General features: G+C 47.9%; 4 protein-coding genes across 5 annotated transcripts; 1 reads left to right on the plus strand and 3 right to left on the minus strand.

The window, feature by feature from the left end:
• Positions 1 to 11,665: 11,665 nt before the first annotated feature.
• Positions 11,666 to 12,670, minus strand: LOC136454792 (uncharacterized mitochondrial protein AtMg00810-like). The gene has a single exon (XM_066455076.1). The coding sequence runs from the start codon at positions 12,668 to 12,670 to the stop codon at positions 11,666 to 11,668; it is 1,005 nt and encodes a 334-aa protein (XP_066311173.1).
• Positions 12,671 to 19,846: 7,176 nt separating this feature from the next.
• Positions 19,847 to 24,144, minus strand: LOC136452383 (uncharacterized). Its single transcript, XM_066452997.1, has 6 exons — positions 23,928 to 24,144; positions 22,954 to 23,109; positions 22,517 to 22,684; positions 21,651 to 21,805; positions 20,828 to 20,997; positions 19,847 to 20,190 (listed from the first exon to the last, which is right to left on the minus strand). Exons 1-6 carry the CDS (start codon positions 24,001 to 24,003, stop codon positions 20,136 to 20,138), a joined length of 780 nt encoding a protein of 259 aa, XP_066309094.1. The 5' UTR covers positions 24,004 to 24,144; the 3' UTR covers positions 19,847 to 20,135.
• A 3,486-nt stretch (positions 24,145 to 27,630) lies between these two features.
• LOC136452384 (uncharacterized) lies at positions 27,631 to 31,283 on the minus strand. Its single transcript, XM_066452998.1, has 5 exons — positions 31,068 to 31,283; positions 30,088 to 30,243; positions 29,645 to 29,812; positions 28,776 to 28,930; positions 27,631 to 28,123 (listed from the first exon to the last, which is right to left on the minus strand). The coding sequence occupies exons 1-5, from the start codon at positions 31,141 to 31,143 to the stop codon at positions 27,944 to 27,946; spliced, it is 735 nt and encodes a 244-aa protein (XP_066309095.1). The 5' UTR covers positions 31,144 to 31,283; the 3' UTR covers positions 27,631 to 27,943.
• Positions 31,284 to 39,475: 8,192 nt separating this feature from the next.
• On the plus strand, positions 39,476 to 43,108 carry LOC136450095 (BIIDXI-like protein At5g11420). Of its 2 annotated transcripts, XM_066450379.1 has the most exons (3): positions 39,476 to 39,660; positions 40,368 to 40,401; positions 41,797 to 43,108. In XM_066450379.1, the coding sequence occupies exons 1-3, from the start codon at positions 39,591 to 39,593 to the stop codon at positions 42,785 to 42,787; spliced, it is 1,095 nt and encodes a 364-aa protein (XP_066306476.1). In that variant the 5' UTR covers positions 39,476 to 39,590; the 3' UTR covers positions 42,788 to 43,108. The 2 variants fall into 2 exon arrangements, with proteins under 2 accessions (XP_066306476.1, XP_066306475.1); XM_066450378.1 differs by lacking the exon at positions 40,368 to 40,401.
• Positions 43,109 to 71,615: the final 28,507 nt, after the last annotated feature.

Here is a 71,615-nt window from a genome sequence, read left to right on the forward strand (position 1 = left end):
CCAGTCCTGCATTGCTTCTATAATGAATCGAGTCTCCATATCCACGGAGCACTGGCAATTCAAATTGATTCAAGTACCAGCTGGGGATTCCTTATCACACGACATATGTAGAACTTAATCTTGCATATATCAACCTCGCTACCGGATCCTCCTATACTAAGCCGTCTCCACGCCATCCGAGAGCACAGCACACCTCAAATCCAGCCACATTCCAGCCACGAGGGTACATGCTACTCCCGCCATCTCTCCACTCCTAGTGCGTGGGCATTCGTCTTAGCATCGGATTAGCCAAAGTAGGCTTACCGGAGTATGTGACCAGTACTACAAAGTGTCTCGTTCAGAAGATCCACAATGAGTGGCCTTTAAGCGACATAATCGACAACATTACCCAAAATTCAAGATAAGTCACCCGACTAGTCTCTAGTTCATTCTACCTTCTTTCTTTCTTTGGCCAGAATGCCATCTTTGATTGTATCGAAACTTTTACTTTGAAAGCCTACCATAAAGCATAATAAGCATTCTACGCCTTTGTAAATGAAATCAACTTCAAGGATGGTAAACAATCAACAAGGAAGGCAATGCATCAAGTAGGTAACATTTGAATTAATCAACTTAATGCAATAGGTAACATAGGTGATAAACTTTTCAAAGTAAACAAGGTAATGGTTTAATGCATAAACCGGGGCTTGCCTTCGTTGATGATATCAGGTTCCGGATCAGTACCATAATTATCGAATCTCGTGACAACTAGGGATTCTTCTAGAACTTGCTCAACTAGAATCGTTTCATTCTCGGGTTCTACACAAAATGATAACATATTCTTTAACATGATGATAATGTAAACATGATGCTTTCACGGTACATGAAATGTAAAAACACCCGCAAATGATTTTATTTCACGGTACAGTTGCAAGCCAACAAAACCAACTTGTAATCCTACCATTAAGAACCACACATGTGACTTGACCAAATGGATCTTGAAACCCTACTAGTCACAAAACATGACCAAAACAAGACCCAACACTAATCAAACACTTAGGGTTTGCTTTTATCTATTTTTGAATTAATTTGGAATTAAGCCCAAAAATGAACTTGTTCCAAATGACCTGAAAATTTTATGTAAGATTCCTCATGACAAATTAGTGTACCAAAACAAATTTCATGATTTTTGGAATTATACAGTGACCTACAAAAATCATGGAAATTGCATTTTTCAATTAATGGACTGAATATTTGAACATTAAAAATTTATTCAAATTTCAAGTTTCAAATTTTTAAATCATACTAGAACATGTACAGAAGCCACACACAAAATTTCAGAATTTTTGGAGCTATCATGAATTTCCTACAAATTCCCAAAGTTTTAGCACTATTCACAAATTCAGAAAATAAAAATCATCACTGTTCTTCTTCCTCACTCGCACTGACAGCTAGGCCCCACTGTCAGTGACTCAAAGCTAACGCACGGTGGCGTGGTCAGCTCCGATCGGCAAAACGCGCCGACGGTGCTTCTCCGATGAGATGGACTGTACCAACATGATCTACACCATGTCGCGAACCTAACCCAACCCTTAGATCACCAACAGGCACCCCAGATAGAACCCTACGCCGGCCATGGCGGCTCGGACCCGACGGCGGTTGATGTAGCTAGGGCTATGGTGCAGTAGAGTCAAAAGAAAGGCGAGCATCACGCTCCGGAGCTCACCGTGATCACGAGGGTGTCCTTGGTGAAGACGGAGGCATACTGAATCGCCCTAGCCACGGTGAGGTGGGTCGCGGTGGAGCTTTGACCGGACTCGGGGAAGACGACATCGCGCGGTGGCGTTGGACTTCTAGGAGCAACACGACTAGGCTTGGGAGGAGCAGGAAGACGAAGCGGAGCTACTGGCGGATGCTACTGACTCTAGACGCTATGACGGCGGCGAATTTTGTGAGCGCAGCGAGGTCGTCGGCGGCGAGCAGAGGCAGGAAAAGAGGAGAGGGACGACGACGGTACGGCTATTTATAGCTGTGAGGAGCTCGTCTGGCTTCGACAGCGCACGACGAAGACGCCACGGCGATGACAACGTGCCAGGGCGCGAGGAAGCGGCGCAAAACGCTCGGCGGCGGCAGAGGCGTGGCGCCGGCGGTAAGCGGTGATGTAAATCCAAATTTTTGAATTATTTACAAAACTGCCACTAAGTCTATTTTTCAAATTACTCCCAAATTTTCTAAAGAAGTTGAAAATCTCCAAAAATGAAAGTTGTTCAATTTTTCAAACTCTACAACTTTGCTTCTAAAAATATTTTCAAATTCTGCCTCCATTTTGAAATTTGAATTTGGGGTGCATTTGAGCATTTGAATCATTTCAAAATTACTCCAAATTTTATATGTAAACTTGAAAAACTTTGAATACCAAAGTTGATCTACATAAAATAATCTCCAACTTTGCTTTTTGCCTCAACCCCAAATTCCTCATGGATTTTGAATTAGTCAAAAGGGGCAAAAAGGACTTTTATAATTTGAATATGAATTCAAATTTGATTTGTCTTCCTTTTACTTAGATTTTGATTTTTGACCAGTAACATGGCCCATTAGGGTTATTTGAGTCAAATGACACATGGCCTCACATGATCACATGAAATTTGACCCTTGTGGTCATGATCTTTATTTAGGGTTTTTGAAACACATCACATGAAATAACAACATTATGAAATAAACCTTATTTAGTGAATGCATTCAAAACTTTATACTATATGAATACTTTGCAATGCACATGATGACATGTCAAATTTTAGTATTAGGTCAAAACACCAGAGGTGTTACATAGGAGGAACAAGCGTGACCAAGGAGCTGCTGCCGACCACCCATAACACAGAGCGCGGAGCCCATATCACGTGTAGGGAGGAGCCGCAGATAGGGCTATCTCTGGACGCGTTCGAGCATCAACGTGACTGTTCGAGGGTTCAGAAAATCATTTGGAGAGCAAATATAGAGAAAACAGTTTGGAGAAACAATGTGGTGATATACGAAGATCGGAGAATATTTAGAAGAATATTAAAGCGTGACTTAGCTTTGGATGGAGTGTCTGGTCGGCGGTGTATGGCGCTATCTGGTTGGCGTTGACGACGAGCACCTGGCGGGCGGTGAGTTGTTGGTGAAGACGACCTCGGAGGTGGTTCCGAGATCAGATCTGCTATCACAGGGGCTGGTGTAGCATCGATGAATCATCGTCATGGACCGGCATGGATCTCCACGAGATTGACGATGAGAATGCATTATTGATTTGAGGTCCATCTGGCTCACCATGGATTAAGCGCACACCCCTACCTAGCGCGCCAACTATCGACAGAATATGCTCGGTAGTCCACCGAGGGGTATCCCATGATGGTAGATTTGTCGGTGGGGGTGCGTGTGATTAGGAACCGGATGGTGATACAAGGTGCAGAGACAGCGATTTAGATAGGTTCGGGCCGTCTGATCGACATAATACCCTACATCCTATGTCTTTGGTGTATTGTATTGATCGGTATGCAGATCCGATCTGATAGATCCTATCCGCTAGGGGACCCCTATTTCTCCTTATATACTCTAGAGGAGGTAGGGTTATAAGTAAAGTAGCCTATTTGGTACTATATAATGTCTTGTGGTGCATGCCAAGCAGCGCCATGCATGCCTTAACCTTGTGGTCCCGGCCACCCCTAGGGGCGCAACCCATGTCTTGGGGGCCATACCCCCACATCAGCCTTCTTCAAAAGTTGATAAAGGGGGAGACATCATTCGTCGAGGCGTGAGATGAAGCGGCTAAGCGCGACGAGGCATCCCATAACCCGTTGTACCCCCTTTATGTTATGAATTAGGCCCATCCATGTGATGGCTAAGATCTTCTCCGGGTTGGCTTTGAATGCACGCTCGGAAACGATGAAACCAAGCAGCATGCCCCTTGGGACCCTAAAAACACACTTCTCAGGATTAAGTTTGATGCCATTCGCTCGGAGTTTTGCAAAGGTCTGCTCAAGATTGGCTATAAGGTGGTCAGCTTGTTTGGATTTGACCATGATGTCATCAACGTAGGCCTCAATGGTCCGCCCGATGAGGTCCTCGAAGCATTTGAGCATACAGCACTGGTATGTAGCCCCAGTGTTCTTCAGACCGAACGGCATTGTGACATAGCAGAACGATCCGAAGGGGGTAATGAAAGATGTCGTGAGCTGGTCAGACTCTTTCATCGTAATTTGGTGGTACCTAGAGTACGCATCAAGGAAGTAGAGGGTTTTGCACCCCGAGGTAGAATCAACTATCTGGTCTATGCATAGAAAAGGAAACGGATCCTTTGGGCATGCTTTGTTGAGACACATATAGTCAACACACATCATCCATTTCCCACTCTTTTTTTGTACAAGAACGAGATTGGCCAACCACTCTGGGTGGTGCACTTTCTTGATGAATCCTGTCGCCAAAAGCTTTGTGATCTCTTTGCCGATGGTCTTGCATTTCCCCTCATCGAAGCGACACAGGCGTTGTTTCATCGGCTTGGAGCCTAAATGGATCTTCAAGGTGTGCTCGGTGACTTCCCTTGGGATGCCTGGCATGTCCGAGAGTTTCCACGCAAAGATGTCTTTGTTAGCGCGGAAGAAGTCGACAAGCGCATTTTCCTATTTAGAGGAAAGTGTGGTGCCAATGTGCACCACCTTGCCATCGGGGCTACCGGGATCTATGAGGAACTCTTTGGAGCCCTCCATAGGCTCAAAAGACCCGGTCGACTTCTTGGGGTCAAGCGCTTCTTCGGTGACCTCCTTCTTGATGGTGGCGATCTCTCCAGAGGCGATGATTGCTGTGGCATGATCGTAGCACTCGACCTCGCACTCATAGGTGCATTGGAAGGAGGTTTCGACAGTGATGACCCTGCCAAGGTCTGGTATCTTGAGCTTGAGGTAGGTATAGTTGGGAATAGCCATGAACTTCGCGTAGCATGGACGTCCTAGGATGGCGTGGTAGGTTCCGGGGAACCCGACCACCTCAAAGGTGAGGGTTTTCATCCTATAATTGGATGGATCCCCAAAGGTAACAAGCAGATCAATCTACCCAAGTGGCATGGCCTGCTTTCTGGGCACGATGTCGTGGAAAGGTACTCTGGTCGGGCAGATGCATTTCCGGTCGATGCCCATTTTGTCGAGTGTCTTGGCATACATGATGTTGAGGCCGCTTTCTCCATCCATCAGTATTTTAGTGAGCCGCTTAGTGCCGACGATTGGGTCAACCATGAGCGGATATCTCCCTAGATGCGGGACGCTCTCCGGGTGGTCGGTCCGATCGAAGGTTATGGCAGACTCTAACCACTGGAGAAAGGCAGGTGTGGCCGGTTTGGTCATATAGACCTCATGACGCACGACCTTCTAACGATGTTTGGACTCGTAGGCCGCTGATCCTCTAAAGATCATGAGGCACCCATCCGGTGTTGGAAAGCCACCATCCTTCCCCTCGGTGTCATCCATGGTGGGGTTAAGGTCCTTTCCATGCTTCCCTTTGTTGGAGCCTTAGGACAAGAACCACCTCATTAGGCTACAGTCCATGTACATATGCTTAACTGGGAAGGCATGGTTCGGGCATGGCCCCTTGAGTAGTTTTTTGAAATGGCTCGGAGTGCCCTCCATGGGATTTTGACCAACCCTACAGTCAGCAGCGGCCATGAGCGAGCCCTTGTGCCGTTGCTTCTTGTTCTTCCCTTTGGTGGAACGATTGGAGGCGCCTTCACCGGTGCCCTCATCCCGCCTTGCCTTGCCATTGAGATGATCAAAGATCGCTCTGACTGCTTCTTGTCTAGAGGCATGGCTGGTGGCAATGTTCAAGAGTTCCTTGGTGGTTTGTGGGCCCTTCCATCCTAGCTTATGAACCAGAGACTCACAAGTAGTCCCGGACAGGAAAGCTCCTATAACATTGGCATCGGCGATGTTAGGTAGCTCATTGCACTGTCGGGAGAAGCACCGGATGTACCCATGGAGGGTTTCACCAGCCTTCTGTCGATAGTTCTTGAGGTCCCATAGGTTCCTAAGGTGCTTGTATGTGCCCTAGAAGTTCCCCACAAAGATCTCCTTTAGGTCCGCCCAACTCTAGATTCTATTGGATGGTAGGTGTTCCAACCATGCTAGTGCCAAATCGGCCAAGAACAATGGAAGGTTGCAGATAATGAAGTCATCATTATCCACACCACTGGCTTGGCAGGCAAGCCGATAGTCTTTGAGCCATAGTCCAAGGTTTGTGTCCTTAAAGTACTTCGACATATTGGTTGGTGGTCGGTACCTCGGTGGGAAAGCAACATTGAGGATGTGGCAAGCCGGGGCTCAGACTTTGGTCCTCACCGCTGTCGTAGCATCCACCACGATGAGGGTGATAGCTATGTCTGGCTCCCTCTCTTGGGTCATTGTGGGCACATCTACGGGCGTCGAGGGTGTTACATGCGTCATGGTTGTGGCCGAGACGCTAACGCATCGGGACCATGGTGCACTGCCTGCTTCCTTGTGGCTCTTGGTGGACTAACGTGTCCCTATTGGGGTGCACCAAGGGCGTGCGCTGGCTAGCGTCGAGCTCGCATTGCCGAGACAATGAGCTTTCAGCCTGCTGCATCGCCACGCGCTCATGGTGGGCCTAACGATCCTCGGGCGTCATGGCCTCTGGAAGGCCATGGAGCAAGGCCGTCGTGGCGGTGATGTTCTGGCTCACATGGGCAAAGTGAGGGAGGGCTTCATCGTCGGCGATGATCCTCCAGTTCACCTCGTGGGAAATGGTGTGGGCGTGCCCACCGTCTATGCGGTGCTCGATCTCTTGATTGAGCTCCGTGCATTCCTGCTTGAGCTGGAGTCATGCTTCCACGATCTCTCAGTGTTGGGCTTTCAGCTGCTCCACTGGTATGCGTGGTGGAGCCACTATCTCCCTCTCGGCTTCATCATCGAGGTCGTTTGTTGGGGTAGCCTCCCCCTCACAGACGCTTTCAATATGTCCCTTAGGGGTACCCATCATGAAGGATTCATGAGAGGGGTGATGGCTGGCCCTGCTAGAGTCAGAGCTAGTGGGTGATTCTGGCTCCTTGGCTAGGAGGTCATGGAAGGATTCTATGACATGTTCGATCACCCCCACAAATTCGTCGTTTGTGGGAGGTGGAACCATGCGTTGTGCCACAAGGTGGCTAACGATCGCCGCGGCATTGTGGAGACCAAACAGAAGCACTGTCGAGGCGCTTCATATGTGGTGTTCTAGAGAGAGGGGATCCCCTCTAGTGAGCCTTGCCATGATGTTGGAATCAGAGAAGGCGAGGTGGCATGGGTCCTCTCTGGACGGTTGGGGTCCTAGGGAGATGCCGAGCTAGCGCTCAAGCCTCCTAAAGTCGAGGTCAATGGAAGGGAGAGGTTGGATGGCGGCGTGAGCCAATGCCAACTCTCCTCCCACCATGATGATGAACTCTCCGCCTAGGACCCAGCTGATATTGTGGCTAGCCATCCATGGCCTAATGTTATTGTCGGAATATGCAAAGGTCCCCTACCTAGCGCGCCAACTATCGGTGTTTTGAGTAAACACCAGCGAGTAAATTTGTTTATTTGCGCGTCTGGCCCAGATGGTGTGCTAAAAAGACACAAGGTTTATACTAGTTCGGGCAGAATGTCCCTACGTCCAGTTCATAGCTGCTGCTCGTGTTATTTGCACTCAAAGGTTCATAGTAGGGGTTACAAACAGGCAAGAGAGGGATAGGTCCCCAGTCTCTGATGGAGAGGTCGAAAGGGCGCTGAGAGCTTGGTTGGTGCTCAGCTGTGTGTTATGTGATGCGTTGTGTGTTAAATCGATCCCTCCCTTTAGTGGGGTGCCCTGCCTTCCCTTTTATAGACCAAAGGGAAGCATGGATTACAGATGGGAGAAAGAAGAAAAACTAGAGGCAAAGAAGGTCCTTCGAAGGTGCTGGATCTTCCTTTTCCTCTGAGCGAGCCCTGCTGACATGGCAGACGGTGCTAGGGATAGCTCCATGCTAGGCGTCTATCCGCTGATGATGCCATGCTCTGGCTTGATCAGCAAGTGGACACGTCCCATCCCGCCTCGGTAGGCGGCGCGATAGACCAGGGTGTTGATCCGCGACCCTATGGGGAGCGGATGGTGCAGTGACCGCACGTCCGTCACTATAGAGGATGCAAGTCAATTCCTAGACCATAGTGGTTGTCGTATTCTTCCGTCAGGATCCATGCCCGAGGGCAAATGTCGGCTCCCACAACACTGTTCGAGCTCTGACATCCCCGGAAGGGATTTAAAGTGCCCGTCTTATCATATCCTGATGGTACTTTCCTATTGGCGTGCAGGGTATGGTCCTCAGTATTGTAGTTGACTTGAGTGCCCTGCCTTATCTACGCGCATAGTTATGAAGGAGCAGCGCGCAGACGTCGGGCGAGGTGGAGCCAGCCTCTAGACGTCGGGCGAGGCGGAGTCTGCCCTCAGACGTTGAGCGAGGTGGAGCCAGCCCCCGGACATCGGGCGAGGTGGAGTCTGCCCTCAGATATCAGGCAAGGTGGAGCCAGCCCCCGGACATCGGGCGAGGCGGAGTCTGCCCTCAGACATCGGGTGAGGCGGAGCCAGCCCCCAAACATCGGGCGAGGCGATCTGCCCTTGGACGTCGGTTGAGGTGGAGCCAGTGCCCGGACATCGAGCGAGGCAGAGTCTACCCTCAGACTTCGGGCGAGGCGAAGCCAGCCCCTGGATGTCGGGAGAGGCGATCTGCCCTCAGACGTCGGGCGAGGCGGAGCCAGCCCCTGGGGCTCGAGCGAGGCAGAGTCCGCCCTCAGACGTCAGGCAAGGTGGAGCCAGCCCCTAGATGTCAGGCAAGGCAGAGTCTGCTCCCAGACATCGGGTGAGGTGGAGTCTATCCTCAGCAGATGGAGAAGCGAATGAGTGGATGGAGAAGTGGCGCTGCTGGTACAAAGGGAGTCGGGGCGGTGAGCGGAGGGGCGCCGATGTTTCTTCCAGGAGTATGGAGTGCGCGCCGCTATTGGTACGAAGGGAGTTAGGGCCAGAGGGAGATGGGGATAAGTGGCACACGAGATAGGAAGTGGCAGCGCTCAAACCCTAGCCGCCATGCCTCTCCGTCCTTTGCGAGTTGAGGCAGTCGACGAAACGAGCGAGCGAGGTGGAGAGGCGACGGGAGATAGAAACACAACTCAGGAGATGATTTTTATTGAGATAATCCGCTGCGAGTCGTTATAAAAGTTCTCGATTCCTATGAGCCATAGTAAAAGTTACGATGTCGTGTGACTGCTCCAAATTTTTGGACCCTTACATGCCACTACCCTTACCTTTTGGGCCAACGGCAGCTAACAAAAGCTTATAATGTCTGTTTTGTCCCTCTTACACATGGGCCCTGCACGTCAGCCTTCTTCATCTTCCAGACTCACCCACTCTCTCTGAGGCATGCGTGTCACACCTCACCGGTGCCGCTTGCCAGCTCGCCCACCTACCTCAGCCACCTTGAGCAACCTCTAGCCCTCCCCTCGCCACTGGTCCCACTACGCTGACAACCGCTCCCCAGCCACAGCCTCTGCTAGGCCGTTGTGCCCTACCTCAGCAGTCGGCATGGGCAGGGCTCAACTGTAGGTGCGCCGTGGCCGCCCGGTGCCACACAGCCTACCCTCGCCGGCCACTGCGTCCCGCCATGCCACCGCTGTAGCCCGCATCCGCCGATGCGCTCAGCCAGCTACCGGCGCCCATGGCTGGCTCGCCTTAGGCTGCCTCCAACATGTCTACGGCTACCAACCGATGAGTCCACGGCCACCCACCGCTGCGCAGGTCATGGGCACATGAGATGCGTGCAGTCACGCAACGCCGCACCAGCCGAGCCGCAGCGCCCATCGTGCCCAGTCGAGCCGAGCCATAGTCACGAGCAAGAAGGATAGGGACATCGTGTAGGTGTCCGAGGAGCATGACCGCACAGGAAGGGAGTGTAGTGCCGGTATGCGCCCGATGCCTTGAGCACCATGTCCTTGATCTGAACCTAGAAAATGTCCCATCAGTTGGTACTCTTGAATCCCGTCTGATCTGATTCTATAGGCTCCAAACAAGGTAGGAAATGCTCAAAAGCTTCGAAGTCCCATAGAAATTTGCACAAATTGACAAATCGCAAGAGCCTGAATCCTGACAAGTCTACGCTAGATTCTTAGCAAGTTCATCAACATGTTACATTTAAGGGGGGGGGAATCTACTAAATTTAGACCAGAACTCCACTCCCTAAGACCAAAATAGTGTCCCAAGATGGCGAGAACCCACTTGGGGCGTAAGCACCTTGATGGCATGCTCATCGTGCCCAGTCGAGCTGAGCCGTAGCCGTGAGCGAGAAGGGGAGGCTGGCAGAGACACCGTACAGGTGTTAGAGGAGCACGGAATGGCCATCGGTGTGCCCTGGCCGGTCCTCCTCCAGTGAGTCCGTGGGCACCCACTGGTGCGCCTTGGCCGATCGCTCCTCAGATGCCCCTGCTCTGTGGTGAAGAAGAGGTAGTGGTGTGTGGTGAAGAAGAATGCTGACATGCGGGGTCCACCTATAAGAGGGGCAAAATGGACATTTCAAGATCCTGTTAGCTGCCGTCTCTCAAGAAGTTAACGGTAGTGGCATGTAAGAGTGAAAAAAGTTAGAGCAATGGCTCACGTGACATTGTAATTTTTCTGGTGGCTTATAGGGAATTGAGAACTTTTATAATGACTCACAAGAAATTTTCTCTTTTTTATTCCCCGCAGATCGATGGGAATGGGCTGACAAGGCACGACGCGGAATGGTGGGGGTGGTGCTCCCAGGGAAATTTAAAAATTTGCCACCCTTCAATGGCACTCCTTCGGAAACCACCTTTATTTTGGCAATTATAAATTTACCACATAAACAGTAGGCGGCGCTATATATTTACCACTTTGGATGACGTGGCGACCCAACTCACCATGCCAGCATGTACAGGCTATGAAAAATGACCCTTGTTCAAACTGTCTGATTTTCATGTGGACCCCGCTCGTCATAATCTACCTCCCACCAACTCCTATATAGAGTAGAGCAGAGCACGTCGCACGCCATCATCTACCTCCCACCGACTCCTATATAGAGTAGAGCTTCGCACGCCGCTTGGGCTACGGGCTCCACGCGCCATGGGGCTGCAAGCTCCGCGCCGGCCGCGAGCTCTGCCCCACCCCACCGCCGGCCACGTGCTGAGGCCGCGCTAGGTCACTTGAAGCATGGGCCAGCATACACAACCTATGGGGTAGCATCCTCGTCGTCTTGTCCACGCGTGCTGTGCCATGGCCGCGAGCTCCGCGCGCCACGTCGGCCGCTAGCCCCGCGTGGTGTGCCTTGGCCGCTGTTAGAACTCTGGAGGAGAACGAACACGAAGTGGACACAATGAAATTTGGTGCTACAAGCGGCAGCATTTTCTGTTGATTGCTATTTCTATATAAAGAAAGATACATGCAACTTTACATGGCTACTAGGGAACAAGAAAATCACGGCACGCTCGTGATCGGCCATTGCCATCCCAGCGCCCTGGGCCGTGCCGAGAAGAGCGCGCAGCATGCGCGTCGTGCACGGCCAACCAAAGGTGATCACGCACTGATCTACTTCCTAAGAATAGAAAAGCTATCCTAGGCTTACTATAACATTCTCCTCCTAAGCCCTAGAGTACATTTACACAAGTTTTTTCATGCCGATTCCACCACGAAGCTCTTGGAACCGACTACGACCGAGCGCCTTCATGAGGATGTCGCCCAGCTGCAGCTTAGTGCCAACGAACTTGACATCGATCAGCTTCCTGTCCCAGCATTCCCGGGTGAAATGGAATTTCACGTCTATGTGCTTGCTCCGGTCATGGTGCATAGGATTCTTCATCAAAGCGATGGCGGACTTGTTGTCCACCTTGAGCTTGGGTGCGAGGACCGCTCCTTCGATGAGCTTAGCTAGCAACCATGCCAGCCAGACTGCCTCGCACGTGGCCACAGCGGCCGCTATGTACTCTGCCTCACAAGAAGACAGAGCAACCACCTTCTGTTTCGCCGATTGCCAAGCAATCGGCCCTCCCGCTAGGAAGAAGATGAGGCCGCTGGTGCTCTTCCGGTCATTGACATCTCCGACCAAGTCGCTGTCGGAGTAGCCTAGCAGCTTTGGGGCGCCTCCATTCTTCTTGCTCGGGTGATAGTGCAAGCCCCAATGTAGCGTGCTAGCCACATAATGAAGGACACACTTGACTGCAGCAAGGTGCTCTTGACGTGGCGCCTCCATGAACCGGCTAAGATATCCAACTAGATACGCCAAGTCTAGCCTAGAGTTGCACAGATACCTAAGGCTACCGATGAGGCTGCGGTACTCTGTGGCATCCATGCTCAGCATCATCCCATCCTTGAACAGCTTCAGCTTCGGCTCCATGGGTGTGGCACTGGCATTGCATTCTGCCAGTCCTGCCTTCTCAAGAATCTTGGCGGCGTACGCAGACTGGCGAAGTGTGATCCCGGCTGCCCCCTGTGTCACCTCCAGGCCAAGGTAGTAGGAGAGAAGTCCGAGATTGCTCATGCAGAAGGTGCTCATCATTTGGGCCTTGAAGCTGTTCACAGCCCCTACATCGCCACCAGTGATGATCAGATCATCAACGTAGACACCCACAATCAGGCACCCTGCACCCTTTCCATGGGTGTACATCCCATGCTCATCGATGCAACGGGTGAAGCCGAGCCCGATCAGCGAGGCATCCAGCTTCTGATTCTAGGCCTGTGGAGCCTGTCGGAGCTCATACAGTGCCTTATGAAGGCATAGCACCTTGTGCTTGTTCTTGCCATCGATGAAACTGGGGGGCTATTGGACGTAAACCTCTTCCTGGATCTCCCTGTTCAAGAACGCCGATTTGACGTCCATGTGGTGGACGCCCCAGCCGTAGTGCGCTACAATGGTGAGGAGCAGGCGCACTGACTCTAGCCACACAATGGGGGCAAATGCCTCTTCATAGTCGATGCCGAGCTATTGCACGTACCCCTTCGCGACGAGACATGCCTTGTATTGACAATGGCACCATTCTCGTCTCGCTTCACCTTATACACCCATTTGAGGCCAATGGCGTGGTGACCGCGTGGGAGCTCGGTCAGCGCCCAGGTGTCATTGTCACGGATCGACTTTAGCTCCTCCTCCATTGTGGCGTTCTAGTTTGGATCACTGTCAGTGTCCTTGAAGGACTTGGCCTCCTCCACACTGACGTTGTGCAGCTCAGCGTCCTCGACATCGCGGTGAGCCAGCCTAGGCACGGTGTTCGTGCTGAGGATGTTCTCGAGCGTTCTGTATCAGTGCTCCAGGTCCTCATCATCATCTGCGTTGAGATTGTGGTCGGTGATGAGCGGCGTCATGAACTCAACCTGCACCCCCGTGGGAGCGCTAGGAGTTGCTGGTGGTGGTGATGCGGGCTGCGTCTCCGACGTTGGTGCAGGCTGTACCTCCGGCGTGGGTGAAGATCCTAGAGCAGGTGAAGCCATCCTCACGGTCGATGTCGCTGAGGGTTCTCGCCTGAGCTCGTACTCGATGGTGAACGGTTCCTGGTCGCTGCTTGATGACGCCTCGATCCACTCCCAGCGCGCGCCTTCATCGAAGACGGTGTCACGTGAGATGTGGACACGTTCTGTGGCGGGGTCGAGGAAGTGGTATGCTTTTGATCCACTCTCATACCCGATGAAGACAACCTTCTGGCCCCGATCGTCGAGCTTGCTGGGGTGTGGGCGGAGGCACTTGATGTAGGCGATGCACCCGAACACTTTGAGGAAGTGCACAGGTGGCTTTTTGCCGTACCACGCTTGGTACGGGGTTAGGCCATCGAGCGTGCTCGTCGGCGCTTGATTGAGCAGGAACACGGCGGTGTGGACCGCCTCCCCCTAGAAGCTCCCAGGCATGCCACGGGCGCGCAGGATGCTCCTGGTTGTGCCCACGATCATTTGGTTCTAGCGCTCGACGATGCTGTTTTGTTGAGGTGTGTATGGCGCCGAGTGGTGTCGCTGGATTCCTTCACCTGCACAGTATTCACCGAACTCCACCGAGGTGAACTCACCACCATTATCGGTGCGAAGTACCTTCAGCTTCTTCCCACACTCATGCTCAATGTGCGCTTGGAATGCCATGATCGCCACCGGTGCGTCTGCCTTGGAGCGCAGAAGGGTGAGCCACATGAAGCGACTCATGTCATCAACCAGCAACAAGAAGTAGAGGTTGCCGGCTGGGGTTGGCAGCGAGATTGGTCCACATAGATCTCCATGTACGAGTTCAAGCTCTTCCTAAGCTTGGTACTTAGCTGCCCGGGGGAACGGCGTGCGCTTCTGCTTCGCCAGGACGTAGTCTTCACAGACCTGCTCGACGTGGTTGATGGCGGGTAGCCCGTGCACCATGTCCTCACACCCCAGCTTCATCAGCGACTGGAAGTTCAAGTGCCCGTACCGCTCATGCCACCGCTAGGCAACGTCGCCGGTGCGAGCGGTGAGACACACTGGGGCGACAACATTCATGTCGAGGAAGTAGAGCCGGCTTGGTGAGCACTGCACCTTGGCGAGCAGTTGACGATGTAGGTCGTAGAGGCGCATGATGCCGAACTCGATGTCGACCTTGAAGCCATCCTCGTCCATCTGGCTGAGGCTCACGATGTTGGTGGTGAGACACGGGATGTAGTAGACCCCATCTAGCCGGCAGTGTTCGTCAGACTTACAAGCGAAGAGGACGGTGCCCTTGCCCTCGATGCCGACCATGGACCTGTCACCGAACCAGACGGTTCCAGTGACAGCGGAGTTTAGCTCGACGAAGACGCTCCGTGTCCCCATCATGTGGTTCATCACGCCAGTGTCAAGCACCCAGCGGCGTGGTCCCACGGCCTCCTTCTCCTCCTCACTGAGGTGGATGTGGGGTTGTGGATCGACGACAGGCGGCGGCGACCTAGAGTGGGGAATGGATACAGGCAGCGCGGTTACCTCTGTCTCCATGGCGATGTACATTAATGCCCGTTCCTCCTCCTCCTCGACCTAGGCCACATGGGCCGCGGCCTTTTTCTTCCCGCGGCAGTCTTTGGCCTAGTGGCTTGTTTTGCCACAGTTGTCGCAGCGGTTGCCGCGTGGTGGCCTCCCGCCACCGGCGTTCCCGGTGCCCGTGTTCTGGCCATCGCGGCCATCCCGTGATGAGGATCCTTCGCCGCCATGTCCACGTTCGCGCCCTCGGCGCTTTTCATGGATGCTGGAGCCCGTGCTGCCACCGGAGCTCTCCTACTCATGGCGAGCCTTGCGACGAGCCTCCCAGTCCTCCTCACAGAGCATCAGGCGCCCCATGGCGTCTGTGATCTCCTTGGGCTTGGCGCGCTCCTCGAACACGCATAGCCGCCCAATCACTTCCTCGATGGTGACCTCGTTTAGGTCGAGGAACATCATGAGGGAGACAGTGGCCTGCGAGAGCCTGTCCGAGACGACCTGCAGCAACTTCTTCACTACCTCTATGTCGGTGATGTTGTCGCCAAGGGAGCGAAGATTGGCGGCGAGCATGGTGATGCGGACGCCAAACTCATTGATGGTCTACCCCTCCATGAAGGAGAGAGCGCCGAAATCCTGGCGGAGCTGCTACGCACTGGCATCACGTGCGCGTTCGTCGCTGATTCGCAAGTTCTTAACTGTGTCCCACGCTTCCTTCACGGTGCCCTTCCTGGCGAGAGTACTCCAGAGCTCAGACGGCACCGAGCGCAGGAGTCCTGCCATCGCCTATCGGTGGTCGTGATACTCGTCTTCGTCGGGGTTGTCAGAGATGCCATCATGGACGGTGTCCCAGACACGAAGGGTCTGGAAATTCACCTCCATGACCAGGGCCCATTCTGGATAATTAGTCCGGGTCAGCATCGGCCATGCGACGTTCGTGGATGGCCGCTCGATGATGCGCTCGATGACTCGTGAGCCAGAGCGACGGCTGTGGGAGCGGGCATGGCGACGTGGTGGTGAACGTGACGGCTGAACCTTCTTCTCGCCGGAGTCATCACCGGTCTCCTTCTTGGTTGGAGACTTCGACGACATGGCGATGGTGAGGATCGGCTCTGATGCCAATTGTTAGAACTCTGGAGGAGAACGAACACGAAGTGGACACACTAAAATTTGGTGCTGCAAGCGGCAGCATTTTCTATTGATTGCTATTTCTATATAAAGAAAGATACATGCAACTTTACATGGCTACTGGGGAACCAGAAAATCACGGCACGCTCGTGATCGGCCATTGCCATCCCAGCGCCCTGGGCCGTGCCGAGAAGAGCGCGCAGCATGCGCGTCGTGCGCGACCAACCGAAGGTGATCGCGCACTAATCTACTTCCTAAGAATAGAAAAGCTATCCTGGGCTAACTATAACAGCCGCGAGCTCCACGCGCCATGTCATGGCCGCAAGCTTCAGCCTGTCCCACAGCAGGCCATGCGCGCCTTGCCGTGCTCGCACTGCCACGACTACCGCCGCGCCATGGCTATGAGCTCCGGCCCATCCCACTAGCGTTCATGGCCGCTCTGCCATGCCCGCCCTATCGCCCCCGCCGTGCTGGGCCAGCTCCATGAGCCACGGCCGCGCACGCGCTCGCCCCGCGGCCCACGCTAGGCCTGCATCTCCAGACGCCATGGACGGAAGATGGGAGCTGGAGGTAGATGATGACAATCGGGGTCCGCATGGAGGTGAGACAGTGAGAGGGAGAAGATGGCCTGAAAGGGACAAGGCAGGGGCTCAAGGGTCATTTCTGAAGCGCCCCTGGTTATCAGGAACTCAAATGTGATACAAATACTAGTCCCAGGAGGCTAGTAATATAATTATTACATCAGATAAGTCTCAGTATAGTAGTCTCGACAAACATGGACAATGAAGGCATGCCACGATTAAAAATAACCAGAACATAATATAGGTCCAACAGACCCAGAAACAAAAGGAATAGTCAAACGTCTGGCGAATCCCAATGCCACAAGCTTAGTTGGGTGCAAGCATGGATCCATCAAAGTCATTACCCTCCATAGCTAAGTACTGGCGCTCACCACGGGAACACTAAGGCCACATATCATAATACAATAATTTACGACGCTTATTGCATTTCATACAATTCCTCAATTTCCACATATATCTCTTAGTGTCCCGTTACACACCTGCTTCTAGGTGATTGCCATACCAACTAGAGGGATTTAGGCTAAGCCTTTCCCACGTAAGGCGAGTGGTTGTATGATAAATGAGTTAGGCAAAATGAATCATCAACTTAGTACTTAATCGAGACAAGGCGGATATCTTCATGCTTAACCACAAAAGGTACAAGCCCCAACACCACGACATCTCACAAAAGGAACACCGATCCGCCCCATCCCTAGGGTAATCATCATCTATAACTTGTTCATTAACCTTTTCACGATACCCACAATTTATTTTACAGCTCACACAGTTTTTCTTTAGAAATCATTGAATTTGAGAAAACATAGTAAGGATATTTTGTCATGTCATGATATTTATTCTTAAGTTTGATAAAGGAAATTATCAGGTCATATCAATTCAAGGATGGCTATTCAAACGGGTTTTAGCTAAGCAGTGAAAATACTTCGTACGTATAATCGTACATGTAATATTTAAATCAGCTTCTATGGGTTGTGTTTAAAAATCATCAAAGGGGAATAGGCTGGACTTGCCTCCGTAGGCGTCCTCAGCAAACTCCTACTAGCAGTTCGGATCCTCGGCGTCAAACTCACGGTACTTGCCTCCGAACTCGTCCTGGCCACCGAGGTCGTCGTTCATCTCCTCGGTCACTCCATCCGCTAACGACGCGTAAACAATCCAAACAGATAAACAAACACAAATAAATAATCACATAAATTGAAATGAGCTCTAGAAATTATGAAACTTCATGGATGGATAGAGTTTTATTTTAGATAAACTTAGAAAGAAGAACCAATGAAATAGGAGGTGGTATGGTGGAGATATTAATTGTGCAAGGTGGCCGCTAATTAATCACGAGGAGAGAAATAAAACGTGATTAGTGAATAGGTGTGGCCACGTGCTATTGCTGGTTCAATAGAAAGGGGAAAAGAATAAAGAAATGGGTGGAGTGGATTAATGGCTCACGGCTCTTGGCTTTTCGTGTGTAGGAGCTGAGTTGGTTCTCGGCTTGCTACTAGCACATGGGGCGTAGGACAAGCTGCTGTTGTGGACTAAACAAAGAGCAGAGGGGGTATACGGCTAGGACTCTTCGAGTGAGACACAGATAGCGCCGGGCGTTCGTACTCCTCAGCTCGTCCGCCATGGACAGCTGCTGGACCTTTGCCTGACGGCGATTCCGGCCATCGTTTCCGAATCCAAGGACATGGGGAGAGAGCGGAGGGTGAGGGGAAGTCCATAGATGTGCTACCTCGATCGATTACCGGTCGGAGAGGGAGATCGATGAGGCGTGCTCGAGCTAGGGAAAAGAGAGAGAGAGAGACTGGAGAGGCGAGAGGAGTGAGCAGCGGCACGAGATGGCTTGGAAGGCTTGGCTGAGGATGGAGAGGGCTGCTCTGGCGTCGGCTTTTATAGACCGGAGGAGCGGAGCTGTGGCAATGCTCGGCTGAGTTTACGGCTCGCCAATAATGGCGACGCTGTGCTCCGAGCGGCAGCTAGCGAGCGTCTACTTGCAGCTGCTTGTCTCTGCCGTAGCACAAGGCGACGGGACGAGGCGAGCAGAGGCGGTGCAGCACAGGCGATGGGACGATGTGAGCAGGCAGTGGTGCGGTGTGTAGCGGGGGAGGTGAAGCTGGGCGCGATGGTGAGCTCGGTTGCGTTGCTTATGTATGTGCTTGCCCAGTGCAATGAATTCGCACGATGGGCATGCTACTGCTGCCTGAGCGCGTGCTTGCTGCTACTTGCTCTGTTGGTGATGTGCCTGGTCATTTAGCTGTGCATCTAATGACTGCGTGTATGGTTAATGTACACACCATCGCTGTGCAATAGTGTACTATTGTGCTGGTGCTGCTATTGATTCAATCAGGAGGGAGAGGAAGAGGGGGTGGAGGATGGGTCCCACAGCACAAACGGCGAGGCGAGGTGGTGGGGCCAACATGTCGTGGTGGTGCGCGAGCACTGCAGTCGGCGAGGGGGGTCCAGGCGCGGACGATGCCGCGGCGGTGGTGGTGGTGGGGTCGGCGTATGCGCCGTTGTCGGGCAAGGGCGGGCAGAGCGAGGGAGAGCGAGGTGGGGACGGGCGGATGACATTGGCGCTACGGGATGCGAGACATAAGTTCGGGAGATATATGAAGTGGATACGAGTTGAAAAGAGATAATAGAGCTCAACTGATTTATAGTTTTTAAAATTAGATTTTGAAAATATTTTTGAGCGAGTGATTTTAAGAATTTAAAATTTTGGGATGTTACAATTTCCCATGACATGCACACGCTGGCATGGTGAGTTGGCCCGCCACGTCCAAAGTGACAAATATATAGCACCGTTTACTGTTTATGTGGCAAATTTATAATTATTAAAATAAAGGTGGCAAATGAAGGAGTGCCATTGGGAAGGACGCCAAATTTTTAAATTTCCCCCGCTCCCACGGGCCTCGCGCCACCGTGGATGAGGCGAGTATACCGGCAGTATTGGGGTATCCAAAGGAGCCCTTATATGTTTATTTACAAGCAGATAATGACTAGATAATTTGGACGTCGGTTCGCTTGCACATTGAAGAACTACTAAAACCTGAGTAGTGCCTTCTGAGAAAATTGCAGAAAATATTGTACGTGAACCTGAAAATTAGTTTGCCATGCCATTGAGTGCCACAAAACACCTCTTTTTTGTACTATATAAGCATTCGCTCATAGTCGCTAGTTTTGGCATGCGTATGTAACAGGATGCTAGAATTCATAACACATTAGCACGCCACAGTTAGGTCAGTCAATCAACACATCCTTCCTGACAGATTCACAGCCTTGGCAAGACAGATGTGTGCTATGACTCCCAGGCTACACCCGGGATAGTCCCTCGGCGGCACATGAATCAGCAGAAAGAGACGACAACCATTTCTGACGACAAAAATAGCACACCAAAGAATGAACAAACTGGTTGTCTCCAACTCCAGTGATTTTCTAGTCTTGTCTGCTCACAGGCTTACAGGAAAACGTTCCTCTCAATCCTCACGAATAAGCTTCCATCATGACATACACAAAACCACTCGTCCCAGAGGTTCTCCTGTCAATACCAACAAAAGGATGAAGGGAAAGAGTTGGGACATGAGTTGAAACGTGAAAGCATGTATCACGATTTGCCAATATCAACAAAAAGCAACCATCCTACCAATGCAAGAACATAAGCTCTCGCAAGGTTACCAAGTAACCAAAGTAGTGCCTGCCAATCAATGGCTTCATATTTCTTCCTTAATGTGTAAGAGAGTTGCGTACCATTATATTAAGAAGAATAAAAAGAGTTTAGAACCCGAAAAACACTAGACCCACCCACACCAGTGATTCCATATATATTAACAAGTACATTAGCATGTTCTTTGGAAATATGCAGAAATTTTTCTTTCAGGAACTGTAGACCAGATTGCACCAACAATTAATCTTGACTTCCCAAAAGAACAAAAATGTTTGATAATGCAATCAAAACTACATATAGTTCACCATTTAATTCCATGTTGGAAATCCAAACCGAAAAATCGTGCAACTGCTATCTAACATTTGTGCATTTACTATGGAATATATATAGAGTGCATGCAAATAATCTCTGAGGATCGAGAATTCTAGCAAGACGGTCATAAAAAACACCAAAAATCCACGATAACAGAGAATAGCGAACAATGTAATCCTATGGAAAGATTTATGCATACCTCACGTAGTAAGTGTATCTCGTAAATGCAATGCCGGCAGCTACACTGAGACCTAGGATAACAACCAATGCTACCAACCAACCAGACATTCCACTTTTCTTGGGATTCACTGACTGTGTCATCTCAGGATCACTACAGCTCCGCTGATTACATGCCTCTTGTCTTGCAGGCTGTCAGTCAAAATAAAAAGCATTCAACAATGAGAAGCCAAATTTACTGATACATTAGAGAACCAAATATGATATCTCTAGAGATTCATTTTTCTCGAATTATCTCTAGACTCTAGAGTTCATGTTCTTCATACTTAATATGCTTAACACAGCATGTAACAAAGAAATAATTATGTACATCAAATTCTGCTTCTGAAGCTTAGAAGGTCAGTTATACGTCAAATATTTGAGGATTTCAGATAGCTGATCTCAGTACAAAAGATATATATAAGTTTTAGTTAACATTGAACAAGCATTTGGAACAGTTGTTTATTCGACAAATGTAAGTATATTCATGTGATGATGAAAAAAAAATAGCATGTTTTTTTGCAGATTGCTATGATTTACGCTTACCATAATTTGTATCAATCTAACTAATCTGACATAATCGTTGTTGCAGTACTATTTCCGTGCCTGCTCCAACATGGGTGATTTTTCAGTAACCACACCGAACCTTATAGCAAACAATATTTTTTGGTTGTTTTGATATCAATAGACATAGGAAGTGACTGTAATAAACTAAATAATGAATACGCTTTATGAGTGAAAGAAAGTATGCAATAGACAGGTTTCCGTTAAGGTACAAACAAATCAAATTGAATAGTTCAAAGTACCATTTCATGTGCTGAACAGCTAGCATCATCCACAGGGTAGTGTTTGATTGTGTTATCATCCAGATTTCCATAACAAGCAACATCACGATATCGAATACCACCATCACATGGAGAGGAGCACGTCATCCATGGGCCAGCAACCCAGTGAAAAGTTTCTACATATAACACATATTCAGGACGAGGAATATGTAATAGAAAGATTAATAAAGGAATGAAGGGGAATAGGACCTTGGATAGCAATATGAGCATGAAACTACTGTAAAGACAATGTGAAAACTAAATGCTGAAACAGTGTATTGTGCTACAAACACTTGAACGGCCTTTAAAAATAAATATAAGTATTACACCAGCTGAGGAAAATTTTAGAATACATCAGACAAATTAAGGCATAAGCTCTGTTTAACACAGTTACAAACATTTCCTGTTCTTAAGAGTCATCCTGTTTTGTACCAGTATTTTCAAAATCTTGCAATACAAGAAGTAGAACAATATTGTCTTACATACTAAAGATATTGGACAGTATAGTCAGTTTAGTGTTTACACAAGAATGATAAAAACCCACCTTGTATTTTGAACTAATATTATTTATGAATGTATACATGAACCTTTTGCAGGATTATTTGTCAACAGATGACTTAAGGTATGCTGAATATTCCAGGCATCAATTAAAGCAAGCAGGAGGATTTTATTCCCTTACAGAAGCCTTTTGTTTTCCCCCTTCCATCTTAACTAGTAATAGCCTTATTAATGTTATAGAACCAGATATCTCTTTAGTTAGTAAATGATTAAAAATACATGTGCATGCAGTAAAAGCTGTCAAACTGCAATTGAGCCTTGTCTTGTATGACTTAGTGGTGAAAATACACCTTGTGGTTTTAATTGTATTGTTAAGTCAGCACCACTTTTGCAGTAACCCAGTTTGCTATTCTTGTCCATAATGGTTGGATCAAAGCAATCTGAGCAGCATATAAACTCTTTGCCAAAATCCAGCTTGCTCTTGCAGTGTCCACACTTGTTTGTTACCTTTGGGATTCCTGTCCTTCAGAATGCACAATCAAAAATCTGTATCAGAATTCTAGTGTAATTTATTCAAATGTTACAGTGACAATTTAAAAGAATGTGTACTCTGAAACTACTTATGCTAAGGAGTAGGCATTAGTATTAAGTTCCATGTCCATACATGATTCAAGCAAACTAGCAGACTGCTATAGTCATTTTCGTTGTCTGTTAAAACCAATGTATAGACCTGGTTTGCAACAATAGTCATTTTCGTTGTCTGAATGCAGTAAACCAATGTATAGACCTGGTTTGCAACAATAGAAATGTGTGTGGAGTGGAAGGCATGGATGGCTTTTTGACTCCACACATAGACCATCACAATCATCTGACTGAGAATCCAAGAAGTGGCGAGCAGAGCATACTCCAAACCATTTGCTTTGGCACCCAGTCCAATAGCACCCTGCAATTTGAATGTGATGCTTTAGTGAAATGAGAATATGATTTATTGCCAACTTCACCGTGAGCCAAAGGTAGTATGGTAAAACTTCATGTGCTTTTGTACGATTAACTAGTAATCCATGCCATAAAATTTAATAGGCATATCAAATGAGAACATGCATTTGTGGGACATGCATTTGACTAGTTTGCTGCTATTAACCAGCTAAGTGTATGGTTTCCATTCAATTTAGTCCAAAGTAGTCAGGGCCTTATGGTTGATGAAGTTGCCTAGTCGGTACCAAATATCTCATAGGAATTAGCTATGGCCTCTATTTCGTCCCTGAATCTAGTGACTTCACACAGAACCCTCAGCACTGCCATTGCCAATCGGAGATCTAGCACACAGCAGTAACCATTCAAGTCCTTTAGCATTCAGCTGCAGCGATTTTTTCAGGCTGGTCTTTGACACGCATGAGTTGAACCCAATCACAAACTTTTGCCCTATGCCCCTATCTGCACCTTTTCACTACAAACTGTGCCCTGCTGCCTGCTGGTGCTTCAGGGCCACATATCAATGCCGATGAAGGGAGTAACCGTCACATGGACATGGGTGGTGTTACTGCTTCATGTCACATAATTTATGCAGTTCGGCTACTCTAAATACCACATAATTTAAACAGCTGACCTACTCTTAACTGACCAAAGCCGGAGTACAGCGCCATGGCAGACGTCGGCGGTGGCCTAATTAGACAAGTAATAGTAACCCTAGCACGCTCCACCGGAATGTGGCAATAAGTTGTTTGTTTCGGACAAGCGAGTTATCACTGCGTAGTGCATTACCGCGGGAAGGAACGTCGAGGCAGGTCGCGACGGCGAGGAAGGGGAGCAGCAGCGCCCCCGCCCCCACCAAGGCCATCTCCAGCAGCTGCCGAGTGCCGCCGCCGGCTGAGGAGGAAGCTTGGGCCTAACCTGTGCGGGGGAATCGGGGGATTGCTCCGCTCGGAATCGGATTGCGCGAGGCGAGGGGGTAGGTGCGCGTGAGGCGTGAGCAGAGCCAGCGTCGGTGACTGGGCGAGTGACCATGGTCGTCAATAGCTGACATTAGATCTGCAACGGACGGCGCGGATGGCCCCTAGTGTTCAGTGTTCTCGTGGGTTTGGACTGTCGCCGCTTGCCACGCCAGGCCCAGGCCGCTAATCCCCGCTGCAATTCTCCGAGAAAATCCCGTTTAAGCTTTGGCCAATTTTTGCCCATCAGTAGTTTGAAAGTGCCGTAGAAATTTGTCATCAATTTTCTTGGCATACTATGTACGCGTACAAACTTGGAAAGTAACTGCAAAGTTCAGAACAACAGAGTACGTGCAGCATGCGGTATGTGCCGTTGGCCGATGCAGCTTGGCTCCAATCCAGCCATTTCTGGACTCTCCTGTTTTCAGGACGACAGACGACATCCGTTTGAAGCGGACTAGTAGTGGGCTGTATTTAGGCATGTTTCGTTTGCTTGGCTGGTCATAGCCAAAAGTATTTTTGTCTGATTTGTCGTGAGCGAAAAATACTATTTATGACCTATAAACCGAACTAACAGTGCGAGCAGTCCTCGTGTTCCTCTCCCGCTTGGACTCTGGACCGGTCAGCATTTACTCCACCACCATGGCCCATGGCCGATGCCCGATGGGAGATGGCCCTTCTTCAGTCTTCCTTCCGCTGTTCCCTGCTTTCCGCTACGGTCCCGGGGCGATCAAGCTGGTGTGATTGGTGCCCATGGCCTTGGCATTTGCATTTGAAATACTACTCGAGCACGGTTTGCGCGGTCCAGGCGGGCGGAGAGCCGGAGAGGGAGACAGGGGACACGGTCCCTGCACTGCAGGCTCGAGCGACAGCACTCGTACACAAAACCACACGTTACACGTACGACGCGCATCCGTCCGCACAACACAACAGCTGGAACGACATCATGAGTGATGATCACTCTCGACGCACATACACGCGCTGGCGCTGGTGGCCGGGCGCGACGGCGGTGAGATCCGCGCCTGCGGCTCCTATCCTATCCCGTCGTCGGCGCATTCCGATCATATCTCCAGACCGGAAGCAGATCATCGAAAGGCAAGCGGCGGCGAGTGGATCAGCCTCGTTAGCTCGTGCTATTCAGTCGGCTTTAATTAGTATAAATCAGCCATGAAATAATGTTTCTCTTATAGTAAACCAGCCGTACAAATAAGCCGAAAGCCGATTTAATAATACTGGCCGAAGTCGATCAGGTAGGCAGGCAGGCAGCTGGCTGGGGCCCCGGGGGTTGTTCTTGCACATATGGCGGACCGGACGGACGAGCGGGCGGGAGTGCTCGCGGCTGCGCCACGACGGCGACGGCAGATCGATCGATCTGTCGGTCGGACTCGGACCGCCCGCCCTGGGGCTTGCGCGGCGCGCGCGCTCGTGTGTCGGTCGCTGCGCGTCGCTCTCACACCGCCGCATCGCTAGCGCACAGCGCAGGCAGGGGCTCACATGGCCGTGTCGCTCGCGGGCCCGGGGCCCTGTCTGGCAGCGGAACCGACGTCTCCAAGGAAGGAGAGGAGGCCAGCGCCGGGACAAGCTGCTCTAGGTTCGTCTTAACTTGAGGGGCCCCGGAACCGCCGGACGACACCCCCAACTGCTGGCAGGTCCTCGCTAGGCTACACGCAGAGGGAGTAGCTTGGTAACACGCTAGTTAATTAATTAATACGACAGTCGTTATACCCCTGATGCTGCTTCAGTTCTACCAGTACCAAACAATGACTCAAACGGCGACGTCTTGATTAAACCTGGAGTATGCATGCTTCCCGTGCAAAGAGCAGGCGGCGGTGCACACATGTAGGGGACACAGAACAAGAAAGAAAAAGGACCATGTCAAGCTAAGGCTTTTGCAATTTGCATTGCCTTTGTGTACGTAACAGAGATACCGCATCGTACCATACCGACCTTGTACGTGCTGCGATAGGTAATGGTCAACTTGTCCATGTGACCATGTGCATAGTTCGCACGAACCTGCAAATGGTCACAGGGACCAGCCTATCTGCATGCATGACACAACACCTCGTTTTCACGGTGGGCCGGGGGGGGGGGGGGGGGGGGGGGGGGGGGCTCAAGTTAAGGCCCCGTTTAATTCCATCCAAAAACCAAAATTTTTTGCACAGTATCCGTCACATCGAATCTTACGGCACATGCATGGAGTACTAAATGTAGACGAAAAAAAACTAATTACATAGTTAGCCGAGAAATCATGAGACGAATCTTTTAAGCCTAAATAATCCATAATTGGACAATTTTTGCCAAATAAAAACGAAAATGCTACAGTAGCCAAAAGCAAAAAAAAAATTCGAAACTAAACGGGGTCTAAGACAAACCTAGAGCTGCTCCAGTGTAGTAGTAGTACTAGACTGACAAAACTTGGATCGAGTCCGGAACCTGTTGCTGCTAAGTGCTAACAACACTTTGAACTTGTTTGATTTATAAGTTATGACTAAAAGTATTGTTGACTGGTTTAATGTGTGAGAAAAATATTGGATTGGCTTATAGTCCCAATAGTACCGAGCGAACGGGCTGACAGATCGCGGGGCGCCGGGGCCGTGTCCATCCAAAAAGGCTTCAGCCAGATGCAAACCCAACCCAAAGCAGCTATAGCTAGCACAGACACGAACGGGGGAAGTGCAGTTGATGATGGGTACAGTATGGTGGATGTGCGGCCTCTGCTGTCTGCTCTCACCTGACCTTTGAATCGTAGCTTTGTCTGCGCCCGTACTGTACGTCTCAGAAGTTATCCCGAAACGCTTTTTAGCCTGTTCGGGAGGCCGTATTGTATCATGAAGTATTTACTGCTAGCTGATTTAATGTGAAAGAAAAATACTATTCTCAACTGAAAATTTACAATCATTTACGAGCAAATGAACAGACTCTTGCACCCATGATCCGCACCATGTGCTTGTCTTTTGGCCCCGTCGAATGAAACAAGCGATAGGTTTTCACCACAGAATGAAACAAAGCTACAGGCGGCCATGCATGACATGAGCATGATGGCGAGAACTCGCCGTGCACGCGATAAGGCGGCGCGCACACATTCCAATCCTGGCCCTGTTCGCTCCAAATATTATTTTCCTCTACCAACAAATCAGTCGTAACACTGATATTTTGGGCGAAGCGAACGGGGCCGCTGGGTTTTTTCACGCCGGTCCGGACCACCGGTCCTGGTGCTGTTTTGACGCCGGCCGGCGGATCGGAGCTCGGTCGGTGAAGCAGAGCACCCGCGCCTTCATTTCTGAACAAGCCCAACGCGCGCCCATATATAACTTACCGAGTACTACTGTATTCGGCTTATTCGCTGATTGATTTCTGGGCTGATTTAAGCTAGTTGATACTGATTTATTGTGAGAAAAAACACTATTGACTGGCCGGTTTAGACCGGGCTGAAACCAAGGAGGCTGATAAAAAGAGTTTAGAACCCGAATAACACTAGACCCACCCACACCAGTGATTCCATATATATTAACAATGTACATTAGCATGTTCTTTGGAAATATGCAGAAATTTTTCTTTCAGGAACTGTAGACCAGATTGCACCAACAATTAATCTTGACTTCCCAAAAGAACAAAAATGTTTGATAATGCAATCAAAACTACATATAGTTCACCATTTAATTCCATGTTGGAAATCCAAACCGAAAAATCGTGCAACTGCTATCTAACATTTGTGCATTTACTATGGAATATATATAGAGTGCATGCAAATAATCTCTGAGGATCGAGAATTCTAGCAAGACGGTCATAAAAAACACCAAAAATCCACGATAACAGAGAATAGCGAACAATGTAATCCTATGGAAAGATTTATGCATACCTCACGTAGTAAGTGTATCTCGTAAATGCAATGCCGGCAGCTACACTGAGACCTAGGATAACAACCAATGCTACCAACCAACCAGACATTCCACTTTTCTTGGGATTCACTGACTGTGTCATCTCAGGATCACTACAACTCTGCTGATTACAGGCCTCCTGTCTTGCAGGCTATCAGACAAATAAAAAAGCATTCAACAGTGAGAAGCCAAATTTCCTGATACATTAGAGAACCAAATATTATATCTCGAGATTCATTTTTCTCAAATTACCTCTAGACTATAGAGTTCATATTTTTCATACTTAATATGCTTAATACAGCATGTAACAAAGAGGTAATTCTGTACATCATATCCTGTTTCTGAAGCTTAGAAGGTCAGTTATATGTCAAATGTTTGAGGATTTCAGATAGCTGCTCTTAATCCAAAAGACATATAATTTTTGGTTAATAACGCTGAACAGGCATTCGGAACAGTTATTTATTCAACAATGTAAGTTTATTGTGATAATGAAAAAAATAACTTCTTTTTTTTTGCAGATTGCTATGATTTACGCTTGCCATAATTTGTATCAATAATCTAACTAATCTGACATAATTTGCTGTTGCAGTACTATTTCCACACCTGCTCCAACATTGGTGATTTTTCAGTAACCATACCGAACCTTATAGCAAACATTATTGTTTGGTTGTTTTGATATCAATAGACATAGGATATGACTGTAATAAACTAAATAATGGATACTCTTTATGAGTGAAAGAAAGTATGCAATAGACAGATTTCCGTTAAGGTGCAACCAAATTGAATTGAATAGTTCGAAGTACCATTTCATCTGCTGAACAGCTAGCATCATCCACAGGGTAGTGTTTGATTGTGTTATCATCCAAATTTCCATAACAAGCAACATCACGATATCGAATACCACCATCACATGGAGAGGAGCATGTCATCCATGGGCCAGCAACCCAGTGAAAAGTTTCTGCATATAACATATATTAAGGACAAGGAATACGGAATAGAAAGATTCATAAAGGAAAGGGGAATAGGACCTTGGTTAGCAGTATGAGCATGAAACTACTGCAAAGACAAAGTGCTGACTAAATGCTGAAACAGTGAATTGTGCTACAAACACTTGAACGACCTTTGAAAATAAATATAAGTATTACACCAGCTGAGGAAAATTTTAGAATACATCAGACAAATTAAGGCATAAGCTCTGTTTAACACAGTTACAAACATTTCCTGTTCTTAAGAGTCATCCTGTTTTGTACCAGTATTTTCAAAATCTTGCAATACAAGAAGTAGAACAATATTGTCTTACATACTAAAGATATTGGACAGTATAGTCAGTTTAGTGTTTACACAAGAATGATAAAAACCCACCTTGTATTTTGAACTAATATTATTTATGAATGTATGATAATACATGAACCTTTTGCAGGATTATTTGTCAACAGATGACTTAAGGTATGCTGAATATTCCAGGCATCAATTAAAGCAAGCAGGAGGATTTTATTCCCTTACAGAAGCCTTTTGTTTTCCCCCTTCCATCTTAACTAGTAATAGCCTTATTAATGTTATAGAACCAGATATCTCTTTAGTTAGTAAATGATTAAAAATACATGTGCACGCAGTAAAAGCTGTCAAACTGCAATTGAGCCTTGTCTTGTATGACTTAGTGGTGAAAATACACCTTGTGGTTTTAATTGCATTGTTAAGTCAGCACCACTTTTGCAGTAACCCAGTTTGCTATTCTTGTCCATAATGGTTGGATCAGAGCAATCTGAGCAGCATATAAACTCTTTGCCAAAATCCAGCTTGCTCTTGCAGTGTCCACACTTGTTTGTTACCTTTGGGATTCCTGCCCTTCAGAATGCACAATAAAAAATCTGTCTCAGAATGCTAGAGTAATTTGGCCAAATGGTACAGTGACAATTTAAAAGAATGTGTACTCTGAAACTAATTGTTCTAAGGAGTAGGTATTACTATTAAGTTCCATGTCCATACATGATTCAAGCAAACTGGCAGACTGCTATAGTCATTTTCGTTGTCTGTTAAAACCAATGTATAGACCTGGTCTGCAACAATGGCCATTTTTGTTGTCTGAACTGAATGTAGTAAAACCAATGTGTAGACCTGGTTTGCAACAATAGAAATGTGTGTGGAGTGGAAGGCATGGAGGGCTTTTCGACTCCATGCAAAGACCACCACAATCATCTGACTGAGAATCCAAGAAGTGGCGAGCAGCGCATACTCCAAACCATTTGCTTTGGCACCCAGTCCAATAGCACCCTGCAATTTGAATATATTGCCAACTTCACCGTGAGCCAAAGGTAGTATGGTAAAACTTCATGTGTTTTTGTGCCATAAACTAGTAATCCATGCTGTAAAATTTAATAGGCATATAAAATGAGACCATGCACTTGTGCAACATGCATTTGACTAGATTGCTGCAGCACTGGAGTTTCAAAATCCCTTCAAGAAATGTTATTAACCTGCTGGGTGTCTGGTTTCCATTCAATTTAGACCAAAGTAGTCAGGGCCATATAGTTGATGAAATTATCTAGTTGGTACCAAAATACCACATAGAAATTAGCTATGGCCTCTATTTCGCCCCTGAATCTAGTGACTTCACACAGAACCCTCAGCACTGCCATTGCCAATCGGAGATCTAGCACACAGCAGTAACCATTCAAGTCCTTTAGCATTCAGCTGCAGCGATTTTATCAGGCTGGTCTTTGACACGCATGAGTTGAACCCAATCACAAACTTTTGCCCTATGCCCCTATCTGCACCTTTTCACTACAAACTGTGCCCTGCTGCCTGCTGGTGCTTCAGGGCCACATATCAATGCCGATGAAGGGAGTAACCGTCACATGGACATGGGTGGTGTTACTGCTTCATGTCACATAATTTATGCAGTTCGGCTACTCTAAATACCACATAATTTAAACAGCTGACCTACTCTTAACTGACCAAAGCCGGAGTACAGCGCCATGGCAGAGGTCGGCGGTGGCCTAATTAGACAAGTAATAGTAACCCTAGCACGCTCCACCGGAATGTGGCAATAAGTTGTTTGTTTCGGACAAGCGAGTTATCACTGCGTAGTGCATTACCGCGGGAAGGAACGTCGAGGCAGGTCGCGACGGCGAGGAAGGGGAGCAGCAGCGCCCCCGCCCCCACCAAGGCCATCTCCAGCAGCTGCCGAGTGCCGCCGCCGGCTGAGGAGGAAGCTTGGGCCTAACCTGTGCGGGGGAATCGGGGGATTGCTCCGCTCGGAATCGGATTGCGCGAGGCGAGGGGGTAGGTGCGCGTGAGGCGTGAGCAGAGCCAGCGTCGGTGACTGGGCGAGTGACCATGGTCGTCAATAGCTGACATTAGATCTGCAACGGACGGCGCGGATGGCCCCTAGTGTTCAGTGTTCTCGTGGGTTTGGACTGTCGCCGCTTGCCACGCCAGGCCCAGGCCGCTAATCTCCGCTGCAATTCTCCGAGAAAATCCCGTTTAAGCTTTGGCCAATTTTTGCCCATCAGTAGTTTGAAAGTGCCGTAGAAATTTGTCATCAATTTTCTTGGCATACTATGTACGCGTACAAACTTGGAAAGTAACTGCAAAGTTCAGAACAACAGAGTACGTGCAGCATGCGGTATGTGCCGTTGGCCGATGCAGCTTGGCTCCAATCCAGCCATTTCTGGACTCTCCTGTTTTCAGGACGACAGACGACATCCGTTGAAGCGGACTAGTAGTGGGCTGTATTTAGGCATGTTTCGTTGCTTGGCTGGTCATAGCCAAAGTATTTTTGTCTATTGTCGTGAGCGAAAAATACTATTTATGACCTATAAACCGAACTAACAGTGCGAGCAGTCCTCGTGTTCCTCTCTCCCGCTTGGACTCTGGACCGGTCAGCATTTACTCCAACACCATGGCCCATGGCCGATGCCCGATGGGAGATGGGCCCTTCTTCAGTCTTCCTTCCGCTGTTCCCTGCTTTCCGCTACGGTCCCGGGGCGATCAAGCTGGTGTGATTGGTGCCCATGGCCTTGGCATTTGCATTTGAAATACTACTCGAGCACGGTTGCGCGGTCCAGGCGGGCGGAGAGCCGGAGAGGGAGACAGGGGACACGGTCCCTGCACTGCAGGCTCGAGCGACAGCACTCGTACACAAAACCACACGTTACACGTACGACGCGCATCCGTCCGCACAACACAACAGCTGGAACGACATCATGAGTGATGATCACTCTCGACGCACATACACGCGCTGGCGCTGGTGGCCGGGCGCGACGGCGGTGAGATCCGCGCCTGCGGCTCCTATCCTATCCCGTCGTCGGCGCATTCCGATCATATCTCCAGACCGGAAGCAGATCATCGAAAGGCAAGCGGCGGCGAGTGGATCAGCCTCGTTCGCGTGTGCTATTCAGTCAGCTGTAATCAGTACAAATCAGTCGTGGAATAATGTTTCTCTTATAGTAAACCAGCCGTACAAATCAGCAGAAAGCCGATTTAATACCGGCCGAAGTCGATCAGGTAGGCAGGCAGACAGCTGGCTGGGGCCCCGGGGGTTGTTCTTGCACATATGGCGGACCGGACGGACGAGCGGGCGGGAGTGCTCGCGGCTGCGCCACGACGGCGACGGCAGATCGATCGATCTGTCGGTCGGACTCGGACCGCCCGCCCTGGGGCTTGCGCGGCGCGCGCGCTCGTGTGTCGGTCGCTGCGCGTCGCCCTCACACCGCCGCATCGCTAGCGCACAGCGCAGGCAGGGGCTCACATGGCCGTGTCGCTTGCGGGCCCGGGGCCCTGTCTGGCAGCGGAACCGACGTCTCCAAGGAAGGAGAGGAGGCCAGCGCCGGGACAAGCTGCTCTAGGTTCGTCTTAACTTGAGGGGCCCCGGAACCGCCGGACGACACCCCCAACTGCAGCCAGGTCCTCGCTAGGCTACACGCAGAGGGAGTAGCTTGGTAACACTCTAGTTAATTAATTAATACGACAGTCGTTATACCCCTGATGCTGCTTCAGTTCTACCAGTACCAAACAATGACTCAAACGGCGACGTCTTGATTAAACCTGGAGTATGCATGCTTCCCGTGCAAAGAGCAGGCGGCGGTGCACACATGTAGGGGACACAGAACAAGAAAGAAAAAGGACCATGTCAAGCTAAGGCTTTTGCAATTTGCATTGCCTTTGTGTACGTAACAGAGATACCGCATCGTACCATACCGACCTTGTACGTGCTGCGATAGGTCATGGTCAACTTGTCCATGTGACCATGTGCATAGTTCGCACGAACCTGCAAATGGTAACAGGGACCAGCCTATCTGCATGCATGACACGACACCTCGTTTTCACGGTGGGCCGGGGGCCTCAAGTTAAGACGAAAATGCTACAGTAGCCAAAAGCAAAAAAAAAATTCGAAACTAAACGGGGTCTAAGACAAACCTAGAGCTGCTCCAGTGTAGTAGTAGTACTAGACTGACAAAACTTGGATCGAGTCCGGAACCTGTTGCTGCTAAGTGCTAACAACACTTTGAACTTGTTTGATTTATAAGTTATGACTAAAAGTATTGTTGACTGGTTTAATGTGTGAGAAAAATATTGGATTGGCTTATAGTCCCAATAGTACCGAGCGAACGGGCTGACAGATCGCGGGGCGCCGGGGCCGTGTCCATCCAAAAAGGCTTCAGCCAGATGCAAACCCAACCCAAAGCAGCTATAGCTAGCACAGACACGAACGGGGGAAGTGCAGTTGATGATGGGTACAGTATGGTGGATGTGCGGCCTCTGCTGTCTGCTCTCACCTGACCTTTGAATCGTAGCTTTGTCTGCGCCCGTACTGTACGTCTCAGAAGTTATCCCGAAACGCTTTTTAGCCTGTTCGGGAGTTTCTTGCACCCATGATCCGCACCTTGTGCTTGTCTTTTGGCCCCGTCGAATGAAACAAGCGATAGGTTTTCACCACGAATGAAACAAAAGCTACAGGCGGCCATGCATGACATGAGCATGATGGCGAGAACTCGCCGTGCACGCGATAAGGCGGCGCGCACAGATTCCAATGCTGGCCCTGTTCGCTCCGAACAGTATTTTTCTTTCGCAACAAATTACAACAAATCAATCAAAACAGTGTTTCATTTGTTTTTTCGGCGAAACTAACGGGACCGCTGGGTTTTTTCACGCCGGTCCGGACCACCGGTTCTGGTGCTGTTTTGACGCCGGCCGGCGGATCGGAGCTCGGTCGGTGAAGCGGAGCACCCGCGCCTTCATTTCTGAACAAGCCCAACGCGCGCCCATATATAACTTACGGAGTACTACTATATTATGAGAAATGAAATCCTGTGCCGTCAACGGTCCATGGGCTGCGGCGTTGTGGTAGAGATTAGAGAAGGACCAGTGCAAGCACGTGGACACTCGGATCAGGATTCAGGACGCGTGGACACCGAACGTTTCTGCATGTGCTATCACGTAACCGCGGTCATGTTCGCGTCAGCTCAAGAAATGTAGCATCAGCTACATGATGGCGCCTGCAGGTCCCCTGCTGCCTGCTTCCGATGCATCAGATAAACTAGAGCAAGCTAGGTCACATGGGCCAGCTCCAAAGATAAGATCCGGCCGGCCCCCGCCCCGTGCCTGGCTCCACACCCATAACTAATGGCAGTGGCACAGGGCGCTGCACCTGCGCGCATTGCAGCGGCGCGGCACTGACTAGGCCACTGCGCGCGTGGTGCGTGCATGCATCCGCGCGGCGCGGCTCGATGGATCCGCGACACAGAGCAGGCGATCGCACATGGAACCATCACTTGTTTTATGGGGCAGGCAGCGGCAGCGGCAGCTAGCGTGCGTGCTAATTAATATAAGATGCGATGCAGCGGTGACCCGTGTCGTCGTCGTCGTCGTCGCTCATGCGATGCAGCGGCAGCTAGTTCGTCGCCGTAGAGTCTCTCTCTCTCTCTCCACAGAGGCCCCCGGCCGGCATCAGCTTTCGGACGCGAAAGGGGAGGTGTGGGGAAATATACCTAGGACCCCCAGGACTGGTAATGATGCCAGCTGAGATCTATCGATGGCATGTCGACCAGCGGCTACTCAAGGATGCGCATGCGAACCCGGTCTATGGAATTGGGGATAGCCTGAGCGCGTTCCCGAAGGCTGAGGCCCGGTTTAGTTGGTGAATTTTTTGGCGAAATGATACTATAGCACTTTCGTTGTTATTTGATAATTAGTGTTTAATCATAGTCTAATTAGGTTTAAAAGATTCGTCTCGTGAATTTCGTCTAAATTGTGTAATTAGTTTTATTTTTTATTTATATTTAATATTTCATGCATGCGTCTAAAGATTCGATGTAACTGAGAATCTTGAAAAATTTTGCAAAATTTTGATAACTAAACACTACCTGAGAGTCTGAGACCCAGAACCGGAGGGACGGAGTGCTGAGGGGCCTTGGTGCGCAGATAGATCCGGCGACCGATGCTACTCCTGGCTTAGCTTGCTGTTGAGTGCAAGCCACGACGATCTCCGACCCTTGTCGGCGATCAATGTGCTTGGCTCTGGATTTTTGTCTTGTTGATGAGTGAGTACAAGCAGTGCTGGTCCTAGAATTTTAAGGACCCTATGACGATCTCGTCGTAACGGTCTCTCTTGATCATGTATAAAATCTTATAATATATAGGTGCTAATTTTCCTTGTAAAACGAAAGTAAATTCAATAACATATTTTTGAAGTTAACATGTCTGATAATTATCGAGGAACAATGTAGATTAAGCAATATATTTGTAGATGTATGATAATTATCGAGAAACAATGTAGATAAAAAAAGTAATATATTCGTTTTCTTTTCTCACCCATGACAAATGTTTCTTAGAAAACATTCTAAAATTCTAACACCTAAATTAGAAGAAAAATATGACTATATGGGTACAAAGTACTAGAAGTTTGGAATACTATACAAATAATTAATTTAGATTAAAAATAAAAAGGAAAAAATACTTTGGGCCTAAACAACTGATCGGTGATTACAATTCGTAAGAAGCCAAGAATCAAGATGTCGTCGTCGTGGAGCCCTGCCGAGTTGCCGTCCTCGTGCACCGTGTCTGTGTCTGTGGTAGTCTAGCTCTTCGCGGCGGCGCGGCTCGCCAGCTCCGCGTGTGTAAGGCGCACGCGCGCGAACTTACGATCAGAGTGTGCTGTGTGCAGCGTGACTCCTCGCCTCCTCTCTACCCGAGGGCCGTGGAGAAAGGAAATTAGGAAAGAAATATCGATGTTGTCTTTTTGGGCCGTCTAACCAGTTATATGTCTCTCTTCTCATTAGTTTGCTAATGCCTAATGGACTATAGGACCTGGGGGTTTATATACCTAGGCTTGGGCCCCTCCTCCGCTTGGGCCCTCAGCCGTCGCACCTCGTGCCCTATCCCTAGGGCCGACACTGAGTACAAGGTCATACACAGACAGTAGTTTTCTCAACCTGCAAGCAATAATCAAGGGGCGCATGACTTACGGCGCACGTACGCATGTAGCCATGTGCCGGTCAACCTAGGTTGGCGGTATCTTTGCCAATCGATGACGCTCTTGTCATGCATTGGTCGCCTGTCGTTACTGAACATGTGACTATGACGCAAGTGCACCGTGTATCCTGCTGCGAAGGCTATGACCGACGTCAAAGTGTTAACGCGTGCAAGTGTACGTTGTTAAGATTGATCTCCACCAACTTGGCCTAACGACCAATTGGGTCCTTGATCCGCGCCCTGATCGGGGGCACCCAGCTGTTCTCCTAGCTGATGGGCCCCGTCGTGGAGCGCTATAAAGAGGAAGGTGGGGGCCGGAGCATAAGGTACGTGGTTCACCGCAATCGCCAGCGCCCCACCGAGGTTCCTAGCCCTAGTCTAATCTAGAAGGGTGCCCTGTGAGCGACGGGGAGCACCACTGCCTTCACCGCTGCCTCTGCACAGCGCCGAACGTCCACACCACCGTCGAGACAGCGCTACCCCGACGCCGACCTTATCACCGACACGTCGCGGCCACCTTGTTGGCGGCGGCACCGTGCGTGACTGGTTTTGGTGAGGTACTTCATCTAGTTCCCTATCTAAGTTAAGTTTTACCCGCTAGATCTGCACCTAGAGGTTCTATCAGTTCTATCAATAGTATCAGAGCCAGTTTTCTAGTATCTAGATTTAGATCGGGTTGAAAACTGAAAAGAAATTAGACAAAGATGAAAGATTTCAAGTTTCCCAAACCCTAACCCTCGATCATAGAACGGAGAGGAGGATGGGACCTACCTAGGTTCTTTCCCCACCGTCGCCACCGCCAGCCGTCACCTCGATGCCACGTGGGAAGTCACCATGAGCCACCGCGGGCGCGAGAAGAAATAGTCTAACCTAACCCAAACCCTAGAAGGGGAAAGGGCGGAAAAGGGAAGAACTCACCAGGGCTACTCCACCGCTGTCGACACCGCCGCGCGCGGGAAGAAGGACCTGCTGTGTGCCTCGCCGGCACGCGGGAACGAAGCGTCGCGCGCGCAAGCACCGGCTAGGGCACCATCATAGGACCGCTTGACGGCGGCGCGCTCACCCATTGGGGAGCGCGCGCTCTGACAAGAGGGGCGTGGCGGCGCCGCACTCTCCTCCTCCGGCTGCCTTGTGTGGCCGTCATTACCATCGTCTTTGGACACCGTCCGTGAGAGTGAAAAGAAAGGGGGAGGAGAAAGTGAAGTTAGGGTTTTGGGGAGCTCCGTAGGCTCGGGGGTAAAGGGTGTAGCCACAAAGCCGCTCGACGGCGACGCGCTCACCCTTGGGTGAGCACGCACGCCGGCGAGGGGCCCCATAGCAGCGCCGCCACCTCTTTCCTCTAGCCGCCATGGGCGACCGCCGTAGTCGTCGCTCTCTGTATCGGCACTAGGGAGAAGAGAGGGAAGGAGAATGACGAATGGACCTAGGGTTTCCATGGGGAGCGCGCGCGGCGTCGGTTTTGTTCCGGGCTGAAAGCATCTAGGCCTCTAGTTGGGTTTCGGTGATTAATAACAACTGACCGTGACGATGAGGCACGCTATATGCACTGATCTGTGATGGAATGAAAAAAGATAAAGTAAGTTAAATTTAAGTCATAAGGTGAGATCAAGGGAGAGAATGTTAGGATTGATCTCCACCAACTTTGCCCAACGGCCAATTGGGCCCTTGATCTGCTCCCTGATCGGGGGCGCCCAGCTGTTCTTCTGCCCGATGGCCCCCCGTCGCGCAACGCTATAAAGAAGAAGGTGGGGACCGGGGCGCAAGGTACGAGGTTCACCGCAGCCGCCGGCGCCCCACCGAGGTTCCTAGTCCTAGTTCGATTTAGAAGGACGTGCTGTTAGCGACGAGAAGCACCACTGCCTTCATCGCCGCCTCTGCACAGCGCCGGACGTCCACACCGCCGCCAGGACACCACTAGAGCGCTGCCCCGTCGCCGACCTTATCACCGACACGTCGCGGCCACCTTGTGGGTGGCGCCACCGCCACGACTGGTTTTGTGAGGTACATCATCTAGTTTCCTATCTAAATTAAGTTTTATCTACTAGATCTGCACCTAGAGGTTCTGTCAATTCTATCATATGCCTCCACTAATGGAACAGTGGTTGGGGCTGATTGCTGACCCTACGTACCTAGTACACACATAAGAGCTGTGTACACGCGCTGCTATACAGCCAGACTATTGCCATGATGGCAGGCATTAACCAAGGCCTTGTTTAGATTGCAAATTTTTGTAATCTGGACACTGTAGCACGTTTCGTTTGTACTTGACAAACTTTATTCGATCATAGACTAACTAGGCTCAAAAGATTCGTCTCGTGATTTACAACCAAACTGTGCAATTAATTATTTTTTTACCTACATTTAATGCTTCATGCATGTGTCTAAAAATTGATGTAATGGAGAGAGTGAAAAAACTTAAGGCCCCGTTCGCTGGTCTGAAACTTGGCTGAAACTGGCTGAAAAACACTGTTCCGGCTGAATTGTTGTAAGAGAAAAACACTATTCCCGCTGAAAAAAGAAGTCGAACAAGCCATTTTTAAGACAAGCGAACGGAACCTAAATTTGAAGGTGATCTATACCAGGCCCAAGCACGGGCAACCAGATTAGGGACGAAGCGCGCACGGCCCCACGTCGTGTCCAATCAAACACCGACGCGGGCGAAACCCCCTGAATGACGAGACTATCCTGTCTATCCCCCTGACCACCGCCGCACCGTGCTCTGCTCTTCAGCAGAGTCAAGCGTACGCGCTGGAAGAAGGCCATGTGACCACACGCAGGGGCTGTCCCGCCAAGGGCAGGACCGCCACTCCGCGTCGGCTCCGACCCGAACCCAGGGTGGCGCCGCCGCGTCCGTCCGTTCGGAACCCCACGCGGGAGCCGGGACACGCGTGTGGCGCGGGCTCGACCTCGTTTCAATCCAACAGCACCCCCGCCCCCAGTGGCATTCTCGCTATTGAGCGGCGGCCTCGTGGGCGTTTTGCCGCGGGGTCGCTCTATAAGAGCGGACGCGCACCGCTGCTCTGCTCATCGTCCTCCGGTCCCGTGTCCTTCGTCGAAGCTCCAGCAGCGAAGCCACCACTACATCAGAGTCCTTGTGAATTGTGAGTTGAGGAGGAGAAGCGGCAGCGGGAGGAGGGAGAGCAAAGATGCGGCGCGTCGCGCTGTTGTTGCTCCTCGTATGCGCGGTGGCGCGGGCTGCCGCGGTCGTCACCGACGGTGAGAGCTCTCGGAGCTAAGCTTTGTCATATGCGTAGCCAAGCATTATCGTTCCGCTATGCGGCTCTTCACTTCACTTCGGTTCAGTCTTAGGCCCAGTTTAGTTCCAAAATTTTTGGTAAAATGGGTACGGTAGCATTTTCGTTGTTATTTGGCAAATAGTGTCCAATTATAGTCTAATTAGACTTAAAAGATTCGTCTCGTGGATTTCGTCTAAACTGTGTAATTAGTTTTATTTTTTATTTATATTTAATGCTTTATGCATGCGTCTAAAGATTCAATGTGACGAAGAATATGAAAAATTTTGCAAAATATTTTACAAACTAAACTGGACCTTAGTAGATGCTGCTAGTAGGGCATAAGGTAGTGAAGTCACCTTTCATAGATCGTCCTCACAGGCTCACAGTGTACTGCTCTGCTCCTAGTGACCTCTCTGTTTAGAGTTTCCAATTCCAGCTTTCCAGCTGCTGGGTAGCATAGCCTGTGAGAGCTAATCAAAGCAAAATTCCCGCTTGTCCATATGCACAGATGAACTGTAGGTCGTCGTAATAATAACATTAACACCCGAATATATATATATATATATATATGTATGGTTCTGTTCGTTTGTCTTATAATTCGTACTTTTCAGTTTATTTTTTTTCAGTCGGAATAGTATTTTTCTCTCCCTACAAATCAGCTAGAATAGTGTTTCGGTTTTTTTTCAGCGAAGCGAATGGAGCCATGGAGCCTAGCACCACTGTATTCACAAAACTATCCTGTACAAAATATATACTATATCAGTATGGACGTAGGGTGTCCAGAATTCAACAATGTTTCATAGCGGCATCTACTGAGTGCTTGGATAACACACATATACTGATGAATAGGGAAAGTAAAAATTCTGCCCCTAATAACCTGTTGTTATACACAGGACAGGAGTACGTGGACACTCCAGTATGTTGTCCATGTATTAAATGCTAACCTGTTAGCAGAGCACTGGTGGTCTGATCGCAATCCCTCCCATCACGTAGTTAGATCCGAACCTTCCCAAAGCAAGCTAAGGGGGGCCATCACGACAAAATGATTCCTGGGTCGCTGTCATATGGGTCTGATCATCATGCACGCATCAACGCTCAAAGGCTTTGATTATTACAAGAGGACGCCGTGCATCATGCATGCAAATATACTGCTATACTCCCTCTTCTCAGAAAATAGAGTCGCTATGGAAATCGTGCTGGTCAAACTTTCTTAACTTTATCTAGGTTTATAGAAAATATGTGCAACATTTGTATCTCCAAATAAGTTTATTATAAAAGTATATTCAACGATCTGCCTAATGATACTAATTATATACCATAAATATTAATATTTTATTAAATATATTTAGTCAAAGTCAAAAGTTGCTGCAAGAATGACTCTTTTGTTTTGAACGGAGGGAGTATGCACCTGTTGCCTGGCCCACGTCCACATACACCTCACATGGCAAGCATATATACCCGGCCCACTTAATTAATCAGTTGTTAACCATATATCGCATGTTGGTCTGGTCGATATATACAAGGATTATATTCTGCCACCCTGGCCATTCCGCCTCCCAAAGCATCGGTTTCAGTTTTACTCCTAATATAGAAGTGATTCATCGTAAGTACTAATACCATTTTCAGTAGTATTGGCAGGTGATGATGTGAAAAAAGGGTAAAAACAGATTAAGGGGAGTAGCTAGGCTGTGTTTGATTTGGTCGTGTGCAGTTGCATCGGACCCGTGCATGATGCATGTGTCTGCAGATCTCTCAGCATGTGGTTGATAGAGCAGCCGTGAATGCGTCCGAGTTCTGACGACGGTCTCAGGCTGCTGAGCCCCCACCGACACAGCAGCAGAACGAACAGACTTGTGGTCACAGACACAAACAACAACAGCCACAGCCACCATAGCTAACGTGCACCCTGTCAGTGTCAGCTCAAAAGACTGCCCGTTGTTGTGTCTGTAAGAAGCTCTCTTTTCGGCTCCATCTGCAATACCAGGCTTAAGAAGTTAACATGGCCAGGCGTTGCAATTCATACTACCTTCACAAGCAATAGCTGCATAATTAATAGTACGAATCAGCTTGATTAACATGGAGCGCCCGGATCACAATTCCAAATGCAACACTGCAGGTCTTCTTCCGAACGGCAACTTCGAGGATGGCCCGCCCAAGTCGGCGCTGGTGAACGGAACGGTGGTGTCGGGCGCCAACGCCATCCCGCGCTGGGAGACCTCCGGCTTCGTGGAGTACATCGAGTCGGGGCACAAGCAGGGCGACATGCTGCTGGTGGTGCCGCAGGGCGCGCACGCGGTGCGCCTCGGCAACGAGGCCTCCATCCGGCAGCGCCTGGCCGTGACGCGCGGCGCCTACTACGCCATCACCTTCAGCGCGGCGCGGACGTGCGCGCAGGCGGAGACGCTCAACGTGTCGGTGAGCCCCGAGTGGGGGGTGCTCCCCATGCAGACCATCTACGGCAGCAACGGCTGGGACTCGTACGCCTGGGCCTTCAAGGCCAAGTTCGACGCCGTGACGCTCGTCATCCACAACCCCGGCGTGGAGGAGGACCCCGCCTGCGGCCCGCTCATCGACGGCGTCGCCATCCGGGCGCTGTACCCGCCCACGCTGGTCAGGGGCAACATGCTCAAGAACGGCGGCTTCGAGGAGGGCCCCTACTTCCTGCCCAACGCGTCGTGGGGCGTGCTCGTGCCGCCCAACATCGAGGACGACCACTCGCCGCTGCCCGCCTGGATGATCGTCTCCTCCAAGGCCGTCAAGTACGTGGACGCCGCGCACTTCGCCGTGCCCCAGGGCGCGCGCGCCGTCGAGCTGGTGGGCGGCAGGGAGAGCGCGCTGGTCCAGGAGGTGCGCACCGTGCCGGGGTGGACCTACCGCCTCGCCTTCGCCGTGGGGGACTCCGGCGACGGATGCACGGGATCCATGGTCGCCGAGGCCTACGCGGCGCGCGCCACCGTCAAGGTGCCGTACGAGTCCAAGGGCACCGGTGGGTACAAGCGCGCCGTGCTCGACTTCACGGCCATCGCCAACCGCACCCGCGTCGTCTTCCAGAGCACCTTCTACCACATGAAGGCCGACGGCGCGCTCTGCGGCCCGCTCGTCGATGACGCCTCGCTCGTCGGCCTGCGCAAGAAGCCCGCCGCCGGCCGCCGCCTGCTGCAGTTCCTGTAAGCAGCTAGCTTCCACGTGCGATGCGATGCGTGCACATCGCAGGCGGCGCAGCGGTGGTGTAATATTGGTAGGCGTTTTTGGTTTGGTGTGTGCGTGGTATATGCGTGCAGTGCGCCGCGTTGGGTGTTTTCTTGTTGTGACGATGAAAGGGGCGCACCGGGAGAGGTTTAATCAACTTATGATAACCTGATGAGGTGCCAGACTGAAGATGACACGGGATTAATGGCAAATGCTGCTAGTACTATTTTTGTTCCTGATTTCGACTGTTCATTGCAAACGGATTGAAACGGGACTTGAGAGGAGAAACTGCGATTAAGTCTGCTACTCGCAGACGAGACGACGACATGTACCTCAAACGGAGCTCATGATCTGTCCACGAATACAGGCAGCTGCATGCTCCACCATCCAAGCTCATAGTTTCACATGAGCCCCAAGATGAACGTGCAGTAAGGGACATAAGACAAATTGGTCTGGGCGTCTGCCTGGACCCTGGAGGCCACCGACGACACAAAGAAACAAGCGCTGAAGATTTTCACCAGAATCATGTGATCTTGATTAAAGAAATCAGCGAGGAACATGGAGACTAAGGGCCTATTTGGCAAGGCTCCGGCTCCCGCCCTTGGTCACCTGTCGACCGCCCACGGGCCGACAGGGGACTACTGTTGACTGGAGTTGTTTTTCTCTCTCCTCATTTCCTCTCTCACAGACACCGCGGGAGCCGGAGAAGCTCGTTTTTCGGGCTCCGCGGCTCCGGCTCCCTCTGGCACCTATCGGCCCGTGGGCGACCGACAGGTGCGGGAGCCGGAGCCCTACCAAAAAGGCCCTAAATCGACGGAGGCGCCGGCCAGCGGAGAGGCGGGACAATAGGATTCCTACATCCTAGCCCACTGGACAGATAAGGCCTTGTAAGCCTAGACCACAGCCATGCACAGGCCCATGGCTCAGTAGCCCACTCTTAGCCTCTTCTGCCATGCAGTGGCGGATGCACGATGCGGGATTAGGAGGGGCTAAAACAATGGAGATGTTGATTTGCATGAAGATTTAATGGTAAAATCAAGCTTTTGCTACAGCGATTAAGCTTGAAATCAAGAAATTAAGGGGGTTGCAGCCCCCCCCCCCCCCCCCCCCCCCTGGATCCGCCGCTGCTGCCATGATTTGCTTTTTTCTTTTCTTCCTGCATGATTGTACAGCCCCAATCAGTCTGCCTATACATCATTTAAAGACAAAGAAAGAATTTGATGCAGGAGGATCGAAACAGCTGCCAAGCTGGGCTATAGTGCTACGCAGGTGAAGCTGTGTAGATGCCAGAAGCGATTGAGCGTGTTTTGGACCGTGGTGCTGTATAGGCACCGCGAACTTCCACCCGTGGTACGAAAAAAATGCGAGTTATAGTTCATTCTCGCGGTGGCTATGTCTCGTATGGTGAAAAGAAACATGATCCTTGCAAGATATTTGACAGGATTTTCTCGATACGGTGAGGCGGACACAAATATGATTTTAATGGAAAAGACACACCTATTTTTTTTGGCATGTAGCCGTGCAGCACTAAGGAAGTAATAAAATGTAATCCTAAGAACAACTCCAAAAGAGATGTTATTTATATTGTGAGTTAAATTTTAGAAACTTTTAAAAGAAATAAGGCTCCAACAGCTATTCTATTTGACGTTCCAAAATAACAAGCAGTTTATTCCAGATTTCTAGCTCGCTAGAAAAAGCTTACGGAAGCCGGTCGTCATTCGCCTCCCTACGCCTATTCTTGATCGGTGCTGGCCCTGGCAGATTATTTCCCATGATAAGTTTCTCACGTGCAGCCTGGTCCTACATGCCCCTTGTGGCCTTCCCCAACCGTGAGGCCACGATTTTTTTTTTCAAAATAACATTTTTACTGATTAATTGTGAATCTAGAAGCTGTTATACGACAATTGCAAATATAGCACCCTAGGCCGACAGGGCACATATTGGGCGAATTTTTTACTATTTGACTATTTTTTCGAAAGTTTCTCTTAAATAGACCTCTGGCGGAAACAATTCCAGAAATGGACCCTTGGCTCGGCGCCAGAGTGAGTGGCGCCGAGCTCGGCGCCACGGTGACTGGCGCCGAGGTCCTGGGCACGGGCAAACGGCCTGTCAGGGGCTCGGCGCCACCCACTCTAGCACCGAGCTCGACGCCGTAGATCTTGGCGCCGAGCTCGGCGCCATTCACTCTGGCGCCGAGCTACCTGCATTTAACCCCAGCCCAGCCTTCTTCCCCGAGCGTTCTTCCTCTTCTTTCTCCTCGGGTTTTTTTCTCGCCACTTCATCCTACCTCACGAATCGATATATTGGACCTTGAAAACCTTGATTTGATCTGTAGATCTTCGAGAGCAAGGTATACTCGTTCACCTCCTTGTTTTTCTCGCATAGATTCAGTACATATTAGTCGGATTTTTGAACCTAAGAATCATCATCACTTAGGGTTTCATTGTATCCCTCAATATATGTATTATACAACCGTAGGTTCATTTCAAGGCGTGGAAAATGCTAGCAAACCAAGCCGCATGTAGTTATGTTATGGGTTTATTGTTGTGGATGAAACGAGAAACCCTAGGTTTAGGGTATAATGTTAACTGCTTTTGGTTCTTATAACGAAATTGATTGGATTGTAGTTATGGTTCTTACTGATATTTTGTTGTGATGTTTTTATTTATGTTTGTTAAATTACATCCTATTTGTTAGATGCAAGAAATGTTTCGGGAGGAGTTTTGGCGAAAACAGGGTCGTCCTCGAGAATTATACCCCGACGCGTCTAGCAAAGATGCCCCCGTTCCCCCTGACCTTCCTGTCTCTAACTGTGATTGTGGTTTTCCGGCCCATGTTTTTCAATCGAAACATCCGGACACAGCCGCGCGTTGCTTCTATACATGTAGTCGGTTTAATGTAAGAAATTATTTGTATTATCCTTTTTCTTTATTTGTTTAAGTATGGTACTAATATATTATTGGAATCTCGTTGTGTAGGACCATGAGAGATGCTTTTTCTTTCAGTGGATCGATGGTGCAGAAAAGTTTGATCCTAGGTACCTCTTTTTCGACGATTGGTTTAGAGGGAGACATCCACGTGAGCACTTCAAGCAGTGGGTTCCACCCCCCCTAACTCTCCGGCAATGACGGCTAAGGAGAAGCACCTAGCCGCAGTTAGACGACTCGAGGAACCTCCTCTGTGCGATTGCGGAGATCGAGCTATGATAAACCCTGAGAATATGTTAGAGTTTGTGTGTCCAAACAAGCATGAAGTAAGTGCAAAGTGTATGTGTTAAAATCTTGAGCTATATGTGTTTATATACTAATGTCTCATTATTTAGGTGTATTCAATGGCGAAGTGTCGTTTCAAGGAGTGGTTGTATGGTCCTAAGAACCAATGGCCGGAAGAACCGCGGAGGGTTAAGGAAAAGAAGAAAGAACGGGTAATCTACAAAGCACCTCCTGTCATGTGCGAATGTGGTGTAAAATCCAACTATGGCCTAGTCCCTTCAGAGCTTGGAATAGGTCATTATTGCGGCCATATGATTGAGTATGATGAGGTTCGTTACATTTCTAGTAAACATGAAATCGTATTTTGTTTGTTTTCCTAATACATATATGATATAATATTTGTTTTGAACAGAGCACTAGGAAATGCAGTTGGGAATGTTATGATGGTCAAGCTAAGTTCTTGGATGAACTGAAGAAGAGACAAGTAATTGCACGGAAGAGGGGATATGGACCTGACTACGTCAACCTATTCGTTAAACATCACAAAGAAAAGATGCGTGAGTTTGCTAGACAGCGCGATATTTGTAACCCGATCGATGTTGGGCTTAACAAATGGGGATTGTAGAGGCGGACGATGTTAGAGGAGGAGAGGGCAAGGAATGAGGCAAGGGAGGAGACAAGAGTATAGATGCAGGTCTTGAACGAGCATGTTGCTACATTATATGCCAGTGAGTGCTTGAAAACCTTTTTTTGTTGCCTGGTTTTAAATGTAATATTATCGAGTTGCTAACTGATTGCATTTTATACATCAAGGAGCCAGTACCTCTGGACGACCAACTGGAAAACGAGCCCACATCCACAGCTGTAACAGGTACACGCATCCACCAAGTGACGGGTTCGCCGTAGACCGACGACACCCCTCGCACAGCTGCCGGTATAGAAAACACAAGACTGCAGAGCCCCAGCTGTACTGACCCACCTGGTCCCAGTTACTGAGGCAGTGGATCCACATCTAGGATGCATTGTCACCTGTCGCGTCGGGAAAGAGAACGCAAGCAAAAAGGTGTAGGATCCACGCTCGGTAGTAGTACCCAACCGTCTCCTCATCTGCCTCCTCGGGGCACTATGCAAACTCTATACGTAGCCATGAGATGGGAACTCCAGAAGTGCGAGCCCCTTGCTCACCAAGCTCACGCCCAAGGAAGGCCTCCACTCGTGCTCTCCATCCCTCTGACCTGCACTACCCGGTGACTGGGTTCCCATGAATGCTTAGGCCTAGCATCTTCTGACAGTCCTGAAGCGAGACTATCATCTCCCCGAAAGGTAGGTGGAAGCTGTGAGTCTCCGGCCGCCACCTATATTTAAGACCAAGCAAGATTACTTGTCAAAAAGTCAATCGCATTAACAAATGGCCATGAATGGAGGCAATGATTCACTTTAATACCTGTCTACCAACGCAGTTATCGCCGCTGAGTTGAACTTGGGCAACCCACGATGAACCTGAAAGGAGATGACATCCAGGCCAGCTCTTTGCAGGAAAGGAGTGTACCTATCGTCGTACCAAATGTCTAAGAACCCACTGTGGGTCCTAGAACGAAGGTGCGGAAGGTTCTACATCGAATTTAACATAGTCACATGTTACTTCACGAACACATGTACGAATAAAACATATAGATTATTACCTGCCCCAGCGCAACGAGACGTCCTCTGTGGGTATCCTCGTACGTCGGGTCGAGCAGGTGGAATTGCTCCATCCTACAAAAAAGTGAATGAATTAGAATTGCAATGTACAATGAAACATGAACTTATAAATGTATAGGTAATTGACACAAATACAAGCATAAATTGAGACATGCATAATTAAATATATGATACGACAAAATATAAAATAATACTATAAACCAATAGTCCTACCTCACTAATCTGCCAATAGCAACTTCGTGAGTTGTGGCCAAGTCTACCGCACTTGCCGCACTCATGCTGCTCGGGATCAGTAACAAATAGAGTTCCTCTCCTACGCCTAGTTCTTCCGGGTATCTGATCCATAACCATCCTATGCCTCGTCCTCTGCCTTGATCCACGCTTGTTCCAACGGTAAGCTGGATCCACAATGTACTTTGGCCCATCATAAGGAGGCCACTCTCTAGGGTCCCGAAAAGGCACGAAGCGAGGGCTCCATGTGTTCACAAGCGTGTTGACACTGAACTCGTGAGGTATCCTCCTCTCAATATTATAGTTGCGATGCCTAGCTGCTGCCACCAAATGCGAACATACAAAGTGGTATTACCTTGGTTTACCACAAGTGCACTTGAAATCTTGGAGGACAACCACATGTATCCTCGATTCTCGGACCTCGCCATCGGACGTTGTACCGCCCCTATGCTCGACCTGATAAGTCCCTGTGGCGTGTTCAAAGCATGCAACCTCATGTGTGCCAGCCCTTTCTCTTGCCTTCTCTAGGTGTGCCTTTGGTTTCGGAGCCCATATCTCTCCATCACTCCTCAAGTGCAATGCATGGGCGTGTCTATCGTTGAACCAGGCAACAAGCTTATAGAAGGTGAATTGAATAATTGTATTCACGGGCATACCACGTATCCCCAATAGCAACTTATTGAATGACTCTGCCATGTTGCTACACTAAAACTCGTACCTCCAGCCACTGTCGTCATGAGCTCTTGTCCATTTCTCTAAATCCCTCATCAAACCTATGAGCCATTGTCTACCTTCTGCATTTGATGCGGTTCTGACCTGCACCAACTTTTCCCTAAAGTACTTGTCCTCAAGCTGTCGAGCAGCCTCCTGCAACAGATCAAAGTTTTTCTTGACACTGTCCTTCCGTAGTAGATTCTCGGCAAGGTGTCGAGTACACCAACGATGGTGCAAAGGTGCATACCCCTCTAACTGCTCTCGCACGGCATTAAGTATGCCCTGATGCCTATTAGATATGACACCAACCTCCCTGCCAGGGCCAACCACATATATCTGGACTAGCCTTAAGAACCATCCCCAACTGTCATTGTTCTCCTTCTCAACCAAAGCAAATGCCAAAGGAACCAACTTGTTGTTTGCGTCACAGGATATGGCTATAAGAAGTGTGCTCTAGTATTTGCCTATCAAGAACATACCATCAATGGAGAAGACAGGACAACAGTGCCTAAAGGCCTCGAGACACTGAGGAAAGCACCAGAAGGCACGGAAAAATATCTGCCTCCCATCCTTCCATGCATTAGGTTTTGGGATGTACTCATAATGCATGCTTGGATTCACCGCTTTGATTGCATTGAAAAGAACTGGCAGCTGCTCATACCCATCCTCCCAGTCCCCATATATCATCTTCCACGCTCACTGCTTAGCCCTCCATGCTTTACCATAAGTTATCACATATCCTCCATACAACACCTCAACGGTCCTGATAATTGTTCTCACCTTCATGTTGGGTTCTCCCTACAAAATTCCCGTCAATCGCTTGGCAATGAGGGTAGATGTCAACTGCCGATGCCTCAGTGTCAGCTCATGGTCAGCACAATTGTGTGGCCCCACTACTTTTGTGATCTTCCATTTTCCGATCACCTATTGCTTCCTTGCACAAACCCTCCATGGGCAGCGTTCCTTGTCACACACAACTGTGTAACGGCGCTCCACATATGAATGCAATACCCTGTAAGGCCTCTTTCGTATCACTACAAAAGCCTGCAACCACCTCTTCAAAGCAGGGAGGTCATTGAACACCCTCCCCTCCTCAATTACCATGTTAGGACCGGCCTCAGGAGCTTCTAGGAGCTCATCATCATGTCCTTCTGCAAACGCCAGATCAGAATGAGCAAGATCACTAAACTCATGAACTCTAGGATCACGGCGGTCGGGAAAGATACGTCTCATCATCTCAACATCACTCTCCGTCAGCTCTCCAATAGGACGATCATCATCAGAATCAAGAGCCCTAGCCATCTCATATGGCTCCGAATCATTCATAATTTCAACATTATTGGAGCCACGAAATCCATCTGAAAAGTGCACTTGCGCAGCAACATGGGGCACATCGATATTCTTAGGAATGTCTCGTGCAACGTCATTATAGAAATGAGGAAAGAATAAAAGAAATAGATGTAAGGAACGGGATAAGCTCCCAAAAACCATGCGGTTAAGACACTTACTCGGATGATTCTGTGTCAAAGGAATCTCATAAGGAGGATCTGCCATGAAAACATGAGTATGACAACCATCTCCAAATAACGCATTGGGGGCAGATTGAGCATCAGGAACCATAGGCACAATCTGCACATGCAGGTAAGGTTTCGGAATGGGAGGGTCGATGTGTGCCGAATGATCCATTGCTGGGGTAAACCCATGAGGGATTGGATCAACTAACACCCGACGAACAACCACGTCCAAACATCGCAGCTGGCTCTTCATAGCCGATCTCACATAGTTATCCCACTGATCCGCACAACCAATTGAGATCATTCGCCTGAAGATGTTCGGAGGACAACCTAGGTGCAGTACACCATCAACTGCAATGTCATCATCTCCAAAGCAATGCAGCTCCTCCCGAGCCCTTGCAACCATATCACTAAATAAAGGCCTATCATTGAATAGCATAGGCACGCTTTGCATGTCATGAAACTCAACATATCCATAATGATCGCTTTCAACCGTGCCTCCATGATATATGGTCACTAGGTTGTCCATCTATTTAAAAAACGTAACAAAACACATGTCCTTTAGTCCAAATTAGATGATAGATAGTACCTAACAAGTACTTTCTAACTACAAACTAAGTAATCATGATAATAACTACGTATATATTTATAGTGTACTCACTAAATAGCAAGATCATATGTAGTTAACTACAAATATAACTACATATCTAAGTAGCTATCTAACTATATCTATTTACCAATGTATCTATGTTTCTATCTATCTACATATATATCTAACTAAATCAACTAACAAAGTCATCACAGTATAACTAGTAAATAACATACACCAACTAAATAGGTACATTGCATATTCATATTTTTTACCTTTCCGGGTCGACGGACGATGGGCGTAGGTCTAGGCGAATATTCGGGACTATGGTGGCGTGACCAACGACAGAGGTGGCGTGCGGCGGTCGTGGGGTGGCCGGCGCTCCACGCTGAGACCGGCTCGACGGCCGTGGGAGGCGAGGTGAGGGTGGCGGTGGATGTCGGCAAGGCGGGGCGAGGCCGGTGGTGGAGGGGGCAAGGCGGGGCGAGGCCGAGGGCGCCGGTGGAGACAAAGGCTAGGACGGCGGTGGAGGGCGTGGTGGCTCGACGCTGCAGCCAACCAACGAGCAACAGCACGAGGGCACGGCGGCGCGGTGCGGGCTCGGGCGAGGGAGCGGAGGCAGCGGCACGGCGCGGGCTCGGCCGCCGGAGCAGCAGCGGCTCGGGCAGGCGGAGCTGCAGCGGCTCGAACGGGCCTGGCGCGGCGTGGGCAGGCGCGGCGCGGGCTCGGCGTGGGCGAGCGCGGGCGGGCGCGCGGCGCATCAGGCGCGGCACGAGGCGTGGACGGGTGCGGCGCGGCGCGGCCTCGGGGGGGCGGGCAGGTGGCGTGGCATGGCGCACGCGGCGCAGGGCGGGCGTGGGCGGGCGCGGGCGCCGTCGGGCGCGCGCGGGCGGGCGCGGGCGTGGGCGCGGGCGGACGGGGGCGCGGGCGCGGCGGTGGAGCAGCGACGGCTGGCTAGGGCAAGGAGATGGGGAAGAAGGCCGAGGGCAGATATTGAGGCCGAGCTCAGCGCCAAAGTGAATGGCGCCGAGCTCGGTGCCAAGATCTACGGCGCCGAGCTCAGCGCCAGAGTGGGTGGCGCCAAGCCCCTGACAGGCCGTTTGCCCTTGCCCAGGACCTTGACGCTAATCACCGTGGCGCTGAGCTCGGCGCCACTCACTCTAGCGCCGAGCCAAGGGTCCATTTCTAGAATTGTTTCCGCTAGGGGTCTATTTGAGAGAAACTTTCGAAAAAGGGCCAAATAGTAAATAATTCGAACATATCGGCCGCTTAAAGGCCGACAGGCCTACATGGCAATGATGTGGCTTGGTACTGTCGGCCCCAATAGGAGGTCTATTGGCCACCTAATAGCTGGTAGTAGGTCCAGTCAACCGTTGGGCTACTGACAAGACTATCGGTACCCCAATCACCAGCTCACTCTCCTATTAATAAATAGTGGACCATTACTCAATATCATGTAACAACATTTTAGTTAACCCTTCCAATGTTGTCTAGGACACTTAAGACATATCCCTCTTGCCATATGCAACCTTGTTTGAGGAGTTAGAGAACCTCCACCCAAACATCAGCGTAGACCATGCCAGACATTGTATTAGGATGGTGTCGTGTTTTGTAAACCATCGAGTGAATTTATGTGTGTCATGTTGCTCTAGAAAAACGATGGTAGCACTTAATGACACAAGAAAATTATGCTGGTTCAGGCTAGAGCCTAACATCCAGTCTTAGAGATGATAGCGAGTTTGTGTTCCTCGTTTCAAGCGCTCTAAAGTCTTACAATGGAGGTGTGTAAGCTAAGGAATGTGAGGTAGGAGGAGTCAGGTGAACGAAAGCCCGAATGGAGTTTTGAGATTTCGTCCCTTGTGCAGGGAGGCCTGATTGCCCTTATATATATAGTTCGGGGACCAGGTTACATGTGGAGGGATGGGTTCCCTCGACGTGAGTGGCCGAGAGCCGAGGGAGGGAGAAGTGAGTAAACTTGACCGACAATCCATCTTTTCTTGTCATGGTGTCATCGCATGTCCTAGCATGCCTGTCATCGTGGTCTTGCTCCCCACGCTATGGCATGGCGTGGCATGGTGCTACAGTGCTGGTCATGACAGCACTATTGGCATGGTGGTGGTTCACCAACCGTCCTGCGTGGTGTGGTCTTGGTCTTGGGAGTCAAGGCTAGGTTGTGCGACCCATCCTGTAGAGGGTGGGGCCATACGTCTGTCTTGTCAAGCTGAATTTGGATGGTGTAATGCCGTACCAGTCATCACCGCCCCGTAGTGTTGTCTTGTCTGCATAGGGGTGCATAAGGGTGGCGCCTGCCCCAAGAGCTCGCGTCCTATGAGATGGTTGTCCTTTTTGTCCTAGCAGAGTGAGTGGAGCATGCCTATCTCTGTCAGGGCAGGTGTTCTTAGTTATGTCCGACCTCTCCCCATCCTTTCCTAGGGGTCAAGATTGGGGAGAGGTCGAGCACGGCTATATAGCGTGTAGTGGAAGGAGAAAGGAGTGGTCGTGATGGGCCTTGTGTCTCATTGTTTGGTCCGGGGCCTTTGTGGCTTAAGTGGGTAGTAGTCGCTGGGCTTTGGCTAGCTAGGTCGTGTGGCAAAACCGTCCGGAATAACATGCTTTCAGAGGCGCTCGTCTTCCACTAGATACTAAGCACCTCAAAAGTGAGCTACATCGGATAGTTTCGTCGAGCACACCCCAAGGGAGAACTTAAAACAATCTACGTTTTACATCCAGAATCCAATAATGAGTATGAGCTTACAATACCTAGTCCATTTCATACAACAAGAGTTCTTGAAATTATTTATTACAATACCAGAGTTCAGAGTGTGATAATTAAACAGCGGAATGAAAATAAATATTTAGCGGAAACGATACAAGGATCCATCTGTGCCCACTAGAAGAATCATCCACACAAGAGCTACTCCTCAAGCTACACCTACAATAGGGGTAAAATAAACCCTGAGTACATAATGTACTCATAAGACTTACCAGACTAGTGGGAATAGTTTTCTGACTCTCAAGGATATGATAGGCAATATGGGTTTGTTGTTTTTTTTATTTACGAAAAGCATTACTAATAGTTCATCCTTACAGTCAAGTTTTATTAGCAGTCATGATTACTTCATTAGCTAACCATTCTAGGTAAGCACCTATTCTACTTTCAAGCAAGGGTTGAGCAATCAGAACCATTTTACCATCTTTCATCTTCCAGTTCTTACTATGGTGCTAGACCATATCCAAGTCATACCGTCTCATGGAAACGGTGATTTACGAACCAATGTATCCCAGCTGGGTACCCCGAAACACAAGCCCCTGTTTTACCCTAGGCATAAACAAGACCAACCCATTCCACTCCTGTCATAGGGTCCACGTCTCCGTCCAAACTTGGACTCCAAGCCCCCACACTTGAGACCCGGTCTCAACATGGTGCTTAGACCTTCACCTTTCCCCGCCTCCAATCAGTCGGTCCGAAAAGAGCTAGAACCCACAACAAGAGCGTAACGAGCCTTCCCGCTCCCATAAGCAAGTATGTGCTCAGGATAATAAGTCTGTGACCTGACTACCATCCACAGCAATGGACGGTCCTTAATCGACATGAACAGGGAAAATAGTATAACCAAGCTAAGCTCCGCTGGCTATGGGACACAACCTATTACACCCAACAATACCCATACCATATCCCTGCTCTGTCTCCATTTTTCCTTTCATCATTTTATTATGAGAGTAATAATACTCCCCTATTGTGAGCAACGGTAGGTTAGTCACGTTATCGATGACCTAAGCATAGCATCTACTCGAACTTGCACTAGTAAGACTCTTAGGACAGAAATATCTATGCATGTGGTTTCCATAAAATTCTTGTAACGTAAATGCACAACACATATATATATGGTGAATTATAAAATAGAGATTATGCACCAGGGCTTGTCTTGGGTAGGCGCGGTGTTAGCTGAGTCAGTCAGTGGTGGCTCTAGGGCCTCCTCCTGTACGAGAATCTCCTCATACTCCTCGATGATCTCCTTGAACTCGTGATCGCCGGTGGTCATGATCTCCACCAACTCGTTCTCTACATGCATGCGATGATGGTGCAACACTTAGCATTTAGGCAACAACAACTCTTAAAATAAGAATACACATACTAAGCTACTAAGATAGCTCTAATGACTAAGATACTAAGCTAACTATCATTTTCATCAAGCAAAGTATTAGGTTCAACTAACAAACCCTTAGCTTGGTAATTTAAGGATATACTTTATTTCTACTAGTGATTTAATGTATTTGGAAATAAAGATCATTTAACTACCCTAATAGTTAGTCTATTCTAAAGCTACAAAAATTACAGTGAGCACATAATAATACAATGAAACTGCTATAAAAATTTTAGGATCAAAACTATCATCAATTCACCACAAAAATTCCTACAATAATTAACTTAATATTATTAAGCATTCTCAAATGATTTAATAGCTCCTAATGTCAACACATATAAACATGAACTAAATACACCAATAGATAGATCACAATTTTAGAAACCTGACAAAATTTGTTTTGCAATTTTTGGACACCTACATGATTTATATTAATTACCAAAGATCAGCTCAGAATTAAATTAGAAAACCATTCACAAATTCCTAGAAAAAGAAAAACCAATCTCCCACATGGCCCACACGCACGGCCATCTACGACGACGGTACCACTATTTCGGTTAGCTAGGGGTAGCTATAGACCTAATTGGTTAGCGTGCAAGCATCAGGAGGCTACCATGGACCAGGCCGAAGCGACTGTTGGAGCGGAGGACGACGGTGGAGGGCTAGCCACGTGCGGCCGAGCCGTGCGGCAGCGCACCATGGCGGTATGGTCACATCAGCGACGATAGTGAGGTGGTAGAGGTTTGGCTAAGGCGTAGGGCGAAGAGGGGTTCAAGGCGAGTCTAGCGGTGTAGAAAATTTAGCTTGAGGTGGTCAGATGGGAGCTACCCTCGGTGATGGGCGGACTCGGCCTCATCAGTACGGTGGCGGGGAAAACCTCCAAAATTGAAGCTCGGCCGGGCACCATTGAAGGCAGGGTGGGAATAGTTGGCTAGGCGGCTTGATGGCAGAGCTAGAGATGCTATGAATTGGGCGATGGTGACTTCTCCCTGCTTGTTTTAATGGTGCGGCTCAGTCCACCATGGCAGCAGAGAAGAGAGAGGGGAGAGGATAGGTCAAAGCTCAGCTCATCCTCGCCTTGGCGGGGCATGACTGGCCACTAGCGGGTTGGCACACGTGCAAGTGCTATGGGCCATCATGGCCAGAGGGAACATGCATGCGCCCCCGACTGGGCATGACATGTGTGACCATAGTGCCATAAATGGCGACACGACGATGCTGACAACAGGGATAAGGCCATGTGCGCGGTGTGGTGAGCAGTAGCGGCAGCGGTTGTGCCACAACGTGAGGCAGGGAGGGCAGTAGCACAATTGTAGTGTGGCAATGGGTGGGGCAGCAGATCGGTAGAGTGGCAGCAACGACCGTTGGGGCACAATGGCCAGCAGCAGGCACAACAGCTATCCACAGCCAGTGCATAGCCAAGCCATGGCCTGAGCCAGGTCGGCCTCAGTTGGCTAGCATGGGCGAGCATGGCATGGGAACATAGAGCAGCCGCGCGTGGTGACCGCGCACACAGGCTAGGCAACCCGAGACTGTGTTCGTGCATAGATTTTAAAGCGTGTCTCAACACTAATCCAACTCGGTTGTGGCTAAACCACCTTGACCATGCTGAAGGAGGTACATCAGGCTACCATAAGGAGCAAAAACATAGCACTATCCTTTAGCTAAATTTCCTAGAATTAATTCACCAACATAGCATTGCCATACTGTTATTGGACTTAAGAATTTTTCTAGGTCTTGAGCTGAATTTGATTTCAAGTTCCATTTTTAGGCTATTAGAAATGTTAGCTAGCAATGTCATTTTTCCACAGCAAGTATTTCATTGTCATATACAAAGTTCATATTCCGAACTTTATTGAGCACCACATATATGTTCTATAGCATTTTTGTTTAATAAAAATTAGTTTTAAACCCTACTTGATACATATGAGTTATGGAATAGCTTATCATTTAACATTTTTATTTGTCATTTTAGGTTACAAGAAATTTATCTACACATTCTATCACATGCATTATCACATAAACATGCTGCTCGTGATAGGGTTTAGTAGTTTGTTTAGGGTGTAACACCGAGGGTGTTACAACTCTACCCCCTTAAATAAAATCTCGTCCTGAGATTTCATGTGTGTGCCTAGTGTGGGAAAGAGATAAGAAATAAATTTCAATTTACATAATTACCTTGGTGAACTAGAAAGGAGATGGGGATAATGCTCCAGAATATAACTCTCCTGTTCCCAAGTTGCTTCGTCCTCCGAATGATTTTGCCATTGGACTTTATAGAATTTTATCACTTTGTTCCTAGTGACTCTCTCTTTTTCATCCAAGATTTTGATAGGGTGCTCAATATAAGAAAGATCAGGTTGGAGAGGGAGTCCTTGAATTTCCACCACTTCGTTAGGAACCCTTAGACACTTCTTTAACTGGGAAACATGGACTACATTATGGGTTGCTGACAAAATATTCGGGAATTGTAGACGGTAAGCAACAGAACCACACCGCTCCAAAATTTTATAAGGTCCAACATAACAAGGAGCTAACTTCCCATGGACTCCAAACTGATGCACACCTCTCATCGGGGATACCTTTAGGTACACATGGTCACCAACTTCGAACTGCAAGGGCCTTCTCCTCTTGTCCGCATAAGCTTTCTACCGGTTCTGAGCTGCTTTCAAATGACTCTGAATAACACTGACCTGCTCTCTTGCTTCCTTTATGAAATCAGGTCCAAAATAACCACAGGTCACTCACTTCAACCCAGTTAAGAGGCGTCCTACATTTTTTGCCAAACAAAGCCTCGAAAGGTGCCATTCGAATGCTCTCTTGATAGCTATTGTTATCGGAAAACTCAGCTAAAGTCAAGCATTTGTCCCATTTTTCTAGATAAGAAATGGCACAAGCTCTCAACATGTCTTCAAGTATTTGATTTACCCTTTCTGTCTAACCATCAGTTTGGGGTGATAAGCTGAACTTCTAAGGAGACAAGTACCAAATAATTTATGGAGTTGCTCTCAGAAACGAGAGACAAAGACTAACCCTCTATTGGAAACGATGGTAAGAGGAACACCATATAGGGTCACAACCCGATCAAAATACAACTTGGCATACTTCTTGGCTGAATACCTTGTATTCACCAGGAGGAAATGAGCAGATTTGGTGAGGCGATCCACAATGACCCAAATAGAGTCATACCCCTTTGTCGTGCGGGGCAAACCCACAACAAAGCCCATGAAAATATCCTCCCATTTCCAAACAAGCATAGGCAAGGGCTGTAGAAATCCAGGTGTATGCATATGGTCTGCCTTAACCCTTCCATAAATATCACATTCTGAGATGTATTTGGTAATATCCTGTTTCATATTTGGCGACCAATACAAGTGACGCAAATCATGATACATCTTGTTACTTCCTAGATGAATGGATAATTTGGAGTTGTGAGCTTTATCCAAAAATTTTCTCCTAAGCCCATCACTTGAGGAAACCACCAACCAGTTCTTGAACTTCACCACACCTTGATCATCAATACTGAAATGAGGACCACATCCTTCAGCAATTAACTTCTTGATATGAGGAATTTCCGAAGCATCTTGCCTTTACTCTATAATAAGTTGCTCAAGTAAATTCGAGACTAGAGCAATATGGACTAACACTTCAGAATGGGTGAGGGACAAAGATTCTTCATCAACTTGATGCGACTTTCGACTTAAGGTATCAGCTACCACATTAGCTTTTCTAGGGTGATAATGAACTTCTAATTTATAATCTTTGATTAACTCAAGCCACCTCCATTGTCTCATGTTTATCTTGGATTGAGTGAAAATATATTTGAGACTCTTGTGATCCATGTAGATATGCACTTTATTTCCCAATAGGTAATGTCTCCAAATTTTTAGAGCGTGCACAACTACAACCAGCTCTAAATCATGGGTGGGATAATTCAACTTGTGCATTTTTAGCTGGCGTGAAGCATAAGCTATCACACGCCCATCTTTCATAAGCACACATCCTAGTCCAGTCCTAGAGGCATCACAATACACATCAAATGGCCTATCAATATCTAGTTGGGCAAGAACAGGGGCAGAGGTAAGAAACTTCTTTAGGGCTTGGAAAGCTTCTTCACAAGCTGGACTCCATACAAACGTGACATCCTTCTGGAGCAACTTGGTCATTGGTTGAGCTATTTTGGAGAACTCGGGGATGAAGCGCCAATAATAACCAGCAAGACCAAGGAAATGACGAATCTGATGCACTGACTTTGGAGATTTACAATTTAACACATCCTGCACCTTGCTAGGATCCACAGAGATGCCTTCAGGTGTTAGGACATGTCCCAAGAACTGTACTCGATCCAACCAAAACTTGCACTTGTTGAATTTGGCATACAGCTTGTGTTCCTGCAATCGAGTCAGGACTATCCGAAGATGTTGTGCATGCTCTTCATTGTTCTTAGAATATATCAATATGTCATCAATGAACACCACCACAAACTTATCTAACTCCAGCATGAAGATTGAATTCATGAGATACATGAAGAATGCAGGAGCATTGGTGAGACCAAAAGACATAACTAGGTATTCATAGATCCCATACCTAGTAGAGAAAGCAATCTTTGGTATATCTTGTGGTTGCATCTTAATTTGGTGATATCCAGAACGAAGATCAATCTTTGAAAACACTTTTGCATCAGCCAACTAATTGAACAAAGTATCAATACGAGGTAAAGAATACTTGTTCTTAATGGTTACCACATTAAGAGGGTGATAATTCACACACATCCGAAGAGTGCCATCCTTCTTCTTCATAAAAATAGCTGAACAACCCCATGGTGAAGAACTAGGATGGATGAATCCCTTCTCCAACAATTCTTCTAACTGTTTCTTCATCTTAGCCAGTTCCTTTGGAGCCATGCGGTAGGGACACTATGAAATAGGAGCAGTACCAGGTTCTAACTCAATGGCAAACTCCACATCCCGGTCCGGTGGTAACCTAGGTAGATCTTTAGAAAAGACATTCGAAAACTCATAGACCACAGGAATAGAGGCAAGGTCAGGAGAAGCTTTAGTATGAGCAATAACTGGTAGGGTGGAAACTGAAGACATAAGGAGAGACATTCTATCCTTAGAAGAAGGAAGCTTCAACTCAACAATTCTCTGTCTAAGGTTTAGGACTACCCCAAAAATTATACGTGTGGGGGAGTTTAGTTCAAGCTAGATTCTTACTTCATGGTGCATGCATCGACCTATTCGTTCACTCAAGCCAGAATATAGTGGCATTCGTATATAATTTTTGACACATTGCACACTCATTTTTCGTACGCTAAACGATTCTTACGCAGCATAGGTTAGTGTACCTGCAGAAGATTGATTTGATAAAACCAGTGCCACTATCCTAGATAGACCATATTACTAGGGCTTATACTTATTTACGTAATTTATTGCATCCTACTTTTCGCAAAGCTTTTGTTGGTCAAATTTTAGGTTTTGAAAAGAGTTTTTAAACTCATAGACTCATTATTGGCTCTGATACCAACTGTGGCAGAACTGCCCAAAATAACACGCTTTCAGAGTCGCTCGTCTTCCACTAGACACTAAACACCTCAAAAGTGAGCTAGATCGAACAGTTTCATCGAGCATACCCCAAGGGAGAACTCAAAACAATCGATGTTTTACATCCATAATCCAGTAATGAGTATGAGCTTACAATACCCATTCCATTTTATACTACAAGAGTTCTTGAAATTATTTATTACAATACCAGAGTTCAGAGTGCGATAATTAAACAATGAAATGAAAATAAACATCTTGTGGAAACGATATAAGGATCCATCTGTGCCCACCAGAAGAATCCTCCACACAAGAGCTACTCCTCAAGCTACACCTACAATAGGGGTAAAAGAAACCCTAAGTACACAATGTACTCGTAGACTTACCCAACTAGTGAGAATAGTTTCCCAACTCTCAAGGATATGATAGGCAATATGGGTTTGCTGTTTTCTTTTTGTTTGCGGAAAGCATTACTAATAGTTCATCCTTACAGTCAAGTTTTATTAGCAGTCATGATTACTTCATTAGCTAACCATTCTAGGTAAGTACTTGTTCTACTTTCAAGCAAGGGTTGAGCAATCAGAACCATTTCACCATCTTTCATCTTCCAGTTCTTACCATGGTGCTAGACCATATCCAAGTCATACCGTCTCATGGAAAATGGTGATTTGTGAACCAATGTATCCTAGCTAGGTACCCCAAAACACATGCCCCATTTTACCCTAGGCACAAATAAGACCAACCTATTCCACTCCTATCATAGGGTCCACATCTCCATCCAAACTTGGACTCCAAGCCCCCACACTTGAGACCTGATCTCAACATGGTGCTTAGACCTCCACCTTTCCCCGCCTCCAATCAGTCGGTCCAGAAAGAGCTAGAACCCACGACAAGAGCGTAACGAGCCTTCCCGCTCCCATAAGCAAGTATGTGCTCAGGATAATAAGTCTATCTCCATTTTTCCTTTCATCATTTTATTATGAGAGTAATAATACTCCCCTATTGTGAGCAACGGTAGGTTACTTACGTTATTGATGACCTAAGCATAGCATCTACTCGAACCTGCACTAGTAAGACTCTTAGGATAGGAATATCTATGCATGTGGTTTCCATAAAATTCTTGTAACGTAAATGCACAACACATATATACAATGAATTATAAAATAGAGGTTACGCACCGGGGCTTATCTTTGGTAGGCGTGGTGTTAGCTGAGTCAGTCAGTGGTGGCTCTGGGGCCTCCTCCTGCATGAGAATCTCCTCCTCGTACTCCTTGACGATCTCCTTGAACTCCTGATCGCTAGTGGTTATGATCTCTGCCAACTCGTTCTCTACATGCTTGCGATGATGGTGCTATGACTACATTTCGTTCCCGATGAAGACCTCTTGGAAAGGGTATCAGAGGAAATTGTTTTACATCCAGCTCCATGAGGAGAGCTCGATCAAGGGTCGAGCATTGATGCCTATGTCTAATGAAAGGTGTAGATCGACCCTCCCTTATGAATGATAGGATGCAGAGGCATATCACGTGTTTCCAGGAGCTCTGGACAGCCAAGCTTACCACGATGCACGTAGTGGAGACCTTTGTTAGGTGGAGGAAAGTCCCCTTGAAGTAGTGGGATGCCGCCTACACCTACAAAGGGATCCTAGACCCAAATAGGGAATCAACTGAAGGTAATAACCTTTATTTTGAGTTTGCCTCATGTTTAAGAGTTTTGTTTATGACTTTATGTTATAAAGTCTACTTTGTCATATTGCATTAGAAGTGTTAGATGAAGAAATTGCCCAATGAGTGAAGGACATTCTCGGTGTTGCTTGGCTAGACTGGACTGGCATACCGCTGCCGTACAACGCCAAAAACCTTCCACCTAAGGTAAAGGCAGGATCTTTATTGACTTGCTTCTTTAACAATTTTAGTGCTTACTTACTTGTGGTGTGCTCGGATGTTATCTCCTTAGGTCCTATTGCCGAGGGCATGGACATTGGCGGTGATGACGATGATAACCTAGAGTAGCCAGCAACCGGCCCAGCCCCCGAGGTGGAGGAAGCTAAAGCAGGTACCGCCTGAACAACATTGTCTGCTACCAAGCTAGGCTCGGGTATGCAGCATCAGGCGGTACTCGATGAAGCACAAGCTGAGGCAGGTGTAGCTACAAAAAGGCTAGCCCTTGAGCTGCCTCAGGTTGTTGAAAAGAGGAAAACCAGATCGCATGGAAGTGTGGAAGAACTCGAGCTACCTGCTTCCAAAAGAAGCTGAGGTAAGTCCAAGAGTCCCCCTTTAGTCACTAGGACTAGTGAAAACCAGTCAGCAATGCCTTAGGAGATCGAGCAGGAGATACCACCTCGCTCTAGCAATTTCACGGGTAGTCTTAGGTCACCTTTGGTACAACTCAGGTACACATTTCGCGGGTTCAATCAGCGCCGCACCCTTAGGGACACTATCGGATGCTAGGTCGATCAGGACTCTAACCTGCCCTTGGCCTCACGCTGGCTCCCCACACATCCTTACTACCTCCAGTGTGCATACTTTGATAGAAGGAGGCCTAGCCTGAGTTGAACTACTCTGCTTCACGGTCGAAATGAGTTATCTAGCTAGCTAAGTGAGAGGCATGCGTTCCAAATGACAAGAGGGCCTCCAATGATGCGATCCTTAATCGGCACAGATGGAATCATATGAGTCAACCTACACATAGACTCCACCTGGCCTTCAGTTACATTATCCCATGGTTTTTTCTATGATAGCAAATATAGCCAACCGTGCTTTGGTATCCACCTATATCTCACAGGTGACAGGAAATCACCCGACTTCTACCGAGCTAAGCATGGCTAAGCATATACTCGATCTTGGACCTACATAGGGTTTAAGGTATATTTCTGGACAAGGAAGTTATATGCATCAAGTGTTTCCAATCAACTCCTGTAACCTAATGCATCAAACATAAAGGACGCAAGTGATATTTGTAAAAAATATAGGAGGCTTAGAATGCTCTAGGGCTTGCCTAGGATCCAACACAAAGTCAGTTCAGTTAGCTTGCACTGTCTTGGGGAACATCTTCCACTCTAGGCATGCACTCTAGGGGTCCTTCCATCTTCAGGATAGGTCCACCAACACCGTCTTCTGGTTCGACTCCATTATCACGTGCTTCACATCCATGCATTGTGCATCTAGCGTACCTAGATGAGATGCAACAATGCAAGTGCATGAATGCGAAGAATGGTAACATGAGATGCATCATATAAAAGTATTCAAGACAAGTATAACGGTACACCTCAAGACATATGTACTTAGAGAGCAAGTCATTTAACTATCACTCAAGTCTAGCATAGGGGTAGCAAGCATAACAAGCATGGCACACCAGTTAACTCAAGTCAAACTATTACAAGCATTTAACAATCAATAACTAATTAAGCCTAGCATCACATAAGAAATAGGGCTACGGTGAACGACACCAACATAATTAAAGCTCTAGCAAGATATGCATCAAGATCATTTTGTGGCAACATGCATACATGACCATTTATTAGTTACGTGCTTGACCAACATTATATAACATATTTATAAGATACCTCAGGTAGATCAATTTAACTCTAGTGGTGTCATGAGCTAACACTAACAAGCATACAAAGCAATGTAAAGTGAAGCAAACAACTTTAGGTACATGCTCAGATTCTAGGCAGCAGCACAACAGTCACTTGTTTCAACCAGAACTAGAGCTATAGGCATCAACCAAAGGTGATCCTAGACTTTCTGGAAATCTTAGGAAATTGTCTACAACTTTGTTATTTACTCCTAGAGCTGATTCAAAGGTTAACAAGGGTGAAAACACTAACATGCCGATCTACTCAAACTAGGATAGAAAACTGACATGAACTTCAGAAATGCATAACTGGAGTTTTAATCATCCAACAAATATGATTCTTAACTTTATAGAAATATTATTAAGTTACTTATAACTTTATTATTATTATCTTAAGATAATTCTACAGCTAACAGGGTTAAACAACCCAATGAAGACATCTCTGTCCAGTTTTGAACAGAACCTGCCATTCCACTTTGAACAACTATAACTAGAGTTCTAGACCACCAAAAGCAGTGATCTTAGACATTTGAGAAATCTTAGGAAAATCACTACAACTCTACTATTATCACCAATACATGATTTCATGTTGAAATAAGCTAAATAATACAATTATTCAGATCTATCTAGAGGACATGCAAAAGCTGACAGCAAACTTGTAAAATCTATAACTCCTACACCAGCAGGCCCAAAATCATGAAATTTTAGAACTAGCAAGATACGGAAATAATATACAACTTTTATATTAAACATATCTATAGAAAACATCATTTACATCATAAAAATATCACCACCATAAAAACTATACATGCAGCCATAACAACAAAGATGCAACTATATGCATTTACCATTTATGTTGTTAACAACTAACATTTTGATGCTATATATGCAGCTCCATGCAACTCCTAACTATAACCAAACAATCACATTACCTAGCACCAATTATTAGAAGTATTATATGGCATAAACACAAGCATCTACTAACAAACTTTCATTAGTTTTTCCATATATAAAACCTATATATTAATTAAAGGTGATGTTACAAACATCTCATTTGGATCTCAAATGTTTATGAGAGATAGATGATGACAAAACATGATTACTGTACGAATCTTACCTGCTCAGGTTTTATAGATTAATTATTACAAAAAAGATAAATTGCTAATGCAAGAAAACATGTTAAAGCAAGATAAATCTAAAACACACTATTTTCTACAAACACATGGCCATATTATATGTTATTATGGTAGCACAACATCATACAAAGGTAGAGGAACAACATTTTCCATTTTTACACCTTCATAAAAGTTATAACTTTTTTAAAACCATTTATCAAGCACTAAACAAGTTAAATCAATAACTCAACCATACTGTATCCAATGAGCATGAAATTTTTACCACAGCACACATATAGCATCAGTAGCCTACCATAAACATTTCATAGCAATTGGAGCACCACAACTTTAGATATGAATTTATTTCTAGAAAACCCTAATTAACATAGATAAATAAAAATAACAAAAACCTTCTACTAACACATATCATATTATGACTCCGCTGCATACATCTACTCTCAAGGATTCCAAAAAGTCTTCATTTACTATTTTATAATTTTTTTATGATTTATTATGATTTTTCCAAAGTTTTAGCCATAAAAGAAAAACAAATTTGCACTGAGGACCCAAACTTTCACAAAAATAGATTCTAGCGAAACGAATCTTCTAGTCACAATTCACATGAGTCACAGACTTGCAGATAGGCCCTTTCCTTTCTTTGAATTCTTACGCGAGGTCCTCCTTCTTCAATAGGCAGAGAGCAGGGGAGGCGGCTCAAGCTGACGGTTCTGAACGGAGGAGGGCCGGCGGCGGTGGAGAAGGGTTGGCTGGGCAGCACGGCTACGAGGCACGCCTGCACATGCTCATAGCATGGCCTAAGGTGGCCCATGGCCTGTTGGCCATGGAAATAGGCTGCAGCAGTGGCTGCTGCCTCCAATGGCCTATCTAGCCGGCGGCAGAGGAAGGCTCGATGCGCGCTGGAGTGCCAAGGGGCCCACGTGCTCCCACGGGTGGCCAAAGATGGCTAGGAGGTAGCTCACAGAGGCTAGGCCACGTGCACCAATGGCGGCGATGGGAGCGGCTCTGATAGCTGGGCTACTCCGACGGTCTCCCGCTTGGCCGAGGAGCGCTGGTCGAAGAGGAAAAGGAGGTAGAGGTGGTGGTGCATGTAGCAAGGATGGAGAAGGCCTAGAGAGTAGGGAACATGACAGCGGCGAGCTCAGCTCGCCTCGGCGATGGCAGCACATGCTCCGGCATAAGTAGGGGTGAGGGAGAGCATAGAGGGAGTGGAGGGAGTGTGGGAGAGACTAATAGGGGGTTCAAGCAACTCCAAATCAAGGCAAGGAGAGGGCAGGGGCGCGTGGCGTGGAGTAGGACGCGCGGCGCTAAGCATGGCAACCACGGGGTACTGTGTCGAGCACGTGGCGTGCGGTGAATTGGGCAACGTGGGAGCCAAATTGGGCTGGCTATGGGCTAATTTGGACCTTGGGCTTAAAAGCAAAGTTGCAACCCAAGAACAACTCTACAAATTTCATTTAGTGGGCATGGACATTAGGGTAGTAGATTAGCGGTTAAATAAGCCCTAATTTCACATCGTCAATGACTTAACAAGGTTTAAGGTAGAGCTTGGTTTTGTTGGTTTTGGGAGGTCAAACTTGGTCGAACTAAGTCCATGACGATGATCATCCAAACTTGCTGGCATGTTGGTCATAACCTCATAGGTCGACCTGTTGTACCGTAGCCTATTCCTTTTAGAGTCAATCAAGCATAGCAGATAGCTAATGATGTGAGGGTACACGTGCTGCCATCTAGTACTGATAGCGTTAGCTATCACATCCTCGATCTCAGATAAGAAAAAGTGTAAGAAGTCAAACTGCTCGCCTGTCCATATTGATAGTAGTAGCCACTATAGCAAGCTAGTCAACAACTCCCTGTTGCTACCATGAGGTAGGACTGTCTTCCTTAGAGCCATGCATAGAATGTAAGCCTCTAGACATAGTTTGTCTGTTGTACGCAAGGAGCCATCGACAAAGGGCTCCATGAAGAGCGGTTGAATCTCCTAGTCTGTAGGAAAAGTACCTCCAGCTTTGCTATGACATAGAGGAAGAGCATCTCCATAGACTATCTGGTGGAGCTTCCTATTTGAAGTGTCAGCCCCGAGGAGTTGTTGCAGGCAGTTATAGTACAATCGCTCTAGATGACCATCGAGCATAAAACTAATGAAGTCATGCTCTGAATGAATCCACACTGTTGCATAGAACTAATGCACCTAGCTTATCACAATTCAATCAACCTCACTAAAAAGGTGAACAAAGCCCAAGAACCACTCAAAGAGGGGCCGAATGGGTATACCAATTGCTCTCTCAAGCTCATCCCAACCAAGTATCCTTTGGTCTACTAGTGTCATCCCTCTAGCATGGTTGCTCCTAAAGAAACTCTCCTGAATCATAGTCTAGAACTGTGATTTTGTGCTAGGCTCTTTGAGGAGTGAAAACTAGAACTCAATATCGCTAAACCTGATGCTCTGTATCTTCTTTGAGCTGTAATACCGAAAGTCATAGAACTGAACCACCTCTTTCTTTCTCTCAATATTATAGCTCCTCATAGCACCATTGGTAGACACCAAACCTCCTCAACTGCTCCTCATACCACCATTGGTAGACATCAAATTACCTCCTCGACTGCTCCTCATACCACCAATTGTGGCACACATCGAACCTCCATGAGTGCGAGCGTGCGCGCGCCCATGACTAACTATAGATTGGACCTTGGAAGGTGTAAAGCGATTGGTCTAGTTTTTGGAGTGGAACTCGGTCAAGAGCTATAGTTGTTCCTTAGTGAGCTCCTCCTCCCTAAGTTCCATTTCAGCACTCCCCTCATGCTGCTGCTGTCGGCGGGCCGTTTGAGTCTGCCTATGAGAATTCTTGGACTCTAGGGCTAGTATAGCTTTGGTTGCTTCTTCCTCTGCTTCTTGGATACTATCCACCTTCCTCTACCTCTTCCTGGGCTGTGGTGGTGCTTGTTCCTCTACTTCTGGGAGATTACGAGCCTTCCTCTAGCTCTTTTCTAGGTTGTGGTGCTGCCTGTTCCTCTGCTTCTTAGAGAATGGTTCCCTACCTCTGGCTCTTTTCTACAATGTGGTAGTTCTATCTGCTTTGATTTAACTCATGCCATCTGCAACAATCAGAAAAAATTACACATGCATTTCATTAAACACCATAAATTCATGAAGAAAAAAAAGAGGAGATCACAAGCGGCCTCACTGTGCCGAGGTGAGAAGGCGATCTCGACTAGCTTGCTTGCTGGAGGAGTGCTGCGCTAACAGACAGCAGCGTGGAAGGATATGGGCAAGAGGTTTCAGTGTGTGGGGGGAGGGGGTGGGGGGATTTTTGGAGGGGGAGGGGGGAGGTGGCACAGGGTGGGTGGCACTGTAGGGGGCGAACGATGATAGAAATGGCATGCAAAAGAGTAAAAGATGGGTACTGAGAGAATGCCTTTTGTGGCAGACTACCCCACGTGCCATGTAATTATATCACCGACACATAAACGCTGTCAAGAGTCGCCGTCCACCGAAACTTGGGGGGTCCACCAAAACTTGGGGGATTAATATTGGTGATCCGACGATTAATACACATTTGTGTATTACTCTATATATATCATCATCATTCATCATATAAAATTTGGTCTCTGCTCACCAGATGCTAGATGGGGCGGTGATCTGCCCGCACAAAAATTTGATTTTGGGTGAAAATGAAATCCCTGCGCCTAGCAGTGCCACCAACATGAACTAAAAATTAGATCTCTCTCTTTTGCCCTCCTCGCAGAAAATTTGTTTACCACGCTATCAATTTCAGACAAGGGTATCTGTGGCATTGTGATGGCCACATAAAAGCGCAAAGAGTCATTTTCTATGCCTCCATCTGCATTCTCCAGCTAGACTAGCCACACCATCTCTCCTCTTGCTCCAAATCCTTACCCCCCTCAACCACCCTGGTCCAAACCCTAGCTAGGCTCATCAACATAGCAGCTTGACTCCCTCTCCACTCTCTAGCCACACCGTCTCTCATACCTTTCTGAACCCTAGTAGGAGCCGAAGCTAGATTTGGATCCAATCCCCTTCATCGATAGTAGGTCCGCTGATGGCGAAAGGACCGCCATCAGTGGCGGTACATGCCTGATCTAGACCCCCTACATCAGTACATGTCACGCCCGTGCCCTAGTGTCATCATTTACGACCGCCACATAAGATCTGCTACCCCTTCATCGACGCTGGCCGCACCACTTCCATGACTAGGATGACAAGAGGACAGTGTCGATGATGCAACGTAGCCAAGAATAGGAAGAGGTACCCAAAGTCCTTTTAGGCCTTGTTTGGATGCATGTGTATCCACTTCAATCCACATGTGTTGGAGTGGATTGGAATGGAACTTAGTTTAATTCCACTCCAATGCACTTCAACACATGTGGATTAAGATGAATACATGAGCATCCAAACAAGCCCTTATGATGCGTGTTGTATTCTAGTGGTTGGACCTAGGACATGCAGATATATAGTGATAGAGTTACATGTTTCTTAGTTGATTGTAGTTCACATGTGCTTTATTCAAGTAATAGCTTCCGTATAAGCTGTAGTTCACATGCGCTTTATTCAAGTAATGGCTTCCATATAAGCTATTGTTTAGGCACCTAATTTGCATGCTCCTATTCTATTTTGTTGACATTTGGTATAAGGTTAACTCAATAAATGCCTTTGTAATCTACATGTTGACATCCAAAATATCTCCATGAAGCAAGGGAGCGTGTTCGTGGATATGGTGATATAGATACAGATTTAGAAGAGCTAGTACCCCTTGCAATTGAGGTGCTTGTCATGTTGGGATGGGAGGGGGGTTGGTTTAGGTGGTAGTGCAATTCAATTTTTTGCTGTGTGGATAGCAATGCAATTTTTACATGCTTGCCACTTAAGTTTCTTTCTCCAATTTTAGGCTATGGGTTGAACAAGCCATAGAGAAGTCCCTACCAGTAGGGCAAAAGGTAGCATCGATATGGGTCCTGGGGGATGTCAATCCAAGAGTGTGAAGCCAGCTAGTCCAGCAGAGTTGTAGCTCTTGTACTTCCAACTAGGTCTAAAAGTCAGCACACACAAGGCGAACAAAGCCTTATGAGGGACTGGTCATGTGAAGATGACCTTAGCCACGCCGAAGAGGAGACTCCACCTCCCCACCAGCAGAATGACCAAACTTGTGAAGGTTGGTACTACCTTAGACATGTCTATAAATCAAGTCACACTATTTGATATAAATGTTACTTTTCTAGCAATCCGAATGTATGAAAACTGTGTAGTACCATTGCAGAGAAGAACGAGGAAGTCAAGGCAAGCAACTAAGGGGTTTGGGCTTCACAAAACCACCCAATCAATGGTAGCAAGGATGCCCATCTCGGTTGTCAAGGGGAACATGATCCATTGCAAGCTGCCAAGTTTGCCTCAGAGGCAGGTGTAGTAGTTAGGTCTCAAGTACCAATTTTCCCGCACTAGAAACATTATAAGCAACAGATCAAACATCTCAATGGATTTGTGGCCAAGTTATCTGTAAGTATGTATGTCCTCTATTGACATTCAACTCTACCTTGAGCAACTTAGTAATGGATTTAATTTGCATGCACACTTCTACAGTTGAGGCTGGCCATTGATGATAATGATGAAACAACAAAAGAAGCATGCACAAGTATATTCTAGTCTATTGTATGGCACTTGTCCACATGTGGTTACATTCCAAGAACAAGGCGTGTGTGTGAACTCATTTTTTTCTTGTCTAGTCTTTATGTGGTCTACTTGTGTTGTAGTCTAACACAATTGTGGTTATAGGCAGTCTCGGAGCAGAACAAGAGAAACTGTGCAAAAGTCAAGTGCCACCTGGTTTTTAGATCTCGCTCCTATATTGCCCACCTGCAAGCATACATAAGTGATGGTTGTGTTACACTTTTTATATCAAATACACAATGCCTTTTGTATCAATAGAAAGGCATGTGCAATTTTAACAGAAGGACAAAAATAGGAAGGACGTAGGACACGATCAAGAAGTGCTCATTGAAGAACATGATTGACCTCATGAAGATGTTGATGCAGTGGGAATCTTCATCAACTTCCATACCAGTAGCAACATAGGACTGAGCGTTGCTGCAAGAGAAGCAGTGGTAAGTACCTTCATTTGCTTTCCTTAAAATCTATTGAAGCCATTGGCATAAAAGAAGGAAAAGTAGGAGGAGCCTAAAGTGGCACCATCATTTTAAAGTTATAATATTACAATAGTTAACATGTTACCTATGTATTGTGCTTATGAATCTCTATCGACAGTAGGTTGGGGAAGACCTATGCTTACTTGTAATGAAATAATCTCTTGGCTCTGCAATTTAAGTCCTCTTCCTAATGTTTACTCATTGGTTTTCATAGGAAGCTATGGAAACTATA

Source organism: Miscanthus floridulus, chromosome 5, assembly GCF_019320115.1.
Source record: "Miscanthus floridulus cultivar M001 chromosome 5, ASM1932011v1, whole genome shotgun sequence".
NCBI classification, from domain to species: domain Eukaryota; kingdom Viridiplantae; phylum Streptophyta; class Magnoliopsida; order Poales; family Poaceae; genus Miscanthus; species Miscanthus floridulus.

Bases quoted from the DNA above. Each gene is read 5' to 3' on its own strand.
- LOC136454792 (XM_066455076.1), bottom strand. From the start codon at position 12,670: ATGTACACCCATGGAAAGGGTGCAGGGTGCCTGATTGTGGGTGTCTAC.
- LOC136452383 (XM_066452997.1), bottom strand. From the start codon at position 24,003: ATGGCCTTGGTGGGGGCGGGGGCGCTGCTGCTCCCCTTCCTCGCCGTC. The intron at 22,685-22,953 runs GTCTATACATTG...TCTGAAGGACAG, and splicing joins TTTCTATTGTTGCAAACCAG to GAATCCCAAAGGTAACAAAC. The intron at 20,998-21,650 runs GTACTTTGAACT...TTTGACTGACAG, and splicing joins GCTGTTCAGCACATGAAATG to CCTGCAAGACAAGAGGCATG.
- LOC136452384 (XM_066452998.1), bottom strand. From the start codon at position 31,143: ATGGCCTTGGTGGGGGCGGGGGCGCTGCTGCTCCCCTTCCTCGCCGTC. The intron at 30,244-31,067 runs GTAATGCACTAC...TTCAAATTGCAG, and splicing joins CCTCGACGTTCCTTCCCGCG to GGTGCTATTGGACTGGGTGC. The intron at 29,813-30,087 runs GTCTACACATTG...TCTGAAGGGCAG, and splicing joins TTTCTATTGTTGCAAACCAG to GAATCCCAAAGGTAACAAAC.
- LOC136450095 (XM_066450378.1), top strand. From the start codon at position 39,591: ATGCGGCGCGTCGCGCTGTTGTTGCTCCTCGTATGCGCGGTGGCGCGG. The intron at 39,661-41,796 runs GTGAGAGCTCTC...GCAACACTGCAG, and splicing joins TGCCGCGGTCGTCACCGACG to GTCTTCTTCCGAACGGCAAC.